This window comes from Lissotriton helveticus, chromosome 9 (genome assembly GCF_964261635.1).
Source record: "Lissotriton helveticus chromosome 9, aLisHel1.1, whole genome shotgun sequence".
Classification (NCBI taxonomy): domain Eukaryota; kingdom Metazoa; phylum Chordata; class Amphibia; order Caudata; family Salamandridae; genus Lissotriton; species Lissotriton helveticus.
This window is the reverse complement of record NC_136070.1, coordinates 439,068,950-439,141,038: the sequence shown is the minus strand read 5'-3', so window position 1 is coordinate 439,141,038 and position 72,089 is coordinate 439,068,950. Positions and strand designations below refer to the sequence as shown.

The following is a 72,089-nucleotide window of genomic DNA, read 5'->3' as shown; positions in this document are numbered from 1 at the left end:
GGTTTGGCCCAGCAGGGTGACCCGCTGGCGGAATATCCTGTCCTGGATTCTGCGTCTCCTCCGTGCTGCTCGCTGTAGCCTTCGCCGCCTGACCACCATGTACATTCCTGGCCTTGTGAGACTCCAACTGCTGCTGCTGATTCTCCTTATGTGTGTTTGGTCAGGCCTGCACCTGTTCCTGATTGGCCAACGGTTTAAAAAAAAAAATTCCAATGGCTTTTATGGTTACCACCTGCTTTGGGTTGTCCTTAATTTGCGCCTCGCAAATAGCGATTTTGTTTTTTTTTGCTATTTGCGATTTTTCATGAATACCGATTGCGATTGTATAGCGAATTCGCAATTTTTTTAGCAGAATCCGTGGTTTGTCGCACTCCTGCCGGGATTCTGCTAATCTATTTGCGAATTCGCTATTTTTTGTTTGCAATTTCGCTATTTTCATGGTGAATGCCGATTAGGGAAATTGCGCCTGCAATAGCATTTTCGCAGCTATTGCGGGCGCAATTTTGCTTCATGAATCAGGCTGTAAGGGCCAGATGTAGGTAGGCAAATGCCGGTCAGTAACGGACGAAATTCGTTAATTTCGGCCGTTACCGAACGGTATTTGGAAAATGAGATGTAGAAGCATGTTAAAATACAGATTTGGTAATTTTACCGAATCGGTAAAATACAGAGTCGGTATAATTACCGAATCTGTATTTTGACATGTAGGTAGCACTGTAATCAGTGCTACAGGGGTTTTAGAATTCTTAATTTACCACCAACTAGAAGTTGGTGGTAAATTAAGAAAACCCTTTAAAAAGCATTTCTTTTGCTTTTTAAACAGTGCCATGTTGCAGACATACATGCCCTAAGGGCATGTATGTCTGCAACATGTGCACCCATGCACAATTGAGGGGTTCAACAGGGTGTCAAAGTGACACCCTGTCCCCCTTGTAAATTCGGTAAATTTACCGAATCGGTATTTACCGATTCAGTAATTGACATTGATTCCTATGGGCCTGAAGGCCCATAGGAGTCAATGGCAATTACAGAATCGGTAAATACCGATTCATTAATTACCGAATCATACTGATTCGGTAATTAATTCGGTAAAATTACCTACATCCCGATTGCCAGTTCGTAAATACCGAATCGGTATGATTCGGTATTTAAGAATCGGTAATCTGGGATTACCTACATCGGGCCCTAAATCTTGAACTGCCCTGTCTCAAATGGACCATCTTCTATGTTCTCTCTATCCACAATCAGATTTCTTAAAATGATGACATAGGTCCAGATATACAATGTATTTTACCATTAGGCCGTTTGCAACCCCGAAAAATGCATTTTACAATGCACAAAACTTATTTTGCGAGCCGGTAACCTGTTACAGACTCGCTAACTGGGGTTTGCGAGTCACAAATAAGAAGGGGCGTGCCAAGGGCGCCCCTTCCTAATAGCGAGTCGCTGAGGGATGTACGTTTTTTTTGCGACCGGTATGCAGATGCAAAATAATCACAGTTTACTGCCTACTTCAAGTAAGTGGGAAACCAGTCACAAATGGGAAGGGGTACCCAGGGGACCCCTTCCCTTATGTGACTGGCAGAAAAAACCTTTTTTAAGAGCAGGCTACTCTTAAAAAATGAAACTGAAGCGTTGTATTTTTGTTTTTGAAATGCCTCCTGTTTTCCTTTAAGGAAAATGGGCTGCATAAAAAAAAGTTGCTTCATTTAAAAAGCAAACACAGACACGGGGGTCTTCTGTCCCCAGCAGGCCACCATCCTTGTGTTATTGCCCATTCCCAATGGGTTTCAAATTGCGACCTGCTTCATGAATACTGATGAGGCAGGTCATTCGCAATCCCCTTTGGGAATAGCTAAACGTGTCTGAGACACATTAGTACATTTCATTTTGTGTCGCTAAAATTTGCTAATGCGAGTCGCAAAAGAAAATGGTCGTGCATGTGGCCCATACTCTGAACACACTCCTGCTCGGCTGTCAGACATTCAGAATCACTGTTGTTTAATCGTCTGTTCAGGGACAAATACCGAACTAAGCATACTATGGTTAGTACTGTAAGTCTTTGGTGACAGAGGCACCAATGATGGAGAACGGTTCTCACTAATATTTATTACACAAACATAATGCCCACCCATGCTATGTCTCTCTTGGAGATTCAAAAACAAAGTAAATCATTCATCAGCTGGAGACAGTTTTTTACCCCTAAGGATGCATTTTTAGTTAATAATAAAACATATGGCGTGAAGGATTTTGCAGGAATTGATGGTGTTTTTCCAGTGTTTGTTTTCAAACTGTGGATTAAGAATTCTAACCAAATGTGAAGAAGGAAAAAACAATCAAACACAAAAGAAATGGGTTTCAATGAAGCATCATCCACTAAAGCTTCTTCACTTGGTTTACTAGCTTCGAAGCTGGGTTCAGGCTTGCAGTTTGTGCTTTGTGGTTAAATAATGGCTGGGTACATGCAGCAAGCAGATGAACAGCGCTGTGGTTGCTGTGCAGCATGAAGAGCAAAGGGAGGTTTTCTAGCAGAGGAAGTATATGTTCTATTTCGAGAAGGGAAAGTAGCACATCATGCAGTCCAGTCAGGTCTGTGGTTTGTTGCTTTAACAGGGCACAAGCCTAGAATGAGGCAGAGACATTCCAGTTAAGTGACAGGATGTAAGAGAGAGAGAGAGAGAGAGAGAGAGAGAACTACTGGTCGATATTTGTGTGCAGAAGAGAATAGAGATATTACAGAAAAAGAGACTAAGGATCAAAAGCAGAATTCAGGTTACAAACTGGACCAAAAACAGAAGAAAGGGAATGAGACCTTTTTAGTTTCCTAACTTCTTGATTGGAGAACTATTTAGACATAAATCTTTCTTGTCTCGATTTAATTTGTGATGAGATTGTATTTGTGTGTATAGGAAAGTAGAATATTAAGTGATATGGCTGGGCAACCTTACCGTGTAATATTATCACAATACCCCAAAGAAGGTCCCAGAATTCAAACTAATAATCCCTTAGCCTAGTCCTGGTAGAGTGGCAAAGAGCAGTCATGCTTTATCCGAGGAACATGTGTTAAGCATTTTACATTACCCTTATGGCTCATAAGTGATTGACACAACTCAATAGAAATCTGATGCCACTTTATAAAAATAGAGTGTAATTTTATCTTAATTCATACACCTAAACGAACAAAATAGCATGCGCATGACCGGAGTTCTAGTTTTTCAAAGCAATAGAAAATAAATGTAGCAAATACAGCAGACATTTAACATTGCGGGCAATGGCAAAAAACTATTAGTGACAATCAGTCACTGAGGGGTTGAGATGCCTTGTACCCTTGCAGGGTAAAGGTGGTGCGGTCCCAAGACCAGGCCCCAACAGTCAGTTAAATTTTGCTTAGCCCATGGACTCTGGGTGCAGAGTTGTCCTGACTGTCCTTATTGCTGAACAGGGCCCGCGGTGAAGCTGCTTTTACCACTGGAACGGTGCTGCTGAAAAGGAAATGCAAAATCCCATAAGTGTTTTCTTTTCTGATGTCGGTCACAGGTGTTGTGGAATGCTCTCTTAATGCAGTTTTCAGTTAAGTGGTTGATTACCGGACTGGTTACCAACAAGCCAAAAGCAAAAAACTTCTAGAACTTCACTGGGTTTGAGGGAGTAACGTAGTGGCCTGAAACTTCAGGGCAGACGGCACTACAACTCCTGCAGTGCACTGGACCATCTGTATGTGGGTTATCCCATGGAGGGTCTGATGGCCAGTGATTCTTTGGATCCGGTGAATGTTTTTACCTGCTGTTTCCAGGGGACTAGTGCTATTAGTCTAGGGGAGACAGAGGGTGTTTCTGGCTTCCACAAGTGTCCCTCTCTTCTGGAGTGTTAAGTTTTAGCCATGTATAAGTCCAGTTTTACTTTGTGCTGTTGGGCAAAGTCCTGTTGTCAGCGACACAGGTCTCCTCTTGGTCCTTCTTTGAAGTAAGTTGTTCAGATCTGAGGTTCTGTTGTCGGGGGGGGTCCATTAAATCCTAGATTTAGGGCAGTTCGGGGTGTGGGAGCTAGTAGCCAATGGGCAGCTTTTCCCTGAAGCTTGTCCCAGCAGCGAGTCCACCTCTAAGGTGACCACATCTAGTGGTGTAGGTCACCTTTTCTGCCCAGAACCCACTATTTCTGCCCTCATAAAGAAGGCCGAATTTAATTTTAGGTGTACAGACAGGCTAGAGGTGTGGCCAGCCTTCCTGGGGGTGGACACCTCCTGCATAGCTAATTTCCGGCCTTGTGTGAGTGCCAGTGTACCTTGGGCAAGAAGTGGGCTGTTTCTACCTAGGAGGGACATCCCAGAAGCATATCAGAGGCAGTGCAGCATTTAAAGCTCACAGCTCTGATGTGCCAATTTACTAGCCAGCTGGGGAGGAGGGAGGTGTGACCTCCTTCCTGCCCACCCTTTCTTTATGACTCCTGGAAGTAATCACACTGCCTGGCAGTAGGTAAGAATCCTGTCTTGATGGCAGCAGGCGGGGAAAATGTAGAGTGCTCAGCCAGAGCACAGTGAAGCTGGGGCAACAAGGTAGGTAGCCTCTAAGGTGCCCCCTAGGTGCATGCCAGCCTTTCCTGACTTGGGACAGCGGAGAGAAGACACATTGTTTAACACCAAACTTGACATATTTAGGTGGGACCATAATGGAACTAACAACCTGTGTCTGCCCGTGTTATTCAATGGACTGCCTATCACTTATAGTATACTTTAATGTTAAAGACACTATAGAGACATATAAGCCTGCACTTACATGTCTACAATCTTAATACACTGCAACCTGCCTCCTGGGCACATGAGGCCTTCTCTACGAGTGACTGACATATATTAAAAGCAGTGCATTTGATTGTGCCATACAAGGTGACAGCACAGGAGAGTTTGAGCAGTTGGCACTGCTCCTACAGTCTGCAATGGCAGGCTTGCGGTTAATAGTTTGCTTGAGTCACGCAGGGTGGGCGCAAATCTATACTGCAGGCCTGGAACGCTTTACCACTTATGTCCTGGAACACTTTTAGGGAAAGAGCACTGGCACTGGAGCCTGGTTAGCAGGCTTCAGATCACTGTCAGAGAGGAAAACCAGCATCTAGCAGTCCAAATGGGGGCAAAAAGTGGGGGACATCTACAAAAACCTCTTTTTTCTTACTGTGTGTATGTGAAAAAGGTATTCACACAACTGACGACGGGTACACAGGCAGCAAATCCATAAGGCAGGGTAATACAGCGGCTAAAGGACACTACTCAGTGGTGGTGCAAAATTAATGCAAAAGGTTCCAAAATTGATTTTTTAAGCATCTGAGGAGTGCTCCTGCAGACAAGTTTGTATTTTGAGTTTACTGAGGAAAAATCACGCAGTATTTTTTTAAGGGCACAGCAATAAAGTCAGACTATGTACAAGCTCAGGTTACCTTCAGCAGACTATAGTGCATTGGTGGCAATCCCCTTCCTGTCGAAACAGGTCATAGGGACAAAGAGATCTGAAGATTGTCTGAACATCCTCATATAATCGGGACCGTAAATGTTAGCTCGTTTTAGGTCCCGTTTGTGAGAGTGTTCTTAAACTTAAAATGAGGTAGGAGCAAAGAAAATTGAGTTGAAAAGTATTTCTTATCAATGGACCTTTGGCATGAAAGGAGGACCATCTTGTCTCTGTTAAAAACTAAAAGGTTCAGAAGCACAATGCATAGGGTTCAGTGAGTCACTAATTTATAAAGCAGGGATAATAGTGGCAAGCACATTTGAGAGTACAGTTAGAACAATGTTCAGAATCCATTGTACATGTGGTCCCCCACAAGCAGGGGAAAAGTACATTCGTCCATTCAAATACTTTTTTTCACAGCTGGACTGGACAGTGAAACATATTCTTCTCGAATATAAAGGCACAAGTCTCGACTGATGGTAAATAACCTTTGCAAATAACAACTTGTTGATTCGCTCTAGATAAATATTAAGAGAAACAATATAATGAAAGATCAATTAAGTCCATTGGTTTACTGTTTTTAAAGCACAATAAAAAAACTGAGAGGTTTACTTTTGTAGTGACAAACTGTAAAAGTGTTTCTACTTTGTAAAGGGCAATATTCGACGCTGACAGCTTACATGGTGGCTAATTGACAGAGAGAGAAAACCCCTAATCCACCATTCGCTGGAAATAGGTCTCCTAAAAAGTCCGAGAAAACTAAGGCTGGCCAAAAACAATAACAACGGAATATGCGAAAAAATGCTATATGGGAGAAAACTCAGTACACAAAGGCCCTGATTAGGCGCGTCCCTTGTCAGATGTGTCAGATGTGAGAGTTATTACACCCAATAAAATCTGAAACTGAGATGTCTGGAATTTATCAGGTTCAGTAGTTATCTCATCTTCCGACTTTTTGGTGAGTGGCAAGTGTTTTTTGGTGCCTAAATTACTAAAATCTGCATGTTTCAGTAGTAATGGAGCCTATTAAAAACCCGGTCAGTTTATCCTGCAGCAATGTAATGGAGAGTGCAAACTTTATCACGCTGAATAATTATCAGGTGTGATAAACACTGTACCACTTAGGGTTGCAATCCCTGACCTGACTGGTATTTGTGCATGATTGCAACTTAAGGGGCCAATTGTAATCATGCCCTAAAACAAATCCTGATGTATAAAAATGTTGAATTCTATCACTATTGCAATCAGTTCCATTTAACTTCTATGTGTGGAAAATGCAACCTCAGTGCACACATGTGCAGGCAGAGTGGGCATGGATAGGCAGAATGCACTTTCTAGAAATACGACAAACACATATTTATAAAGCTGTTTTCTCTATTTGTTGTCCAACACAACTGCACCCTTCACCTCGCATAAGATATAGGGGCCTATTACGATGTCACGTGGATCACCACCGACAGGATGTCGGTGGTGGTTCATCCGACAATCGAACTCAGTGGTCAGACTTCCGAATTACGATGCGGTCGGTCAGACCACTGCGGACTGGATGAAAAACTGACGCCTCAGACAAGATCGAAGATCCTGTCGGGGCGTCGGTCGGACAGATAATCCCCAAACGGCAGTGGTGCCTGCTCAGGCACCGCAGTTGGGATTATGATGTTGTTTCCGACAGCCTTTTCATGTCGGCCTTTCCGACATGTAAAGGGGAGGCCCTAGCATGGCCCTGTCCCCCGCGGCCTCAGCTACGAGGCCTGGGGCACCTCCCCAAACATACATGCATTGTGCGGTGCCTGCCATACAGTGCATGGATGTTTTAAAAGTGTATTTTTTCTAATGCGGCTTCTGCTGCAGCACAAGCAGCAATAGATAATATACACGTTCCGAAAGCCGTGAAGGCGGTTGCATCATAATATTGGAAGCAGGACTGCCGACTCCTTGTTGGCCGGTCCCGTGTCCGCTAGGATGTCGGTCGGACCATCATCGTAATGGGCCCCGTATTGACTATTTGCTACTCTAATATTAACAAGTTTTATGTCGTCTGAATTGCATAGCTTGGCAGCATATGAGGTTAAAATTCCTCACTACTGAAATACAATTCCTAGTTGTTAACTGCTATATCAAAGTCGTTTGTCTCGGCCTTGAGACCCTCGTGGGTAAGTAGTGCGTTCTACAAATGTCTGATTGATTGAATAAATTATAATTGAAATGATCCCCAACTTTCAAAAGATCCTAACGGTTTTCAATCTGAGTCCAGTAAAACCCATACTACCTCTCAAATGTTCATATCTGGAAATATTAGTTATAATAAACAAATAATAGTGATAACAGACTCACTTCTTGTCAGTCTCTGCAAATTCACTTCACTCGGGGAAATCAAAACCTGTACAATTTCCTTTTGCAGAAGGAAAATGTGTGCAGAAACTAGACATGTATTTGAAGTTTATGTGGCATTGGACCCAGTAATTCCTGCCAAAAAACAATGAACGGCTGAAAACCAGGGTGGAGATAGTGGCTTGAACTGGTATCTCTGAAACCAGTATCTACACCTCCAATTTTCGGTCAACCCGTAATGAGAGCTCTAGAATCCTATATATTTTAAGTCCTTAGGCTTTCCTTGGGGTAATTCCTCTTAATCACAATGGGTGCATCTATTGTTACAATTTACTAGAGGTTTGAAGAATAAATTACCCTTGTCATGCAACAAACTAAAAAATCCCTGCTGCTTTTGGTGGCTTTGGGTTTCTTGATATTACATCTTACCAAAAAGCTTTAACATTAGTTAAAACTAGGCACTGACTGAACTACTGAAGCTCCGAAATTAGCAGTTGGGGCGACATAGAATATGACACCTCATATTGTCTTTCTCTAAAAATACTCCTAACTTCTGATAAGTTACGACTTAAGAAAGGATTCATGCATGGCTTTGTATCAGACCTGTATGACAGGTGGGGTGGAATTCAAATTGGTTTATATGTCGACTTTTTAGTATAATTCAGAAGTTAAAATCCAAGGAAGTAGTCTCTTCTGGCCGTTGTGGGTACACATGGAATTTACTTTATTGGTGAACTATAAACACAGTACACTTTTGTGTCTGCCAAAGAGCTATGAAAACATTTTCAGCTACCACTGACAAATATGTACCAGTCTCATGATGAAATCACATGTGCGCCCTTTGCTAAGCTTTGTAAAGTCTAATATTTCTACCTGAAGCCAGATACACTTTCCTCTGCCTACAATACATATAAACACATCAAGGGCAACAATATATGTACTCTCAAAATAAACGAAGACTGAGAAAAAGAGATCGACTTACCAATTTAAGTAGATTTTTGCCTAAGCTTTCGCAAAAACTTTCCAAAATAAACCCTTGGCTTGACACTTCTCATTCAGCAAAATATAATCCTACTTAAATATTAGTCTAAACCGAAAGTTTCAAAACTAGGTTTAACAAAATAATCTACATGCTGGTGAAGCAAACTGGAGAAAGCAAATCAGTCTTATACGCTAATTTTTCTTTTGACATGAATTTCTGGAAAGACGTTTTCAAGAGGATCTCATTAGTGACATGCACGACAAGGTGCATGGCACACTGTGCACTGACGTATTCAAGGCGCTGTACGGCAGAGGCATCTGCTGTGGCATATTCCTATGGCCGCAGCATGCCCCTGCCATGGTACCAACAACTTCCGACCACCAGCCCAGCGGTCAAATCGAAATACAGCGGACAGACCACCACATGCTTGTCGACCACCTGGCATCTTAATTGGGCCCCATGTTAGAAATAATATGCCCAACATAAATGATCTACTACAACGCTCATCCTAAAAGATATGATGCCTTTCAGAAACACAGTGAACAAAATAACAAATTTTTCATGGGAAAGCTGTAGTATCATACATAATTATTGTTAGGAATAATAGACTCAGTACAAATAATACCCATCATGAATTGTCCTTTTAGGCAAATAATGCTTAAGGGTCTGCCATATGTGATGATAGAAATCATTCAACACTTGCACTGGGACAAATGCCAGTAAAGTTTTCCTCTAGTATTATTACACTTACCTAGCAGGGCACTGTGATTGTGGGGGTTGTTCTCCCTCAGAAGGGCTCGCGCATTGCACTTTGCATGTGCTGGTCCCTGCAATGTCCTCAGGTGTGGGATGTTTGAATGTGTGGTATTTGGAGACAGTGATCGCACAACTAAAAAAAAAGTTGTTACCTTGTACTATTTAGGTAATATTTTTATAGAGCATGTACACTGTAGCATATTTGGAGCTATGAAATTTCTGATGCAAGAGTAAAACAAATGAGACAGATCAACTAAAAAAGCAAATTTACTCATTTTCAGTGTTTGTTTAAAAAGACCAAAGCTGGTTCTCCTACACTCAAGAGGAAGGTCAATCTGTAAATTTGGGACTGAAAAGGCTCTTATTGTTATTAGAACACAACTTAGAAAGCCTGTATGCATCAGTTATTGTGAAACAATTGAAGCATTATCTTCTGAAATACTGCTGTAGCTGATGTGACACCAATCCGCATGTGTAGCTATCACTAAGCTCTAAGTTGGGTGATGAAATTAATCAGTGACTTGAGACTCTCCAGCCATCTCTGTCTGATAAGTTTACCTCAAGTTAATAGTCAAAAAGTACTAGACATTGGATATTTGCGCAGATATAACAAGAACCTTCTGAAGGGGTGGGAGTCAATTAGAATGTTCTTGTTGAGAGACCTTGTGCAATCATTTTATCTTCAACCGACATCTGGAGATGTTCTTTCAGGTGATGTTTCAGAGTAATCTTGTGCACAAAGCATCGACCTCAACCCAACTTGTCACTGATTTGCCCTCAACATTTTTTAATGAGATGGGATATGAAGCCCCAGGTCTCAACAAGATCCCAAATGAACATTTGTCACTGCAGACTGAGGTACTGGGTTTTTAAGAACCGGTACAGAACCGGTAACCCAGCGGTGCCAGGGGATCAACACCCAGAGACCTCGGGTTCTCCTGAGTCAGACCTACAGAAACTTCAGAGTCTTCTAGGTGAAGTCAAAGATTAGTTTATTGGCTGCAACCAAGGTGACAGGGTCCTCGAAGTACAATTCGAGTATATTCAGGAGACTGCACACTTTCACGAAGTTAGGCTTCTCTTCTTATACATAATATTCAGCCTTGGGCAAAACATTCCTTGGATTCGTGGTATTTCATTTATGGTTACTGATTACAAAAGAAAAGCAGAGTCATGATGACATGCACATATTTCACGTCGTGCTGCCCATAACAAATCATCCGGCAAGGCCCAACATTTCATCAGATATCGCTGGACCCCTAATAAAAACGGTCACCTCCCCATCATAAAGCAGGTGAAGAAAAGGAGTGGAGAAAGATGTGAGCGAGATATGGCAGGTGTGCGCGCTGAAATGGTTTTATGGCTGGTTGAGCCTAGATGCTATCTTGCTCGGCCACTGGGAGGGAACTGACCTAACGAGTTCGGCCTGGGGCAATGGTTCTAACTTGTACTGGGGTCAGGGAGAAGTCGATCAAGGAGTATGTGTCCTTGTGGAATCAAATTCAACTGGATTAAGGCCTATGTAAAGGGCAACATGTAGCTAAGGGTAGAGAATGCAAATGGCCATTTCGAGGTGAAATCGTCACTCGAATACGCCGAAAATACATGTACTTGATGTACTCGTCATTCTCGGTCTTTTGATACCAAATTCGTCCTATTTCGACAAAGTTTTTATTCTCGAGTTCAGTACTTTATATGGATCCAGATTTTTCAGAACCACAGACCCTCCTTTTGCCCTTACATAGGCAATTAATCTATCCTCATGTTAATCTGAGTCCAGATCTATATTCCTAAAGTCATTGAGATGTTGCTGCAACATCATTCTAGTGCTGAGCGCATGTCTTAACACAGGCTTCCTTATACATGATGTAACACAGAGGCCACATATTGCAGGAGCACACTGTATGCATAGACAGAACAGGAAAAGAATGGCTAAGACCATCCCAATGACCATCAGAATTTTCCATCCCCACGCAGATATCAGTCCCCAGAACCATCCCATTAATGACCAATCTCCTTTATCCACATGAATAGATTCGGAAATTTTATGTAGTTTGGAGATGGCCCCGTACACTGTCGGAGCATTATCTGGAATAAAAATGCAACAACTGGACTGGATCAATTTGCATACTCCACCTCGGTCCGCAAGTATTACATCCAAAGCGACCCGGTTCTGAAGGGTCATCAGTCGATCCGACTGGAGCTCAGCAGTCAGGTTACTAAGGGCACCAGCAGTTTCAATCACGGTGGATTCAACTACCCTTGTCAATTGCCTTATGTTTCTGCTGTTAGCCATGGCTCCCCAGAACGGCAGGAAACCCATTGCAAAGTCACCAAATTCTTGACCTGCAGTGTCTTCTTTACTCAAAACACCTCTAACTACCCTTGTCCGATGGTAATCCGCCGCTGCTGTGTAGGTGGGAGGTAACAGGAATGAAACAAAACATGAGCCCGAGAAGTCAGGGGGCAACCATGTATAGGCTTTATCATGGCAGATGAAATAAGTACCCTTAGCGGCTAAAAAGGCAGGGGAAGTCTGAGATCCAAAAACATACGTTTCTGTACAGACACTCTTCCCTAGCTGAGCTCTGGGATTCCTGCCAATACCTTGCAGACACAGGTGACCTTGATGGGGTACGATCCAGATAGGGGACGATCTTTTGGCTTGCTGTTTCTCACTTAATGTAGTGCCATATCCGGTCACATTCCAACCTACATATGCAAGTATCTCATCATCCGGGGTATCTTCATAAGAAGTTACTTCCTTGATCATGTCAACTATACCCTTGACTAGGGCGCTAGTCTTGAGGTTGTCTTTTACAGAACGTAGGGGTTGGATTTCTCGTGCATATATGAACATTGTCCTATATGCCCATACTGACCCATTGTGACTAAATGGCAGGACCAAATAGGGGATACCTCTATCCGTGGTGTGGGGCATGAGACCACACACCCAACAGTTGGTTGTGTTCATTACAAGTTGGTGTTGGTGTAATAACTGAACGAAGGAGTTATTAATGAACTCTAATCTCCTATTTGATTCGTGGTCAGGCAAAGGGTGGAAAGAATGAGAGGAAACAGTAGGGGGAGGTATGGGTGATGTAGTGGGCGCAAATGTCACATGAAAAGAGAATAAAACATAGCTTATCAAAAAGACCATTACGCTAAATAGCATAGAAATACACATTATTATAAAGTTTTTCTTCGTCATTGTTTTCAAAAGTCTCTGCTTAAAGTTCATTTGTTTGGCAGGCCTCTCCACATCAGGAAACTCCATCCTCTCTAAGGTGCTGCCCGCGGCGGTAGGTTGTTTCTGCTAAAGGATGCTTCCGTCAGTCTAGGGCAGCTCCCTTGGACTAACCGGAACCAGCGACCTATCGTCGTCAGCTGCACCCAAAAGTCTTTAATCAACCGCGACCCTAGCAGCGGAACCCGGATGGCGGTTAAAAAAAAAACAAAAATAAGCAAGTTACCTAGATGGGAGAATCTGCACTTTCAAAAATAGTATTTGGGAAAAACGCATTTTTTATTAGTCCACAGGTTTTTCTCTCGGATCATAAAATAAATCACTTTTACTTTAGTCTGTTTTTCTTGGTCGTAAATTGTAGCGTCTTTTCCCGGATACTGTCTGGTCCAGAAATAGTAGTTCAGGTTCCACAGAGTTCAATTGTTCTGGTGGTGGCACAGTTTCTTGGAAAATGTTCTCACTCTTACAATCACGTTTAGCTTCTTTTACACGTTCATCAGTTGTGCGCTCTGAGTCAGTGGCTCCTTTCCGGACCCATTGGTCATGTGGCAGAGGGAAGGGTATCTTCTTACAATGGATCCCGTGGACCCAATTGGTCTTCCCCTCCACCTTAACAGTCGACCTTGTAGACAGGAGGACGAGGTGAGGCCCGGTCCATCTGGGCTGGTCGTTTCTTGTCCTCTGGAAGTTTCGGACAAGCACCCAGGAACCGGGGTCAATGGAGTGACCCGGTGTTTCAGAGACCGGAGGCAAGGTGTTGTGAACCTGTTGATATAAAACACGCAATTTAGCCGTCAATTCATACAAATAGTCAAGCAAAATGGGGTGTTGCAGCTCGCTAAACTTCGTGGGTCTAGGCACTCCCCATATGTTGGCTGGCCGACCAAAGATTATTTCATAGGGGCTGAGTTTCATTCGAGAATGCACAGTCATTCTGGTGGATAGGAGTGCTAAGGGTAGAGCGTCAGGCCATTTAAGACCTGTGCTCGCTTGGATTTTGGCCAATTTAAGTTTAAGCATGCCATTGTAACATTCCACTAATCCAGCTGATTGGGGGTGATTTGCAGCGTGGAACTTCTGCCTAATGCCTAGCCCTTCACACACTCTTTTCATCACACAACCCACAAATTCACTTCCGTTGTCGGACCAGACCATTCTAGGCATTCCGAACCTGGGGAAGAACTCTTTCACAAGGGCTTTCGCTGTGGACAAGGCAGTATTGTCCCTTAGGGGATAGGCTTCTACCCATCTTGAGAAGGCACAAACAACCACGAGCACGTATTTTAAGTTGTTGCACCTCTCCATGTGTATGAAATCTAGCTGCAAAACCTCGAACGGATACGTAGGAGGTGCAAAATGACCAGCTGGAGTTGGGGTTCCCCTACCAGGATTGTGCTTCAGACATACCATGCAATTCTTGACAACATTCTCTGCACACTTGGGAATCCCTGAATTCTTCCACACTGGGGCCAACAACTCGCAAATCCCTTTCGCGCTGATATGGGCCACCCATGAGCCATTGTAACCACTGCAGGCACATATGCATCGGGTAACAACCATCTCTGTTGCTCTGTCGATTCAATTCAACAACCATTTGCATCCATTCTCCCTGTACTTTCTCTCCACATGCTTAACTCTTTCTCCGTGGCCTCAGCTTGGATGGACTTCACACTTTCTATCGTGTCTTCACATATTCCAACATCACCAGTCCATCTTTCTGGGCTCGCAACATACATTCGGCTCATCATATTCTTTGCAGTGTCCTTAGCAGTTTCATCAGCGAATGCATTTCCACGACCAACATCATCAGTCACTTTCTTGTGTGCACTACATTTCACGATCGCTACTTTCAGGGGCAACGTCAGTGATTCAAGAAGCTCATTCACCAACTGACCATGCTGAATCTTGGCTCCATGCGAAGTCAGGAACCCACGTTCTCTCCACAATCGTCCAAAACTGTGAGCCACTCCAAAAGCATACTGACTGTCGGTATAGACAGTCACTTTCATTCCTTTGGATAACACACATGCTCTCGTCAGTGCCACGAGTTCAGCGGCTTGAGCTGAACCATGTGGTATTCGCGCAGTTTCAATGATTGTGTGCAAAGTTGTGACAGCATATGCTGTAGTCACGTTACCATTTGGGAGTTTAAAGCAGGAACCATCCACCCACAATGTACCATCACATTCAGCAAGAGGAGTGTCGAATAAATCAACTCTCCCTTTCGTCTCTTCCTCTGTTCTGAGGAAACAATCGTGCTGTTCTGAAGCATCCGATTCCTCTGTAATTGGTTACAATGTGGCTATGTTCAAGGTACTGCACCTTTTTATGTGCACATGGCTTGCTAGTAGCGTCAATTCATAACTGGACAGTCGAGCACTAGTTAAGTGCTGTATCTTGGTCCTATTTAACAACGTGTCTACTGCATGCGGGACCATCACGATTAGTGTATTATTCATTACTAGACCTGCAGACTGTCGAATAGAAACAGCTGCTGCTGCTGTGGCCCTTAAACAACTTGGCAATGCTCGTGCTACCGGATCCAAAGTTGACGAAAAATAGGCGCATGGCCGCTGTCTATCTCCGTATAACTGAGTCAGCACAGACAATGCACAGCCCTCCTTCTCGTGGACGTATAATGTGAAAGGCTTACTGTAGTTGGGGTTGCCTAACACAGGGGCCGAACATAATGCTGTGCGTAATTCGAGAAAACTTTTCTGACACTCATCAGACCAAGGAATGGGATTGGGTGTATTTGTACACGTTAGTGCCAATAAGGGTTTGGCTAATAACGAAAAATTTTGAATCCACTGTCTACAGTACGATGTGATGCCCAAGAAAGCGCGTACTTCTCTCTGCGTTCTTGGCACATTCAATTTCGCTATTGCCTGAATTCTTTCTGGGGTCAGTTTCCTTCCCTCCTTCGATAAGAGATGACCTAAGTAGGTCACTTCTTGTCGGCAATATTGAAGCTTGGAAAGTGACACCTTGTGATGCAGATCACATAGATGACGCAGTAATGTCAACGTGGCCATTTTACATATTTTCTCAGTATCCGCAGCGATGAGCAAATCGTCCACGTACTGTACGAGAGTGGCACCTTTGGGCAAAACCATTGTGTCAAGCTGACATTTCAGAGCTTGACTATATATTGAGGGGCTTTCACAGTAGCCTTGAGGAGCGCGTTTAAAGCGGAAACTGCGACCTCCTAAACTAAAGGAAAAAATATCCCTGCTTTCCTCAGCAATCGGGATACTGAAGAAAGCATTCTTCAGATCAATCACCGAAAACCAGGATGCAGATGCTGGAATCATAGTCAATAATGTTGTAATGTCGGGGACAACTGGGAATTGTGGCACCACTATCTTATTTACTTCCCTAAGATCAATCACAAATCTATACACAGGTGGCTGAGAAGGGTCAGTTCGTTTTAAAACAGGCAGAACAGGACTATTGCAAACATTGCCTCGTGTTTCTTCAATTACGTCTTTTTCAATCAACTCGCAAACAATCGCTAGCAAAGCTTTTTCGCCCTCATTGGATATCCTGTATTGGGGAATTCGTGGCATTTTGACATTCGGCTTCAATGTTACAACATACGGTGGAATTTCTAAAAGACCTACATCATTCGGACCAGTAGCCCAAAGAATATCTGGTAGAAGTGCCAATTCTGCTGGAAGTGTATTTCTCGACAAATACATGGGAGAAACCACTTTCTTACCTAAAGTAAGTTGTACTCCTGAGGGAGAACAGTACAAAGTCGCATACAATCTTTTTAGCAAATCTAATCCTAGCAAATTTTCACCACAACCTGTTGTCAAAATAAGGGGTGCTTCGAATTCACAAGGACCAACAGAAAGAGATAAAGGGTCAGAAATTGGATTTCTAACCGGGGCGCCAGAAAAACCTACGGAAACGTTCATTTCGCCAGACAAAGGTGCGCCAGGGAGTTTGGAGTGCATAATAGAACTCTTTGTAGCACCAGTATCCAACAGAAAAGGTTCTGACACACCCGATGTAATCACCTCAACGTAAGGTCCACTCTGATCTACTGGAACTGAAACAACTCCCTCTCCTTGTCTTAGGCTGTCCTAGCAATCATTACTCTCCCACTGCTCATTTTCTGTGTAATACTCGTCAACGTAGTATTGAGCTGTCCTGTCAGATACGTTATTTTGCTGGTCAAACCTGTTCATAGAGTTTTGTGGTGGAAGGGGACGTGTGTCCTGAGGGGCGTTTCCACGCCCTCTACCTCTAGGCGCTTGCTGACTACCACGACCTCTTACGCCAGAAATTCCATTTGCACGTTGTGGTAGGGCAGGACAGTCATATTTGTAATGACCCTCTTGTTTGCAGTATAGACACTGGTTGGGACCTACGCGGTTTTGATTGTAATCGAATCTTTGCAAGTTTCTCTGAGGCTGCTGAAAAGTGTTCTGGTAATGATTCGGACCATCATTATTTTTATTACCACCACCACGTGGCGGATAGGCTTGCTGTAGCAAAACCTTCGTTTTGAGTTCTCTAGTTTTCTTCTCTACTTTATCTTTCTCATCTTTGTCTCTATTCTCGTAGTACTGTGCGGTAGCTAATATCTGGGCTGAAGATGAGACTGCCCAAGAACTTTCCGAATCTTTTAATTTCCTACACAAATCTGGAAGTAGATTGTGCACAAATTTATCGACAAACAATCTCTGACCACCTTCTGTGGTCATATCTTGACCGCTATGGTCAATGAATGTTTCTTCAAATCTGGTGAAGAAATCTGACACAGTTTCTTCTTTCTTTTGCTTGCATGCAGATAACTTATCCCAATTTACGCGTATTGCAGGCATTATCGTTTTCATGTAATCTACTATTCTACCAGGTAGTTCCGCTATCAAAGGCTCAGGCTTGGCACCACCAACTTGTCGTGCGTCTGCAGTAGTAATATTAGCCCACGTGTCACCTAATTCCTGGTCATGATCTACATGACGAATTTTTCCCCATAACGGCTGTGGAACAACGTTCCCGAATAACATATCGATATCGGCCAAATTCATTATACATGACCCAGCAGTTTGCGACAATTCTTTATAGTACCCTGCAGGATTTTTACGCGGATCTGGTAGTGTTTGTTTGAGTGCTAAAACTTCAGCTCGCTTCCATGGGACATGTACCCATACGCGGTGAAAGTGCGGCAGGACAGGTGGGACAGCTGTCGCGTCACCCTCTCTCCATTGTGGGGGAACTTCTCTCATAGGGTATTGTCGTGCCTTTTTTCTACCAGATGCACTAGATTCCGATGGTGACCCAGAACTGCTTCCCTTACTTCGATATGAAAATAGCATTTCAACTGCTTTTTCCACATCGGGACCTACAATCATACCCTCTCCAAATTTAAATCGTACACGACACATCTCTTGTGGGATGCATTCTTGATCATTGTCTTCTAAATCTTCGCCAAGAAAGACGCACATCTGTTCGAACACATATCTCTGTGTCGCTGCTTCCCATTGGTGGAAGACTTCCATGACAGACTGTACATCATATTTTGCAGTGTCCAGGACCCATTTCCGAGCTAAACTATTCAGGGAATCTCTCTCTTGATAATCAGGCAGTTGACTTCGCAACTGTCTTCTTCCTATGTTAGGGGTCGTAGCAGGCGACCCAAAAAGAGGTAAAAGAAGATTAGTAACAGTGCTGGCCATTTTCTGCCGAATGGAAGGTGAAACTGAAGGACAAGCAGATGAAAAAACGGGGTGAGGTAAGGCGGGGGTAGAGATGGCAGAAGAGGTATCAGGAATAATGGATGTGGTACTAGGCAAAATCATAGAGGGGGCATTAGGAGATGTAGAAAACACTGTAGGCAAAATCGTAGAAAACACAGGTGAAACAGAAGTGGTCGGTGGGCCTGGAGGAGGCTGCACCGAAGAAGTAGGAGCCAGCTGAAGAGCAGCTGGTGGGTGCTGTGGAAGAGCCAGAGGCGCAGCTTGTGCAACTAAAGGTTGCGGGGGTGCTGTGGCATTCTGCGCATAGGGGGGTGGTGAAGTTAATAATTGCGACATTAATTGGTCTTTTTCACGCTCTTTTGCTGTCCCTTGCTGAAGAGACGGCAAAACTGGATAACATTTATCTATTGCCATTTTACGTTGCCTGTGCAACTGCTCATTTATCTGCTCTTCCTCATTATCTTTAAACTGCACGGCAGCTTGCATTACTGAAAGTCCCCCTTCTCTCTTATTTTTCTTAGCTAATTTAATTTCTTTTTGTTTGGCTTCTTTGCGCCATAAGCGGAAAGAGTCAAACATCGCCGGCCGGGCTTTCTTTTTGAAGAGTTTAACTTCAAGGTTGTCTAAGATTTCAGAATCAAAGCTACCATATTGGGGCCATTTTAAAACACCATCTTTCCTAGTGTATTTAATCCATACCTCGTTGTAAACGATGGGGCCTACCCCATGTTTAGCGTATAGCTCGTAAGTCGGAGTTCCAACTGGAGGAACCGGACATGAGTCCTCCAATCGGGAGTCCCTATTATTACTACCAAGACAAAACCAATTCCCGAGTCTAAGACTAGGCATCCTCGCTCTCTAGTCTAGTTCCAAAACTTCAAAGGATTTATCGATTACGATATTTCTCGTGAAAACACGAGTCCTTCGGTTATGGTGCTTGCAAGAACCAATAAAAACCTTTTGTATCTCTAAGATACCACAAAGTAAGTCCAACTAAGGACTGGGAGACGCTCCACTTATACTTAACTGAAAATATCGATGGCTTCACCAGAAGACTCGTCTCAGCGTTTCGCTCTACCGAAAATTTCAAGGGTCCAACATCAGGGCGATAGCCAGGGCAGCAGTCCTTGTAGCCGTCGGGAAGCGGGGAACCTCGCAGTAAAGACCTTCGGACCACTTCGACATGCAGGGGTCGATGAGGTGGTGGGCCCTCCTCCGGAATTTTCACACGAAGCTCCTCACGATCTTCAGGCTGATTGGTACCACTGGAATCGCCCCACGTTGGGCGCCAACTGAGGTACTGGGTTTTTAAGAACCGGTACAGAACCGGTAACCCAGCGGTGCCAGGGGATCAACACCCAGAGACCTCGGGTTCTCCTGAGTCAGACCTACAGAAACTTCAGAGTCTTCTAGGTGAAGTCAAAGATTAGTTTATTGGCTGCAACCAAGGTGACAGGGTCCTCGAAGTACAATTCGAGTATATTCAGGAGACTGCACACTTTCACGAAGTTAGGCTTCTCTTCTTATACATAATATTCAGCCTTGGGCAAAACATTCCTTGGATTCGTGGTATTTCATTTATGGTTACTGATTACAAAAGAAAAGCAGAGTCATGATGACATGCACATATTTCACGTCGTGCTGCCCATAACAAATCATCCGGCAAGGCCCAACATTTCATCAGATATCGCTGGACCCCTAATAAAAACGGTCACCTCCCCATCATAAAGCAGGTGAAGAAAAGGAGTGGAGAAAGATGTGAGCGAGATATGGCAGGTGTGCGCGCTGAAATGGTTTTATGGCTGGTTGAGCCTAGATGCTATCTTGCTCGGCCACTGGGAGGGAACTGACCTAACGAGTTCGGCCTGGGGCAATGGTTCTAACTTGTACTGGGGTCAGGGAGAAGTCGATCAAGGAGTATGTGTCCTTGTGGAATCAAATTCAACTGGATTAAGGCCTATGTAAAGGGCAACATGTAGCTAAGGGTAGAGAATGCAAATGGCGATTTCGAGGTGAAATCGTCACTCGAATACGCCGAAAATACATGTACTTGATGTACTCGTCATTCTCGGTCTTTTGATACCAAATTCGTCCTATTTCGACAAAGTTTTTATTCTCGAGTTCAGTACTTTATATGGATCCAGATTTTTCAGAACCACAAGTCCCAAAATGCTATAACCTTTCTTAGCCACGTATCCTTGGGTACTAACACACATTTATAGAAAATAGCCCATGTCTACTTTGTTTTCCCCAAAGGCCAATGGAACTATAACAGAAAGAATTAAATGTTTGCTTTACCACTCCTTGTACAACAGGTTGTAAAAATTATACTTATTGGTATCCCAGAATCTACTTTAGGAGATTGGGAGTACCAGTTTCAAAACAAAAATGATTAGGCACGGGATCAAGTAGTATTCCAGCTAATCAAGTCTCTCTGCAGCCCACTGTAAGTACATACCTTTGCCCCCTATCTCTGCTGAAAACTTCCATTACCTCCTCGTCCATCTTCCTCGCCAAAGTAATTAACAGTGAGCATTCTGCTCCTACAGTACTAGATCTGAACAGGAAATGATTGTTGCTTTCCATCAATCCTGGGCTATCCTCAAGGTTTATGCATCACCCTCCATTTCTGTGATTCTCAAGACCTTGCTTTATGTTAGGGGACAGATCAATTATACGAATACGAAAATTTTATTATGATTCATTAAAACCATTACAGATGATGCATTTGACAATAAAACCACTCAATGTTTAAAAGAACATTTATCAGAAAAATATAAGTGGATTACATCTGATGAGTTAATAAAGAGGTTCTGTAAGTACAATCAGGGATCACACGTGAGGTCCTTTGCAATGTGCCAAATAGCTTCATAATTTTCCTTTTTCCTCAACACCAACTGGCCAACATGTACTTCATCAGGCAATTTTCCCCCACAACTTTGTCATAGCTCATTAATCACAACACTGCCAAAATCACTGAGAGCAATTATTTGCTCAAATATTCCAGCATGTGTCACTGTTTGAGTCCAATTAAGTCCCAAGTAGCAAAAGGGATTAGCACAGCATGCACGGGCCATAGTGTGGGCCATTGACCACTGACTTGAGTCAAGTAGGTAATGGAATTTAAGGACCACTGGGCTAGCTACAAAAAGCAGCACACATAAAGGTAATACCATGTACCCACCAGAGTAAAAGAAGTTATTAGGGGAAGTCGAATCAGGCTAACCAGTCTTGCCACCAAAGGTTGCTATCACAAAAATCTGGGTTCCAGTTGGAGATGCCAAGAAGACCAACAGGACTGAAGCTAGAAAATCAAAATTAAAATAGATACCAAGAGGTATCTGGAGCAAGTAGATACCAGTAATTACTTTGGCATTACAAACATCCCAGTCATTCCTCCTCGCCCCTTTTTCTGAGTACTAGACACACTACTCACCTCTCTCATCTGGGGTGTGGCCAACAAAGAGTAGCCCTGTCGAAATTACTCCTGCCAACGGATTGGGGGGACTGGGGGCTCCGGACTTTGAGGCGTATTTTTTGGCGGCACAACTACAATGGCTCTCGCACTGGACCGCGCAACGCCACATGGGAGAGACAACCTCTAACACAGAACACATACCCCTACCGGCTTCCAGCACATGCTGCTGCTTGGCACTAAACTCCAGCGCACTTACCCTATACAAGTGTTAATAGCTTGCACCTGCACGCTGCATTTCCGATGAGAGACCCCCGTATTCTCCACTGCTTCCATTGGTAGGGTTCCCCAAAAATGAGAACTATTACACAGCCCACACCCTGCGAGTGTGGACTGACTGCTCATTGACGGAGTTAGAATCCCTCTTCGAGGACGGGCAATTACGACCCTAAAATCAGCTGGTGGAGAAATATGACCTCCCCCCGGGGCAATTCCTACTACATAGGCAAATTATAGCCAGCAGACGCCCGTTTTGGGATCAGACTGAAGGAGAACCACCGACACATCCAGTAATACATACCGTACTACATATGGGGGAGGGCAGACACCTCGTCACATGGCTGTATAAAGCCATCCAGGAACTACTACTCAAACTGCTAACCTCGCTGCGACAGACGCGGGAGGAGGACAAGGGTCGACCGCTGCACGACAAGGAGTGGGAGCAGGCTGTAGAATACCCCAAAAAGGTCTCTTGAAATGCACGCTTTAAAAACATACAATTTAACATCTTACACAGAGCGTACCTAATGCCAGGGCGCCTACAACACTTCTATCCAGATACGAAGTTCCTATGCCCCGATGTCAGGCTCCTGCAGCGGACTTCAAACATATGTTCTGTGAGTGCCCTATAGTACAACAATACTGGGATCACATTCATGAGGTGCTCCGCGCAACCACGCATATTCCAGGGGTAAATTCATGGGAAGCGTGCGCACTGGGCATGTTCAGGAGACAAAAATCTAATAAAGTGCAGCTCCGATTCATGTCCCTTTCAATACTCCTGGCAAAAAGAGGAATAGTCATGTACTGGCGAGCCCCTGAGGAACCCCCCAATGGAGGCCTGGGTGGGTGCAGTTAAGAAATGGGGTGCAGCAGAGGAGGAAGCGATACTGGACGAGGAATTGAAAGGAACACATAAACACCATATATCCATGGAGTGGGCACAACTGCTACATCAGCAAACCATGCGGGAAGAACGAGCGAGACACTCCAAGCCCAGACAGCACCCACAACACTGATAGGGCCAGATGACGGGCACAGCGAGTCAGAGTGAACACATATCAGGGAAGCCATATAGCAGTTATTACAATGGGCACAACCCCATGATAACTCAGGAGTAGTACTCGCATCTGCAGCCGTAGGACGCCAGATTACTGCGCACACTTGGACAGGGGCCCCCCCCCCCCTGCTGACCCCAAATCAATACCCCAGTTCAACACCAAAGTTATAAGTTAGAGATACAGGCCAGCAGCTTTGGTATCAACATTAATTGGTAGGGAGTGTAGCCCAATCACTGGGGTACAATACCACGTCTCCCAACAACACCGTAGACAGCTATAGCTCCTAAACCAGGGTACGTGTCCACAGGCACACCACAGAAAGCACACTAACACTGTAGATTGACCCAATATGCATGTAATACCAGGACTGCAACGACGATTAATAGCATCTATATACAAAGACAACTACCTACTTAAAAACAATTGCCAAAACCATATTGGTCTATCTATGTATGTAATTCAAATACGAAATTCTGCCTAACTGTATCTAAATTGTTGGAATCTAATAAACAAATTTAAACAACAAAAAAAACATAAAACTGAGAGAGAACAAGGGAGAAACCTATATGAAAGTGAACTAAAAAGGGCAACAACAATAATGGAGAACTCAATAGTCTTCTGCAAACTAAGACAAAGTGGCAATCCACAACACTGCTCTATGTTGTTTAGGACTTAAATAATTCATCTGCCTAATCTTACTCAGAAGTGCACCATAAAATGAGATGGGGGCACATATAGGCAAAACTCAATTATATGGTATGGTGTTTGTGTGCTTTCAGTTTCCACAGGCCTTTTCTGCCGAGTTTCAAAGCCTTATGCTTAATCCCAGTCTCATGCGGTGAGTAAATCCTGACAGGAGTTCCTAGGATGTCATGGCATTTTGCAGTAGTCATTATACATTCTTGCACCATCAACACAAACAAGTTATAAACATGCCACTGGAAAAAGGAGAAACCAGAAGAGTGGCCACATCTTCTGAAGAGCAAAAACAGGATTCTGCTGTTGCTTCACAGACCAACCAACACAAACAGACCCGGTATATGTATAATTGGACTGAATTTCTGAAGCAAAATAAAAATCTGTTTGTGCCCCTCCAGAAGATGTGGTCACTCTTTTGGTTTCTCATTTCTCCAGCGGTGGGGATATTAGACTATTAATGCATACAGATCAACCATTTCTGCTAGTTATGTTTTTGTAACAGGGGAGACTCTTGGCAAAAATGTTCTTCGGAGAAAGATTTACACTCTCAAAAAAATCCCCCCTACCCAAATATTCCATTCTCTGGAATGTTATGGTCTTTCTGAATTACATCTTTTAAGGGTGTGATAAAGAATACTTTCTTTGAAACGGTTATCTGGTATGTTATCTAAGCCTTTATGTTTAATTTCCCTTATGAAGGTTTCAGATGTTAAACCTTTGTATGTTAATAACAGCACTTCTTACAAAGGGATGCTCTTTTACTAGGCATACAGAATCATATCCATTTACCACTTTTTTCCTAGCTTACATAGTAATACTACTTATGTGTGGAACGGTGTCTTGTGTTATGAAGCACAGACTGCCCGTTTGAAACCTCCTTCAGCATCTCAGGTTTTGATTTTTATTAAATAACCGTTTGCTTCTCTTTTTCTACTCTTGCAAGATTGGTTAAATTCGTGGACATTCCAGAAACAGATGTTTCAGGATCATATGCAGCAAGGAGAACTATGGTGCCCAAGTCCTCTTTGGAGTCTGCGCGTTTGGAGGCTATTATGAATGAACCAGACTGTTTTCAAAATCTTTTTTTTAACAAGCCAGACACTCGTGTATCACATAATGTGATTAAAAGACATTGAACTTGTCATAATTGGGCATCTGGTTGTGCAACAGAATGTACAATTGTCTTCACTAGCGTGAGGGGAGTTGTTTAATATTCTATTAAAGACATAGAAGCTCAGATTTTTGTGGTAATATCAGGAAAATCAACAATGAAAACCGGCCCACCACACCATAAAACAGACCGACATACATACAGTAAAACGACCCACACTCTGACCTGTCAGGCCAGCTCTTGGGGCACTATCTGATTGCCCTATAGGGCAGTCCAACCAGGGCCGGACTGGCTACCGGGCAGTTGTGTGTGCTGCCGAGCTAGGGGCTAATTTCTCTGTGGTGGGGGCTTATTTCGTTGATGGGGACCTGCGTGCGATTTGAAATAAAAAAAGCAAAATGAATTTCGTTTTGCACACGCAGGTCCCCATCAACGAAATTAGCCCCCAGCACGGCAGCACACACATCTGCCCGGTAGCCAGTCCGGCCCTGAATCCAACACTGGGTAGGAATATTTAAATGGTTGTCTGCACTTTGAATGGTGGACCTGTACTGATAAAGAACTACGCAGATGGACCACCATCTGTATGCCAGGCGCACTGCTAGGATAACGTATCACAAAATTATCTGATGTTTAGAGCAAAAAATGTAATCAACAATTTATCAATAAAGTTATACTCGTTCTAATGATCAACATAGAAAAATAGAGAAACACAACACACGAGTTTAAATACATAACTTTTGTACTGAATGAAATGAAAAACTGTAACAGCAATTGTCAATGTGTTCTGAAAGAACTTGTACACAAAATCAAAAAAATATATTATGACAATCAAAGTCATGAGTATTACTAAATACAATTGTCATTCTTGATCAAGCCCAATGCATTTCGGATGCAATCCCTTCTTCGGGGGCCCTGTAAATGAAAACCAAATATGTATATTTTAACCAAAACTAAAACAGTGATATTAAGAACAAGTCTTATAAATGCCGTGGGGGAAAACAGTCAGTTTGCAAGAGGTGAAAACCCTCGAATGACTATTTGACGTCAATATCATATTCAACCTTAAAACCCAAAAGAAAAGACACCCCGTGTGGAATGTGAATAAAGCAATCGGTAGCCACTAGAATGCTACCAATAGACAACCTTAGATGCCCAGTGAAAAGAAACCGCTGATGTTGTGCTTGCAAAAAAATGCCAATAGAAAAAGCCAAATGTACTTGGACATAACGCTGATACAAAGACTCACGTGTAACAAGAAGTGACTCTAGTGTGTCTATCTCAATGCAGGAGTACTGAAATAAAACAACCATAATCAAAACAGGGATACTCAGTGTAACAACGAAAAGCAACGCTTACAACTGTGAAAATGGAAGAGAAAAAAGAGGTCTGAACCTACTCAATAACTTCCCGAAGGGAAAGGAACCATCAAGGCACACATGTCCGTGTTATTTCGGAACCGTAGAACGCCCGGAATACCAATTCCGCTGGTGTACGATAGGCAACACCTCAATTCCTCAAACTTCAAAACCACAAGACTCTATTCAAAATGACAAAGATAACAAACGATCACCAATGTGGTCAGAAGAGGCAAAAACACGTGAATAGCCTACAAATCATTTATATGAAATGATCCTTACTTACGCTCGAAGGATCTTGAAACAAACCAACAAAACAGCTCCGCAACCTCGATGCAGTACGCAGAGTCGTTTCCGCTTCATAGAAATGAGAGCAGAAGCGCTATCTTTCTACTAAATGGGGTAAGACAATAAAGAAAGGACTAAGGTCTAGCGGCCATCTTGTGGTGATAAAAATGAATACGATGGGAGGGAATGACCTTCCATTCTGCAGCAAGATACGTGAAATAAGTCCGCTCTATAAAGAGCAATGTATATATCCATAACATTAGCCTTACCAAGAAACAAAAAAAAATTTAAAAATAAAAAATAAAAAATTTCACTCGTGAGTTCCATAAGTAAATAGGAACACCATGAAAAAACCACGCCTCATTAAGCAACCATGAATGGCTAAGAATATTGTGTAAGAAAGATAAATAAAGCCATAACTTGATGGAAATACCAAGATGCTCTGTAAAGAACAGGAAAGAATAAAGACCGAAGAAAAAAATAGATAGGCAACTGCGAAAAAATGCACCACCTTGTGGAATGTGCAGAAAAATTTGAAAATTAAGGAAAAGGAGATAACAATTGACAACAAATAGACATACTCACATTCTAAAGGGAATAGACATAATGCAGTGTGGAAAAAGTTAGAAAACATGCAACCCACAAGAATACTGAAGCATACTTAAATGAAACAGAGCAATTCTATCCTGTCATTAAGGCCTCCTGGTGTTAAGGTACTCAGATACTTGGTCCACCAAGCCTCCCTTCTAGCCAACAATTTACTCATGTCTGTGTCAGATCTTGATGATAGCAATTCAAGAACAGTGAATTTTAATTGTGCATTAGAGTGACCATGCTCAGTCCAATGAGCCACAAAAAGAGACTTGGTACTCTTGGTGCGAATTGTGCTCTTGTGTTCTGTTATCCTCGTTTTAATTTTGCGGGACGTTTTTCCTACATAAAGCAATCCGCATGGACATTTGATAGTGTAGATTACATTAGTTGAGTTACAATCACCATTGTGTCTCAAATTGATGATTTTACCTGAATGGGGATGATGAATGACATTATCCTCAATTACATTATTGCAGTGTACGCAATTGACATTTGCGCATGCCTCTGAAATGAGGTTGATGCTGAACCTTTTTGGTTGAAAGTATGCCCTTGATGTTATTGCTGCGTGTGTACGCAAACAATGGCTCTTCTGCAAACAGTTTATTAAAATCAGGTTCAGATTTCAAAACTTCCCATCTGGACTTTATAATGCGCTTGATCGCGTGGGACCGAGAAGAATATCTCGAGACAAAAACTTGCCGTGTAGTCTCTTTTTTAGCCTTGGTTTGCAAAAGTATTTTGCTGTCTTTGGTTGCAGTTTTTTGAGTAAAGTCAAGGTGGACAGTGGATACCCACGTTCCTGAAATCTTTAACACTGTAGGTGAAGAGAATCTTCCAGTTTGTTTGCAATGGAAGTAATGCGTTTCATCCTTAACATTTGAGAATACGGGAGATTTTGAATTAACTGAGGAGGATGAAAACTCGAGAATAACAACAAGTTGTTCTTATCTGTCATTTTAGTATGCATGGACGAATGAAACCCTTCATTGCCTTTGTGGATGGAGACATCAAGATAAGAAATTGTGTCTGAGTTGATAATGGAGGTGAATTTAATTCTCTCATGCTTAGTGTTAAGTTTAATTCCAGAGAGGGTATTGCTGTTTAATTGCCATTTTATTTTATAAAAAGTCTACAATTTTGATATAAATTTTACTGTACATCAGAGAAGAACCAAGGAGAAAAATCAAAAAATGGACGAACACATTATATTACATTCGACTGAAATCATCAAACACTCAAAAATCCAATCATATCACATTCACAACGCATTCAAACTTGACTCAAGCACTCTAAGTAAAAGAACCAGGTCTGCTTAAATTTGATAACAAATGGAAAACAATTTTTTGAAAATAGTACAAAACCAAAGAATTTTTACTTTCAAACATTCATTTTAACTTGAAACACATGGTTAATGTACTCAAAAATTGTAAGGGGTTAACAAATCAACTCCTATACGGGAGAGCAGACCGTAGAGATGTTAGGCCTACGCGTTTCGAATCTCCTTTAATTCAGCGGAGATTCTCATCAGGGCCTCAGGCGGCTAAAAGAGAAAAAAACAGAAAACATACACATAGAATGATTTGTGAACATAGATACTAACAATTGTGGTAGAACAATTACAAACATTGCATATACCTGATATTTTACATAAAGGAGGCACACTTGGAGTCTCAAAACTTAGTGAACCACACGGGCAATGAACGGGGAGCAATGACTTTTATCAGAAACAGTTCGAGTTGGTCACCACTCCAAAAAGGTGGATTTGTCACGGTCAGTGCCAGCGTAAACCTGGAGGACTTACCACGGATAATGCTATCCACGAACCTGCGTGTGACCAAGGGGCATGGGGAGCTTCTCTGAAATGAGACCGCCTGTAATTTTAAACAAAACAATCTAATGGAACCATGACGCTAAATGGATTGAAACATGTAGCTAACAAATCATAATAAAATTGACTTACCGCGCTGTAAGAATCAAAAAACACAGGCGGTGAAAAAGGGGGGAATGCCAGGGCGAACAATCTGAAATCAAATTGAAACAACTCAGCAGTGGCCCAAAACAAGTAGGGTTTATAGATATCACAGGTGAGTCACAACCTCTGAAGGAAAGAGGTGAAGGCAAATACCTTTAAATAAAGATGGAAACGCCTGAACAGAAGACGTCAGCTTGAAGGGAAACCAGGAACCTTCAGAATTTGAACCTGGATGGTTTAGAAAAGCAATAAAAGGACCAATTAGTACCAGGGACTTGAGGTGCGAGGTCTAGTTCATGGACGAGACCTAGACGTATCTCACCTATAATGGAAATATCCGTCGCAACACTTGGCTGGAGGAGGTGCGCTACATCACCAACACAGGCGGCTATTTAGCGTGTGCTGAAAAAATAATAAGAAACAAAGGGTAATTCACGGTACAGGGCCGGGTAGAAAGGGGCTGCGCCAATATTAAGGCAGTCAGGGGGTCCGGCTGCCAGGGGGTGTTGGCACCAGACCCCCTGACTGCCTTAATATTGGCGCAGCCCCTTTCTACCCGGCCCTGTACCGTGAATTACCCTTTGTTTCTTATTATTTTTTCAGCACACGCTAAATAGCCGCCTGTGTTGGTGATGTAGCGCACCTCCTCCAGCCAAGTGTTGCGACGGATATTTCCATTATAGGTGAGATACGTCTAGGTCTCGTCCATGAACTAGACCTCGCACCTCAAGTCCCTGGTACTAATTGGTCCTTTTATTGCTTTTCTAAACCATCCAGGTTCACAAGCTGGTGGTTTAATAATCCACACTCCGTCCTCCTAAATTCTGAAGGTTCCTGGTTTCCCTTCAAGCTGACGTCTTCTGTTCAGGCGTTTCCATCTTTATTTAAAGGTATTTGCCTTCACCTCTTTCCTTCAGAGGTTGTGACTCACCTGTGATATCTATAAACCCTACTTGTTTTGGGCCACTGCTGAGTTGTTTCAATTTGATTTCAGATTGTTCGCCCTGGCATTCCCCCCTTTTTCACCGCCTGTGTTTTTTGATTCTTACAGCGCGGTAAGTCAATTTTATTATGATTTGTTAGCTACATGTTTCAATCCATTTAGCGTCATGGTTCCATTAGATTGTTTTGTTTAAAATTACAGGCGGTCTCATTTCAGAGAAGCTCCCCTGGCCCCTTGGTCACACGCAGGTCCGTGGATAGCATTATCCGTGGTAAGTCCTCCAGGTTTACGCTGGCACTGACCGTGACAAATCCACCTTTTTGGAGTGGTGACCAACTCGAACTGTTTCTGATAAAAGTCATTGCTCCCCGTTCATTGCCCGTGTGGTTCACTAAGTTTTGAGACTCCAAGTGTGCCTCCTTTATGTAAAATATCAGGTATATGCAATGTTTGTAATTGTTCTACCACAATTGTTAGTATCTATGTTCACAAATCATTCTATGTGTATGTTTTCTGTTTTTTTCTCTTTTAGCCGCCTGAGGCCCTGATGAGAATCTCCGCTGAATTAAAGGAGATTCGAAACGCGTAGGCCTAACATCTCTACGGTCTGCTCTCCCGTATAGGAGTTGATTTGTTAACCCCTTACAATTTTTGAGTACATTAACCATGTGTTTCAAGTTAAAATGAATGTTTGAAAGTAAAAATTCTTTGGTTTTGTACTATTTTCAAAAAATTGTTTTCCATTTGTTATCAAATTTAAGCAGACCTGGTTCTTTTACTTAGAGTGCTTGAGTCAAGTTTGAATGCGTTGTGAATGTGATATGATTGGATTTTTGAGTGTTTGATGATTTCAGTCGAATGTAATATAATGTGTTCGTCCATTTTTTGATTTTTCTCCTTGGTTCTTCTCTGATGTACAGTAAAATTTATATCAAAATTGTAGACTTTTTATAAAATAAAATGGCAATTAAACAGCAATACCCTCTCTGGAATTAATCTTCTGTTTGTGGTTGATCAATGCTAGTATGGAATAAATGTTTTCAGCACTGGCATCTCTTCTTGTTGCTTAGTATATCGGCTCAGCCTTGCTGAATAGAGCCAGCCCTATTTTTGTTTTCACGTTATTATAGCGGACGTCTGCCCGCGAGGTAATAGTGTTTTTCCAATTTATTTGGATGTTGTGTTTATTAAATACCAACTATATTACAGGTGTGATCAAGGGTTGATCTAGTGACTGCCTTGTGATCCATATAATTCTGTTCTCTCATTCTTGTTTTCTATTTTTGGTCTTTCGTTGTGCACAGTCATTGCTTGTATTTTTTCACCTTCTCGTTGACGTTTCTATTTCAATACATTTTTGGTGTAATGGCAGATAAGGACACATTTGCATATAGTGAAGAGCATATTAGGAGTCTCCTTAGTGACCCACCAGTGTTCTCTTCTGTCTCCTTAAGTGTGTCTGCACCTCACAAAACGAATCAGAAAGACTTTTGCGATTAAAAAAGAAGCAAATTAGAACGGATCTGCACGGCCACTTTCTTCTACAACATCTTAGAGAAGGGACCATTCCAGGTGGCCTGCAGATCAAAAATATCCCGGTAATTTTCACCGAGGATCCCATCTTCAAAAAAGGTTTTTCCTTTATTGAAACAAAGTGCAGTAGGGACCTTATGGTCCTCACTGTGGAGACAGCTGTTAGACTCTCTAGAATTGAACTAGAAGAAATAGCGAAGTTGGAAGCTGAGATCAGTACCAACCCTACAATATCAGACGCTAAATTATTATTGGAGAAAGTGGAAAAAGAAATCCAAGAGTTTAAAGATTACACTGTGACACAAAAGACAAACCAATTTGAAAAGGACAAAAAGACCTTTTCCTTGGAAAACATATACCCTTATTTACAGCCGGATTTCTATTCGAAACAGGAAGCTAGAAGATTCTTACCCGCCAACCAGGGTAGATCTAGAAAGCATTTCATCTCCTTTGGCGATACTTCCTCTGCCTCAGGAAACGACAGTGATAGTAGTGGTAATTCTAATCCGACAAATAGGAATAGAAACTGGAACTCCAATCAGCAAAATCAAAACCAAGGACAGGGCCAGAATTCTTTTTTAGGCAGGGGCCAAACGAGACCCAGAGCCCGAGTGAGATATACCACCCCGTGGGAAATGAAGACCAGACGGCAGCATTACAAGAACTAAAAACCTCCCCGATTTTTAATCTCTCACAAAGAATCCTTACCAAAGCTGAAGAGGATATTCTATCCAAAGGACTATCCTTTGTTCCATCCAAAAGAACAGACTTTGTGCGCATGAAAACAGAATTTATAGAATTCTGTAGAAAACTTAGGCTCACTATGTTTTTCTTGGAGAATCCTATACCACAAACCACTGAGGTTACAGGCTTACGCAATAAGTCTACATTCTGCCCGTCTGGGAATATGATTCCTAAAGAATTGGTAATTTTTGAAAAAAGTGTACTCTCTGCAATTTCCAATATGGAGAAAGAGAAAAAGTTCGTAAAATTCAATACCACAAGAGAAGAGATGTCAGCTCTAGCGTCCCTAAAAAATGATTCCTCAATTGTGATAAAGCAAGCCGATAAAGGCGGTGCTATTGTACTGTGGGACACTGTAGATTACACCAATGAGATAAGGAGGCAACTTGATGACACCAGTTGCTACCGCAAAATTGATAAAGATCCGACAAGTGATCTACAAGGTCAATTGTTTGTGATTATCCAGGAAGGCTTCGATCAAGGCTTCGTTGGGAAAAAGGAATGCGAGTACCTGAAAATTAAACATCCTAGGGTACCTTTGTTTTATGCACTACCAAAAGTGCATAAAAATCAAAGCAAACCACCAGGAAGACCCATCGTGGCAGGATGTGGTTCTCTCCTGGAACCAATTTCCAGGTATGTTGACTGTTTTCTTAAACAGTTTATGGATCAAGTGGTGTCTTATTTGCAGGACACCACTGACTTTATAAATAAACTGGAACCACTAACATTTTGTGAGGGCACGGATTTGCTAGTCACTCTTGATGTGACAAGCTTATACACGCAAATCCCTCAAGACGAGGCTATAGCGGTGCTTTCCTTTTTTCTTGATTCTCGGCCAAGACCCATGCGAGTCCCTACTAAGTTTTTGGTCGATCTGGCCTCCTTTGCTTTGAAGAAGAATTATTTCTGCTTCAACAAGGAGTTCTACTTTCAAGTAAAGGGAGTAGCGATGGGGTGTCCCTTTGCCCCAGAATTAGCAGTGCTCTTCATGTCGATGTATGAGGATAGGTATATACATCAGAATAATCCCTTTGCTGAATACATTAGCAAGTGGTATCGTTTTATCGACGATGTTTTCATGGTGTGGACCGGAGGAAGTAACAACTTAACCCTATTTCACCAATGGCTCAACACTAGAACATTAGACATCCAATTCAGTCTTTCTTATTCTGCAACCTCAATTGCTTTTTTGGATGTTGAAGTGTTTCCCAAAAATGGCAAGTTGGCTACTACTCTGTTTATAAAACCAACAGACCGCAATAAGGCGTTACTTTTTCAGAGTAACCACCCAAGATCTTTAAGAGAAAACTTGCCTTATGGGCAGTTTCTGCGTGTACGCAGAAATTGTACAGATGTCAACGACTTTTCCCTTCATGCGAAAAAACTTGTTTCCAAACTGTGCGACAGAGGTTACCCAAAAAGATTGGTTAAGGACTGTATGAAAAGAGCTAGGTGGACTCCCCGTGAAACATTATTGGAACGCAAGAAGAAACCAGATCAGAAACGCCAGGTATGTGTGACTACCTTTTGCCCTAATGCCAACCAATTGAAGCGCATTATCGGTCAAAACTGGCACTTGGTCAAGAATCTGGATGGAAGTTTGAGAGACCCACCGCTGTTTGCGTTTAAGAAAGAGAACAGCGTTGCGAACCATTTGGTGAGGGCTGCCATGCCAACTAAAACCCAACCATCCCTCCGTCAAATGATGGGATTGGCACCCGTATTAGGCCACCACAAATGTGGCACATGCCTATGCTGTGCCACCACCATACAGGGCTCCGTTTTTCAACATAAGGGAATATCCTGGAAGCACGAGGTATTCAGCAATTGCAAGTCTAAATTCGTCGTATATGGCATAAAATGCCCTTGTGATTGCCTCTACATCGGCAAAACTGAACAAGAAGTGCGCCAACGCATCTCACAACATAAGTCGAGACTGAAGAGACAGGTTGACAATGCTCCGTTGGTCAACCACTGGATTAGAATGCAACATGGACTCAACGAGTTCCAATGGACAGTGATTTCCAGGATAGAAAAAGATCCGCAAGGAGGTGATTTGAGCCTCCAGCTATCCAAAAGGGAAGCAATGTTAATCGTGAAATTTGACACGGCCGTGTCAGGTCTTAATGAGCTATCTGAAATTTTTAAATTATGATCCCTGTTCAGATAAAACACGTCAGACACCCCTCGGTCCCTACCTTCCCAGCAATAGTCTTTCCAGCCTGCTTCTGAGCTAACTTTTTACCCATGGGGAAATTTTTCTGATCTACTGTGTAGTTTAAGCAGTTTTTCTGCGAGCATTTAGGTGCAAAAAACCTAATTGGCCATTTTTCCTCGCGGAGAGGAATTTTTTACCACGCAGGCACCAACCCTTACATGCATAACCATCACTTTTTTGCGTGACGTGTGGAACTACCACTTCACTTCGGTTCATTTTTCCCTTTTATTATTTGGATCTTAATTATTCCGAGATGCCCCCTTTTCGCGGAGAGTGTCCCTCTACCGCGCATGCGCCGTCTATAATATTAAGATCCGCCCCCTTGTTGGGACGGATTGTCCGCGCATGGTACTAACGGTAACGCCCCCCTTCCCGCGGAGAGTGTCTCTCTACCGCGCATGTACCGTCTCTAATACAAAGACCCGCCCTCTTGTTGGGTCGCTTTGTCCGTGCATGGTATAAAACGATAGCGCATCATCCTGCGGGCCAATACGCCTGCGCGAGTGATTAGTACTCGCTCCGACGCCGCCGGGACCCTTCGCATTTATTTGCATCTTGAATCGCGACTTCTTGGTTAGTGTTGGCACCAGACCCCCTGACTGCCTTAATATTGGCGCAGCCCCTTTCTACCCGGCCCTGTACCGTGAATTACCCTTTGTTTCTTATTATTTTTTCAGCACACGCTAAATAGCCGCCTGTGTTGGTGATGTAGCGCACCTCCTCCAGCCAAGTGTTGCGACGGATATTTCCATTATAGGTGAGATACGTCTAGGTCTCGTCCATGAACTAGACCTCGCACCTCAAGTCCCTAGTACTAATTGGTCCTTTTATTGCTTTTCTAAACCATCCAGGTTCACAAGCTGATGGTTTAATATTCCACACTCCGTCCTCCTAAATTCTGAAGGTTCCTGGTTTCCCTTCAAGCTGACGTCTTCTGTTCAGGCGTTTCCATCTTTATTTAAAGGTATTTGCCTTCACCTCTTTCCTTCAGAGGTTGTGACTCACCTGTGATATCTATAAACCCTACTTGTTTTGGGCCACTGCTGAGTTGTTTCAATTTGATTTCAGATTGTTCGCCCTGGCATTCCCCCCTTTTTCACCGCCTGTGTTTTTTGATTCTTACAGCGCGGTAAGTCAATTTTATTATGATTTGTTAGCTACATGTTTCAATCCATTTAGCGTCATGGTTCCATTAGATTGTTTTGTTTAAAATTACAGGCGGTCTCATTTCAGAGAAGCTCCCCTGGCCCCTTGGTCACACGCAGGTCCGTGGATAGCATTATCCGTGGTAAGTCCTCCAGGTTTACGCTGGCACTGACCGTGACAAATCCACCTTTTTGGAGTGGTGACCAACTCGAACTGTTTCTGATAAAAGTCATTGCTCCCCGTTCATTGCCCGTGTGGTTCACTAAGTTTTGAGACTCCAAGTGTGCCTCCTTTATGTAAAATATCAGGTATATGCAATGTTTGTAATTGTTCTACCACAATTGTTAGTATCTATGTTCACAAATCATTCTATGTGTATGTTTTCTGTTTTTTCTCTTTTAGCCGCCTGAGGCCCTGATGAGAATCTCCGCTGAATTAAAGGAGATTCGAAACGCGTAGGCCTAACATCTCTACGGTCTGCTCTCCCGTATAGGAGTTGATTTGTTAACCCCTTACAATTTTTGAGTACATTAACCATGTGTTTCAAGTTAAAATGAATGTTTGAAAGTAAAAATTCTTTGGTTTTGTACTATTTTCAAAAAATTGTTTTCCATTTGTTATCAAATTTAAGCAGACCTGGTTCTTTTACTTAGAGTGCTTGAGTCAAGTTTGAATGCGTTGTGAATGTGATATGATTGGATTTTTGAGTGTTTGATGATTTCAGTCGAATGTAATATAATGTGTTCGTCCATTTTTTGATTTTTCTCCTTGGTTCTTCTCTGATGTACAGTAAAATTTATATCAAAATTGTAGACTTTTTATAAAATAAAATGGCAATTAAACAGCAATACCCTCTCTGGAATTAATCTTCTGTTTGTGGTTGATCAATGCTAGTATGGAATAAATGTTTTCAGCACTGGCATCTCTTCTTGTTGCTTAGTATATCGGCTCAGCCTTGCTGAATAGAGCCAGCCCTATTTTTGTTTTCACGTAGTGTTAAGTTTGGCAATGGATTGTTCCAAAGATTCTCGAGAGTTGGTCCACACGAGAAAAATGTCGTCAATGAATCTGACGTAGAAGGCCAGATTCAAAGTCCACTCATCTTCTTCAAAAATATGAACACTTTCAAACTGTGACATGAACGTGTTGGCATAGGAAGGGGCACCAGAAAAACCCATTGAGGTGCCACTCACTTGGAGATAAAAATCCTCTTTCCACTTAAGATAGCTGTGTTGAAGACAAAATGTTAGGAGCTCTAGTAAAAAAATGTTATCGATGCTCAGGGTGGGCATTTGAAGCAATGCCCACTCGCAAGCATCAATGCCATCTTTCAAAGGTATTGACGTGTACAATGATGTCACATCAATCGTACACATCAGCCAGGAAGGAGAAAATTGGCCTTGAATTTCTTCTAGTCAATTCAAAAAATGTGTAGTATCTTTGACATAGCTCCTCCAAGACTGCACAAATTTCTGTAAAAAATGATCAACTAACTGACCAGCTGGTGCGAAGATGGAACCGCAACCGGACACGATCGGACAAAAAGGAGGATCAATCAAACTCTTATGCACCTTCGGGAGCATGTACAGTCTAGGTTTGCGTGGTTGGAATACTGTCAAAAAGCTCCGTAAACTGGCATTAATCCAAGTCATTTCCTCTGCGTGATCTAGAATGAGGGTGAATGTACTCATTATCATGTCTGTGGGGTCACTATCCAACTTGACATAAGTAATGTTGTCAGATAGATGTTCTTCAACTTTTTGGTCATAGTAAACAGTGTCCATTATGACAAGGGCGCCGCCCTTATCTGCTTTTTGGAAAGTAATGTTGTCATTATTAGCCATTTGTCGTAATATGCTCAATTCGTGTTTTTTCAAATTTGATTTGACTGGAGGTTTGAGGTTCAATTTGGCAAGGTCCTGCCGTACTAGATTCTCAAATAGATCAAGCGACTTATGGGACAAAGGAGACATAAACGAGCTTTTAGATTTGAAGGAGGATAGCTCAGGATCAGACTCTTGACTCAATGGAGTATAGCTTTCCATTGTAGGGACCACATTGGTGAATTTTTTTTTAATCTCAGAGAACGCATGAATTTGAAAATAGATACCTCCAATTCGAGCTGATTGGTATGGTAGGTCGGCACAAAAGATGTGCCTTTATTAAGCACTTCTTCTTGAGCTGATGTCAAATTAAAAGATGAAAGATTAATCACAAGGCTTTCCCCTTGCTTCTCAGGTTTCTCGCTTCTTGCTCTCGTTCCTTTTCTCTTACTGCGCCTTGGTTTTTTTGTTGCTCTGGAGGTTTACCTCCTGTGGGGCCCTTGGCTAAAAAAGAAGCCGATTTTGCTGCTTGAGAGGGGACAGAAGATGTTCCAGCCTCTTCAACTGGACCAGGGGAACTCCTTCACTGGAAACCACCAAAGGTGGTCTGGAGGGATCCAATTCATCATCTGCGACTACAGATTCTTGAGAAGATGTGTTTGGTTTCTGATATGGACGTCTACGTGCATACACCTCTGCCCAGGTGTAGACCTCATTTAACTTGTAGTCAATTGTGTCGCGGCAATATTTACACAATTTCCTTTCCTGTACATCTTTGCCATAAATATCAAGTTTTTTATTAAGATCCTCTAGTGTGGCTTGCCAAAATTCAGCTTCACATCTCCTTGAAAGGTCTTCTTTTATGATGTGAATTTCTTCTTCAAGTTCATTAATAGTCTTGGATAATTCCTCAATTAACAATAAAATCGACCTGTACTGATATCACAATAAACAGGAATGCTAGAAGGTGGAGTTGTATTTTTTCAATGTATATTTACTTCTATGTTGAATACACGTTTTATGAGTGTTTTTCGGCGCTGCTGGAGATTTTGGTAAAAAAAAACGTTCTCATATTCATCACCTGCGTCTTATGATAATTGGAACCTCTCCAGCCTGTTAAAAGGGAATTTATACTGTTTTAAACTTTGCATTTATTTATTCACTCACCTCTATAGGGCTTGTCTGAAAGAAAATTGCTGCAGACAGAAGCACGGTCCACACAGCAAAGAGATACGTGCATAAAATACAAAGATATGTACCGACCAAAGGGACCACTATTTCAGTAATACAAAATATCTTGGGTCTGTCATGAATATGGTAGCAAGGTAGAACAAAACATGCTAAAGACCGCAATTAAACGGTTATACCTCTCCAGAACGCATGCTCAAAATGCACAATATACCTCAGAACGTTTAGACTTGAGACACTGAGTTTATATAATTCAAAGAATTACCACAATATGATCTGGTATGTGTTGCCTCGAATAAAAGGAAAATGTAACTATCACACAAATATATTGACTTAAAACACGTGGACAACTTTAACAATATGTAATATTCTTAAATGCTGTTGCAGAGCTCTCATGTTTCGCATGTCCATGATTAAATAGCTCATCCGTGGCATTTTGTTGCCTTGCATTCTGGGAACGGTAGTCCTATTAAACCTATTCTAAAACCAGGGCATCTACTCATGCATGGATCTGAGAAACTTGAGCGATCAGCAGTTGCTATAAAACACCCCCTGGTACTCCCTAGTAAAATCACAGGGACCTGGGAGATAAACAATAATGCGCTACTGGGCGAGGATTTTCGATAGCTGAAACACAGCAATCAGGACGCTTGCACCCATAGTCAACAGTGCACGTGCTTAACCAACATGGGGGCATATTTACAAGGATGGAGTTAAAATTATCACCGCTTTAGCGGCAGAAAACTGGCGTTAAAGCGGCGATTATGGGCTTGATAATAGGCTCTTGAGAATTCCAGAGAATTTCAATAGAAGCCCAAGTTTACACCAGAACATGGGCTTCTCTTGGAATTCTCAAGAGCCTATTATCAAGCCCATTATCGCCGCTTTAGCGGCAATTTCCTGATAATTTTAACTCCGTCCTTGTAAATATGCCCCGTAATTGGCTTATGTATACTTTGAAAGTCACATGTTATATGATTCAATATGAGAGTAACATAAGGGCCAAGCCTAAACGATTGTTACTTAGAAGCTAGGGTATTATCAAGAAACTACGTTACAATTATCGCCACTTTAGTTCTGGTGTGAACATGGGCTTCTATTGGAATTCTCAAGGGCATATTATCAAGCCCATTATCGCCACTTTAGCAGCAATTTCCTACCGCTAAAGCGGCGATAATTGTAACACCGTTCTTGATAGTATGCCCCTAGGTTACTAGGTCTACCTATTGTTTATCTAGTTAGGGTATTTGTGATAAAAAGTGCAGACATATATAGTAACAAGGTCAACGGGACGCTTTCATAAATAACAAGCGAACACGCTTTGAAATGACAATTTGGAAATAAGCATACCACTGTGCGAGGAAAGTTTCAAGCAAAAGAGGTGAATACGGCGCAATGAGTGTCAAGGCTGGAGCTGAAGCCATTGACAGACGGTTAACTCGGTTTGGGTAGTGTAGTAATTTAGAAGGCCTCGGACGAATCGCAACCGAAGAAACTTGTGAAGGTTGTTAGTGACAGATGAGAAGATAACGAGCCACGCACTACACATCACTCGCACCGCCCTGAAATGTCCGGCCCTTCACAAAATGGCAGCGCCTCGCTCATATTCCGTAGGAAGCCGAGCCTCCTTAGCCCGCTCAGCCAATCGAATGAATGGAGGCCGACTGGCAGCGAATGAGAGCGCAGCGCGAGCCCCCTATATAAACAAAGCGGCGGCTCAAGGCACTCACCACTTCAGGGAGGCGGCTGAGGTGGACGTTGGGCATCTTTGGTCATCTATTCGCACATCCACGACCCCCGTTAACATCTGGTAAGGTGCAACGCGGCTCTTAGTATTACACTCATCGACAGGTGAAAAGATGGGACACGGGAGGGAGGCGGTTCGTGGATATTTATATTGCTTTCAGTTTTGGATTCACTAAAACACTGTGTTATACTTAAAATGATCCTGCGTTTTGTCAAGACGTGCGGTCGGAAGAAATACCTCTCGACGAAACTTGCTAGGCACGGCTTTTTAATTTATTACGGAAATGCATTAAGCCTCTTTGGTGCGGCATCGTTAATATAACGCACCTAAACAAACAAACAAAAAACGGCCGCGTTTATTAAAAGGCAACACAGAATGACATAAGTAGATCTCGTGCTGTAGGGTACTCCTACATATAATCATAACTGGTACAAAACGGGATCCACAACACGGTACGGCATGATCTAGTTAAACACTTAGCATTATGAGATGGTAGTCCTCATGTTAAAGGCAGTGAGTGTTAAATGCAGCGCTTACATGCGGATGTGTAGGGATAGTATCGAGCTGTACTATTGATTTGAAGATGTAGGTAACGAACGTGTCCCCTGTTATGTGATATTCGGATATGTTACCCTTTTATAGCGGCATAATCCTATACCTTTAAAGGAGCTTGGGCACTTGAACATACCCATTATCGGTCGTTTTACAGAATGGCAACTTTCTATTGGTGTTTACTGGATTAAAAGTGCAGATTTATAATTGTTAATGTCTCCTGTGTAATCATTCTGAAAGTCTAGGTTTTAGTAAAGCTCATGGTGCACAGTTATGCTATTGCAAGATCAGTGTATGCGTGCAGCACACTGTTTCTCTTATGGCTACCTGAGTTTTTTTTCCCTTCCACCTCTTTGCTAAAAGATTCTCATACAGTCGTTTTAAGTTAAACTCGCTGAATGGTAAGCCACTATCTGTAACGCAATTAATACTTTTTCAAAACAGTGGCGTTTAGGAACACCGGAGACTGTGGCTTTCAATTAATCATAATGTGGCAATTAAAACTGCTATTGGCGATATGTTTATATACTGCAGGGAGTACGAATTTGCCTTAACATGACCAAAGGCACCTTTTGGGTGCGGGTGGGAGAAGTTATTTTGTTTTTGAAAAAGCACCGTAATGCCAAGGAAAACGTGTCAAAATACAGGATTGAATGATTATAAACCATCAATTGTTGAGACTTGAGTATTTTAAAGAAATATTCCTTCTAAGTACCGGTCATTCCGATGCTAATGGAAGATTCTTCAAGCGTGTGTGTGTGGGGTAATCTCCGCCTACACAACTGTTTTTGTGCGTCAGTCAAAGGCTACATCGCCTTGTTACATGTGATGTAACGCAAAATGACCCCCCCCCCCACACACACACTCCCAACTGAATATAGGGGGCCCAACTGAACTCCGCACACCTTTATCAGTTTAAAGGGCCCCCTTGACTTGCCGCAGAGGCCTGCGTTCCGCCCCGTCTTGTTACACCAGACTTTTCTCCTCGAAAGCGTCCGCGATGCCTCGGCAGTCTGCCATTAGCAGCTGCTACATATTAAAGGGAAGCCGCGTGCATTCCACAACGATTGCATAGAGGAGCGCAGGCGTTTTAAATGGACTGTGCAGAACTGTTCCAAAGCCTCCTTATGCAGAACAGCTCTGGGCTCTTTAGATGTGGAAGGGGGAAGCTGAGACCTCCTTCAGAACAAGAGAAGTACAGGCCGGAGATTCCGTGCTTGAGACCGCCATCCGCACCCTTGAGGGGGGGGACATCACTCTGAAGGTCATGGCTGCAAGCTGGTAGCATTCCTCTGAAACATGTAGCTTTATTTTAAAAATGGTATACGCATGTGATATTTGTCTTCTATTGTAAACCAATACATCTTACGGTCTAACATGAGCTAAAGCACCCCAGATAGATGCCCTTTGTTATCTGAGACACGGAATTAAGTAAATCGACGGTTCAGCAGGTTTGCCTTGCTCCACCCACCTGGGCCATATGTAGTTGGATCTTAACATACGTACATCCTCTACTGAGCTCATATTTTGTTTTAGACTATTGCACGCGTTTGGCGCTTTCAGTTGAGTGTTTTTATTTTTTGAGGGGGGGTGGGGCTAGTAGAGATGACTACTTATAATTGCGCAGCGTCCATTAAACCGTATTGATGGCTAACGATCTCCACACATATAGATGTACTCCGTTTTGAAGAATTGGCATGGAGTGGACTTTAACGCCACCCAGAGCTTTACCCGTTTAGCACATGATACGGAAAATCAAGAATCTGTATAAGTGCATGATGGGCAAGTATCCATCTGAATCATCACACGGTCTGTAATATTCAACCTATTTTCCCAGTGTGCGATACGGAGAAGAGAATTCATTTTGCTACTCCCTTCCTTCACCACAATTAGGAACGTATACATGCAGCTAATGAGAATAGATTTTATGAAAACCTTTAGCACTTTAATGCCAGGCCTGTTGTCTGTGTTCTATGTGGGTATGATTATTGCTGCCACAATACGAGTTTTTATATTACATGGGGTTCTGTTTTGCACCTTGTATCTAAATAACCGTAATCTGGCATTTTGGAATCCCAGCAGTGATAATCGTATGTAGTCTTGCTTCTGCCCTTCTAATTAGCAATGCAAATGCCTACACAAGACTGCAGGGTTCTTAACAAGCTGTTAGGTCCTATATAGAATTCATACTGGAATTCATGTCCAAATCTGCTATAGGACTTATTGTTCGGTAGAATATTGTGGGTGCATTCTACACTTCAATTCAACTGTTATTCCAGGGTCCTTTAGTTTGCGGGAAAAGGAGTGAAGTCCTGCATTTATCTCTCAACCTGTATTATCACTTTGGCCTTCTCATGGGACCTAGCTTAACTTTGCAAAACAGATTCATGGAATCCATTTTTCGACCCGCAGTTTTGATCATTACACATGAAAAATGGGTAATGTGGGATATAAGCTCATAACTCTTAGAGAAGTTTCCTGATTGGAATTCTGATTCCTACAAGCGGATTCTGTAGCTGAGAAGCATTACACTTGGTAGCACGATATCCCCGCACTTCTGCGCACTATGCAACCAACCTTAGTATTCATTTCAGTCACTGGAAGTCTTGACCCTAACCGTAGAACATCTGGTATTGCGTGACTAAAATCGCGAGTCCCTGTCCCTCGCTTGTGCTGTTGGTTCCAACGCTCCCTCATCCAGGGATCAGTCTGTCTGCAGAGCCTTCCAAGGCCTCAAGTGGATTTCAGGTCCACCTCGAAGGGCTGGCTGGAAGCCGGAGAGCCTGAAAGGTGTGTAAAGGAACTCTTGGTTCTTAGTACTAAAAGGTTTTAAGCTTCTTTTTATTGCAAATTTTACACGAGTTGTAATGACTATTCAACTAACATTAATTAGACTTCGCCAAAGGCAATGTAATACTCCACCTACTAGTCTTTAAGCATTAGAGGTCGCTCCCTGCAGTATGTGTGTTTTTTTTTTTTTTGTTTAACCCGCACATACGTGGGTTGGTGTAACCTCTCGGACCAGTCTTTGTCTACCAGTATCTTCGAGTAGGTTGACTTTGATATTTAATGATCCGGAATTGGGACTCTATATTCAGTGACCGGGAGGTGCCTTTACTTTAGTCACATCTGAAGTGACGGGATGCAGCGAGGGTCTCAGCCAGTCTTGAATCCAAGTTATATATATATATATATATATATATATATATATATATATATATTTTTTTCCCGTTCGAAACAGTGCCCTTATTTGGACAATGACAGACTTTGCTACAAAACGTCTTTCGGATCCTTTAGTTGCGTGAATTACTATTAAACGTGTGTTCTGCGCGATTTTGCGTGTCATATTTTTTTCCTTTTCCTAGTGATTCTACAGCCACCTCCCTGAATAGCTCGATTCTGACTCTAAGGCAGTGGACTGTTCGAGTTGGGCAGAAGGTGTACATCCGACGGCGCTGCTGGCGACTCCAGTGCCGTGTAATCCTAATCCTTCCAGTGCTGCCAGGCCGGCCTGCGTGGCTATAAGAGGTCAGGGGCAGGCACCGGCACCTCGGGGCAACCACTGCCTTCTGATCTGATGCGCTTATCCTAGCACTTCTATGGCGGAACACATCCTTATGGAGAGTCACTGTTAGAACAGCTTATCAGACGCAGCTCCGGGGTGACCCTGCGACTGGTAGGCCGCGGTTTGCCCTACAACCATAGAACAGACACGGGCTGGGGCACCCCAATGCTGGCTGCCGGGAATGCACCAAATGTACGCTTTCTCGTCGCAGGCTTTACAGATCTCTTGCGGATGATTTCAGTTTAGTGCCTGAATTTAAAGAAGTCGGCAGAGGTCTGTTCCAAATCTAGATTGTATAGTCTTTTACTAAAGAGAACTCGTAACGCAGTACTTTTGTAATGTTGTAAAGACAGAGGGAAGCAAGGCACGAATACATGCCGCCGACCTCCAGGGGGCGCAGTAGCTGTCTGCAGCAGTGTACCTGTCCTGGGCCCCTCAACGCACTCAGACTGTTTCCCAACACACCGACAACTGAAAACGCAGGTGGCAGGGGCTTTTTGGGGACCCCGGGCAAGCAGTATGGTGTGCCTCCCTGCTTGGAACTGTTGCGACTTTATAATTTTTTTTAAATTATATAACCATTTTTTTGGGCCAATTGATAGCGCCAGGCCAACAATAGTGTTCACTTTCAGAATCCGAATCACTCAAACGGTACTTGGACATGCCCTGAAAATCCTTAATGTTGCGTTCGCCTCCGTACGGACACTTGCAGGGGGCAAGCGCAGCAAATCGGGGACACAACACGGTGTTATACCGCAGGTTTACGGAAGCGGTCACCCCGCCATTATTTACCCCTCTGAATGTCGGGAACCCTTTCTGCAAAAAACTTCATCTCAGTTGCTTGAAACTTGGGTGCATCGGATTGACGCATGCTTTCATGGAGGGAGAGCATCTGTACTTTCACGCCACGGATTTCGTGACCATGCTTCACTCGCTGTATTTGTACGGAATGTTTAAGGTTTGCATGTCGACAGTTTGGAACAGCTCTATGTTGTAATACATAAAACAGGACATCGGTTTAATATGTAATCCATTTACGGCAGCATTTCACAATTTGAGCCTTCATGTTTTAAAATGCATTCCCGCTAAGGCTTCATAGCCTATGTATTGCACTAGTAGTCGTGTGTTTAGTTCACCTTTTCGTGCACTACAAGAAGAATCAACCCCTGTGGTTTACACCATGTCAAACTACCAAAGTTACTGTTTTTAGCGTGCGGCTTTAGGCCGCTTTCGTGCTCGCAAATGACATTGCATCAGTACTACATGCAATCAATGGCCTTATCTTTTGGTGTGGCGCTTGGCATGCTTTAGTCCCATGCGTGGAACAACGTCGCCGCTCTGTGGCTATTCTATGTACTGCAAGTAAGCCAGGCACATTTGCTTCATCAATACATGTATTCCTTTGATGGCATCACCGTAGATCATATAGGCATTAGGAAAATAACTGGGTTAGTGTTCTGTATGAATCTGTCAGTCTGGTTTGTAACTCTTGTTTTGCTTCCGTTGCCCACGTTAAGCACATTTTAGTATCCTTTAATGCTGCACTTGGTAACATTCCTTTTTAATGCATGCTAATATCTCAAAGATACATGGCTTAACTACGTTAAGTCTGCATAAGCTAGCATTTGTTGCATCAGTAATTATCTTAACGGCTATGTTAATTTTATGATTGAACACTTGCCAAGACATCAGAACTGACAATGTGGATGTCTTTCATTTACTAGCATAGCTGTACCTATAATGGATTTTTGTCATCATTGTAATTTCTAGAAACCATGCCTTTCGGCAACACCCACAACAAACAGAAAATGAAGTATCCTGTAGAAGAGGAATTCCCAGACCTGAGTGCCCACAACAATCACATGGCAAAGGTTCTCACTTTGGAGATGTACAACAAGTTAAGGGACAAGGAAACACCAAGTGGATTTACTATCGACGATGTCATTCAAACTGGGGTTGACAATCCAGGTAAAACCCCAATCATTAATACTGCTTTGGAAGTTGCTTAAAACCGCTTGGGTTGGTTAATGGATGTCTTTTTTGAATTCATCAAACCTCGCTTAGGTTTGTAGAATCTACTGTCCAGTCAATTCAACTATGTGTATGTACGTGTGTATACACACACGTATGGCAACTTGGAATATGTGTTTGCATTGTTATTCAAGAGGGATTCTTCATTGGAAAAGGCGAGTTGAGGCTTTGTTATCCGTGTGGATTTGGGTTTCTTCCCCTTAAGATGTTCTCTAGCTCTCTAACATTACTTTGGAAATACTAGTTGGCTCTCCTTGTCAGGAGTAAATAGCTTTCTATAAGAAACCACATTAGGTTATGGCCACTGCAAACAGCCTAAAAATTGACTCTCTACAAGGTCTGAAGCCCTGATGTCATAAACCAGAGCCTCTCCTACTGAACCATCACATCATTGGTGCACGTATACACTGGCAGCCTACAGTACTTCCTTTTAGTGGAAGGGAAATGGTATAAGGAAAGCCATGTAAAACTGTTTCTGCATGAAGGCAGTTTTAAACAAATTACCTTTGCAAACTAGCTTTGAGTGGCTTTAATAGCTGAAGCAGTAACCCAAAATAGGCTGCATGGTGGACACACTGGATGGAGCATATGTACAGGTATGTTGTAGATTGAATGTCATTTACATGTGTTTCATCACTCATCTGAACAGATCTATAGAATATTCAAACCACAGCTGTTTACACTGTGGTCAATAGTAAGCCGTCAAACTGTTATCACTCGGGATGGCCAAATGCAGTTAAACTGGCTGCACAGTGATTTCTGCTGCCTGTTTCTGAAGTCGGTAGCTAGAAAGCCCGCAGATAGTTAATGTGCACTGTTCTCAGTGGTCTAGGTTCAGGAGGTGAATCTTTCACCAGTGCGACTATCAACGTTATAAATACAAATAAAATGGTTGACAGGACAGTCCTATGAATTTTAAACCGACTTCAACTGGGCCAGAGTTTTTTGTAACTTTTTTTTTATTTGGAAAATGTTGAATTGCTTACAATGTATGTGCTGTCTGACCTGTATTGAGACTGTTCTTATAAACTACCTGTTATATGGTAATTTCAATGTGTTCAAATTAATTCCCCTGTGAAAAGAGAAATGGTATCCACAAGGTTCTGTTTTATCCTTCTCCAGGTCACCCCTTCATTATGACTGTGGGATGTGTTTTGGGTGATGAAGAAAGTTGTGAAGTGTTCAAGGATCTCCTTGACCCAGTCATTCGTGACAGGCATGGTGGATACAAGCCAACTGACAAGCACAAGACTGACTTGAAGTTCGAGAACCTGAAGGTGAAACACCGTCTTGCCAGTGTCCTTTCAGTGCGAACTAAATGTCCAGTTAAAACACCTTAGAATAACATTTGTGAGCACTGGCTTCCTTTAAGCGTGTGCCCTAACACTTTGTATACTCCATTGGAGTAAGTTGGTACTGCCTTTATACCCTTTTATGACCTGCACCTTTGTATTTATAGATAAAATGTGTCAATGGTGAATTTTTTTCTTGCAATGTTGGGGGTCATGCAGTACAAGGGTTTATTTTCCTCGCAGTCGCCCCCCCACCCGTCTACTCCTTTCAAGCCTACTTAATGGCCTTGCCCTCCATTCCACTGTGGGTGCCTTACAGCACTTTATCCTTAAAATCAAGGCTGTGGACTCCTAGCAATAGGTGTGGTTGTAGAGTTGCTAGCCCTCAAGGCTATAGTGAGGGTGGCTGCTTTCGGCTGATACCCATTAGCGACACAGCTTCTTACTTAGGCCCTCGGACTGTCCATGTGTCTGAATCCTTCAGATTTTTCTTTCTCGTGGATGTGATCTGCTTATGCTCGTTAGCTCTTCAGGTCCTGTGGGTTGCTGGGATCCACATCTGCTTGGCCCATAGACTAATGTGAAACGAGAGACCAGAGCTGGTTTGGCTGCCTGTGAAGCACTGATCACAGATTGAGAGATGGCATACTGTCCTAAACTAGGTCTTTCATTTCTCACCCTGTGCATGTGGCAATCAGCTAGTGTGATCGCCCAGATAATGAACTCCAGATATGGAGGCTTGACTAGTGGCCTAACCCTCAACTAGAGATTGCGTTAATTCTGAGTCTCTACGTGGATACATGAGCCAGGTTGCAATTTTTAACGCAGTTTAAAACTTACCTCGGTTAATAATGCCCACTAACATTGGTACCATGGAGTTCACGGAGTTCTAAGTCCTTTCATACTCCAGTGCTATTCCGAGCAAGGTCTCCCTGAACTACCCCTCATCCCAGATCTGTAGTGGCCCCTGGGAGTCTGACCACCCTCCCTCCCTCCCCCACCCCCTCTCAAGAACTTGTCACTGAAGTCTGACTGGTAACTGGCATAATGCATTAACCAACGAGCCACCCAGAAAAGTTCCCACCGCATTACACTCAGATCCAAGCTTTAACAAATTTACTCTTTGCTAACATTCGCTGCTTTGCCTATTATGAGCTTTTCATGATGTGCTGGACAGCTGCTTTACAACTTAGACTGCACCGGAAATATGCATGTGCAGTTAGTAGACTGCAGCCGGTCTGATTTGTCTTGGATGTTGAGGAATGTATAGTGCTTTCCTTTGATGTACAAACAGGAGTCCAAAGATGCCGAATTTGACTAGTCAGTTTTGGTGATGTAGCATAGTGAGTTTCGACTATTGCAGTGGTTTAACTTTCCCCTTCTGTGGACCTTCAATTTATTACTGGAATCCAGTGAACTATAGTCTCTGGAACCCATGGCTTAAACTACTTCTATTTTGGACTGCAAAACAATGCACGCATACAAACAAAGCCAGTATTTACCAACAATGTTTAGTGTAATTCACAATCTAATATAGAAACATTTCGGTGTTGCTTATTTGTGCCTCACCCCACAGAGGGCCACAGATGAAAGGCTATTTGGTAGTTGACAATAAATACTACACTAGTATCTGTCAATCTAAATTAGACCCAAGCATGGGAAAGGCACCTGGTCATATATACCTTTTCAGTCACAGAAAGCAAGTTGTTCGTAGTTAACTTTAACCCATGATCTATATTTTCACTTTAAGGGTGGAGATGACATGGACCCCAACTATGTCCTCAGCTCCCGTGTTCGTACCGGTAGAAGCATCCGTGGGTTTTGCCTGCCGCCTCACTGCAGTCGAGGAGAGAGAAGAGCAGTCGAGAAGCTTTCGATAGAAGGTATGACTTGTACACTTCTGGCATAAACACGAAATGTTACTTGGTATAGTTCTGGTGTCTCCGCACCTTCTTTACTGCTTTTTTCAATGAAGTAAAGTGTTAAGAGTGTATCCATGTCTTTTAGCCTTGGCGAGTCTCGAGGGTGACTTGGCAGGAAAGTACTATGCCCTGAAGAACATGACCGACGAAGAGCAGCAGCAGCTCATTGATGATCACTTCCTGTTTGACAAGCCGGTCTCTCCTCTGCTGCTTGCTTCTGGAATGGCACGAGACTGGCCAGACGGCAGGGGCATTTGGTACGTTTTCAAGCTGTGTCGCTTTGTGTGAACCCTTGGTCTGGGAAGTCTTTTGTGAAAATCTCAATTTACCCTCCAACATTGCTTGAAAAATTTCTTACTTCATTCATTTCAAACCTAATATTTGACATACTTGACCATACCCTGATACCTCAAGCGTGTTAGTCCACTTAATGCTTCAATACCTTCATATAAAAGGGTTTACAATTGCACTTGCAGTAACTTTCAGTTCCTGTATACATACAATAGCTTAATTAACAAATCATGGTTTGGTGAAATTGTGCAATATTTGAAAAACTGGATGTTAAGAGTCATATGGTTGCTTATGTGAAACTGTTGGGAAATTTCCTCATATGCAGACTTACTCTTAACGAAACACCTGCTTCAGGTATGGAGTGCATGGCATTTTCTTAAAGCAGTCCCCTATACGTAAAGCAGGTGAAAAGCAGAAATATAATTCACACGACTTTCACGATTGTAAGGAAAATCGTCCAGGCCTATTTAGTGCAACCTGAAGTTAGACGTTAGTCTACCTGTTTGGGACCCAGAACGTTCTACAGACTCCTGGCTACCTTGCCCCAGGCCATGTTGCACCGCGTGTACATGTACAACCACATAACACTACTTGTATATCTTTTTTAGGCACAACGTCAACAAAACTTTCCTTGTCTGGATCAATGAAGAGGATCACCTGAGGGTAATTTCCATGCAGAAAGGTGGCAATATGAAGGAAGTCTTCCAGCGCTTCTGCACTGGGCTGACCCTGGTAAGTATGTATTTTGCCTTATGGGTGCTGCAAGCCTCTGGGGTTTTTAACATGCATGCTGCTAGACTAATACATATGTATGCTTTTTGGTTTTACATTGCCAGCATTAAGATGTAATCTCTGTCCTGAAAGAAGCCATCTATAGCCAAGCGGCCTCAAGAAATTTCCCTTGCTTTAGAACATTACTGTAGAGTAGTTCAGTACAAATCGATACGGCTGGTTATTTAAAGAATCGGCATTGGATAAATGCTTGGAAAACTAGGCAGATGGAACACTTTCTACACTGTATGAACTCTGCGGTAATATTTGCTTGGAGCCCCAGCTGAGGATGGAATGATAGCTGAGCTTGCTAGTGTGGAGCTTATTTAGCAAGGCTGGGAAATGGACATGCATGTCAGTATTTAAGTGGCCTTTTGACTCGTATGGTGGCTAAGCAGGAGTGACTTAATCACTGAAGTACATGTAGAACGTACATTTGTTATCTAGCATGTAGACCCAACTGTGGGAAAGAACAGGTCCTACATGGGGCCGGACTTTTTTGGTGGGCTGCCAAGCCAGGGGCTGATTTCACTGCGGTGGGGGGCTGACTTAGTTGATGGGGACATGCATGTGCTTTTCAATTAAGCAAGCAAAACAAATGGTTTTAAAGCCTACTTTAAAACCATTTGTTTTTCTATTGTTTACTTAAGGCCCAGTGGCCAGTCCGGCCCTGGCCTACAGTACAATTCATACCCTGAAGGGTCAGGGGCTTAGCTTCAGCATTTTGGACATGGAATCTGCTGATTATACACACTGGCAACAAGTGATTAGTTTATTGCAGTGTCCGTAGGTCTGTATGTCTGCAGTCGAAGTAAATCTTATTTGGAGTGACGGATGCTACTCTAAGACAATCCTACTACAAACGTAAATAAACCAAGTCCCACTTTTTGGCTTGGTGCCAATACTGAAATGGGGGAAACATAGTGACCACCTAAACATTGCTGTTGCCACCACAGGACTGTCTGTTGGTGTAGATAAAGCAACCGCTGATTAATGACCATCATTGGATTTGAGAATTAAACTCCATTCGCTCCACTTTTACTCTATGGTCATGCTGATAATACTGATCTGAAAGTTAAATCCAATCTCACAGCCAAAGCGCACTATTTGGGGGCAGGGGTTGTTAATGCTTATGCTTTGACCATCACCTAAACTCATGTCCTTGCTGTTATCTTTTCAGATTGAGAAGCTGGTCAAGGACAAAGGGTACCAGTTTATGTGGAATGAACATCTTGGGTATATCCTCACTTGCCCATCCAACCTTGGCACAGGCCTCCGCGCTGGTGTTCACGTGAAGCTGCCAAATCTAGGAAAACATGAGAAGTTCGGAGAAGTCCTGAAAAGGCTACGGCTCCAGAAGCGAGGAACAGGTAAGCATTATTTATTTTGGATGGCATTCACTCGTGACTTGGAGCTATTGGGAGTGGAGGGCTGTGGCCTTACTTGACCATGGTTACCATGTGATGCTGGGCTAGTGTCAGCCATCGAGTTTAGTGCAGTGTTGTGAAGCATAAGGTAAAAGACTCCACTCTGAAACATGCCTATCCGTTTGTCACACTTAACGAGTCTTCTCCCCTCATCATTGGTTCTTAAAGTTGTTAGTTTGTGTGGACTGATGAAATATCCAATAAAGGTGTCTCCCTTTAATAACCTCGGATACGTTGGCTACATTAACGTATAACTGGACACGATTAATCCACCTGGGCACGCTCCGTGGTGGTCTAGATGTGTTAACTGATAACAGTACTATTAAACATGAATTCTGTATCTGTTGCCTCTAAGGAAAAGTGATACTTCATTTGTGGTCCAAGAAGTACATCTTGGTTTGGTCTTTTGGAAGAATATCTTGATTGAGACTGATTGCTCTACCTGTGAACATGAGTATCCATTTGCAGGACTGTCCAGTAAAATAGAGGTAAATGCGGACCACCGACTTAACTGCTTTTGTGTTCCTTCCTTTCAGGTGGGGTAGACACTGCTGCTGTTGGAGGTGTATTTGATGTTTCCAATGCTGATCGCCTCGGCTTTTCAGAAGTAGAATTGGTACAGATGGTGGTGGATGGTGTAAAGCTGCTGATTGAAATGGAAAAGAACTTGGAGAAAGGCCAGTCCATCGACTGCCTCATACCCGCTCAGAAATGAGAAATATCCATTCCATGCTTCTATTTATTAAATTGCAAACACTCCAAAAAGACCTTGATCAAAATGCCCACCTTATGTAACACCGTAGGAAAAGTCTTCCATCCGTCTGTGCTTAGAGATTTATTTTTTTGACTGCTGAAATGTCACTAAAAAAATAAAGTATTGTTTTGCCTGATTTGTTGTGGTCCATTAATCTAGGCCAAATGTACACATGCCTGCATAATTTTATGTATTGCAGCTGGCCTAAGTATCTATGTATCAGATTTTCTTTTTTTGGTCTCTCTGCCAGGAGGTCTTGGGCCACATTAACATTTCTTGAACTAAACTAGTTGGTCTTTGTTGGAACCAAACTTTGTCAGGTCACCTAGGGTAGCCTGGCCTAGGGTAAGACACAATCATTAGAGGCACATGTGTAAAGGTTGCAAACCACCCAGCAATAAATTAACGCAATTTCACTCAAAGGACGCTACACCAATGTTGGACAAATACGAGCTTGTGTATAAAAATACTATTTGCTCTTATCTTTTAGAAATCACAGTTTAGTACATTAGTTTGTCTTGAAAATAATAATAATACTTTTAAAGCTGCTAAATCATATCACCCAGCATCAACAGTAGAGTACATTACATTATACTCCAAACTTTACTGACTGACTTCTCTGAAGTGCTTATACATTTACCCCCCCCCCCCCCCCCCCCCCTCTGTACCTTTAACCACAAAGAGGGTGCACACCCAGTGAGAAGTGTAGGAAATACACAAGTTCTATATTTTCACCAGTAACTTCTATGAGGATCTTATAATTTTCCTTAGACCAAAGGTACTCTCAACACCACATTGGCAGTTGCTTTTACTCCCAGGTTCTGATTAAGTGGCTTCTTTTCCCTGGACTGGCAATTGTTTAGGTTTGCGCCATCAAGCTACTCCCCACCTCATGGAACACAGTGGAAGGAAAAACGAACAGTGAGCCAGGGCACTTTTCATATGCACTAGAACTAATTTTCCCCAGAAGGGGAAGACCTTTTCTTGAACCCCACTCCTCTAACTCACAAGGTGATTAATCCCTGGGAGGGAGTGCTCAGTTTTCCCCTTCACCCACTCACTCCTTACTGTCTTGTGGGGGCTGTATTGCCCGAGTCTTCAGGTATCTGGGCTGACAGACGGCTCTTTAGAGGTCCCAGCCGGCAGCTGTCGAGTCCGCTACTTCCCGCCCAGCCAGCTGCTCAACTCTGTGCTGGCGCGGGTAGAAGCGGTAATGCCAATTCCCCTCTTCCCAGGGACGATTGAAGTCTTTCTGCCTCCTCAGCCACTCGCTCTCTGGGCTGGTGCAGGCAGGGCGCGCCTCCGCTGACAGGAGCCGCTCTATACCGTGCTCTCGTTTCCGGCCGACTCCTCCTCTCAGAGCCCGTCGGCTCCACCGGTCATGCGCAGGGGTGCAGTGTCTCCTCAGCGGAGATCGTGCTCTACTGACGGCGCCTCCCCTTCCGCTACTCTCACTCCGGGACCGGGGAAAAACACACAGGGCTGCTCCTGCAATAAGCGACTTCCTCGCTTCACTTCTCCCCTCTCCACGGTACCAGTGGCCACAGCTCTGCTCCTGCACTGCTCACCACGCGCTGGTTTGGGGGTAGACCGGTTCAGCCTCACCTCGCTTCTGCTCCCTCAGCGCTGGCTCCTCTCCACAGCCAGAAATCAGCCACAGCAAGTAAGAGATGACACTCTGTGGGATTTTGTTACTAGGGGGAAGCCACGGCAACCGGAGACATAATTCGATTGACGAGCTGAACAAGGGGGGGGGGGGGCACCAAGATTAACCCCTCCTCTACTGGACAACTCTCAGCATTAGTCTCTCTAAAGTCCCTCTACTGGGCAGAGGACTGCGCTCCGCAGCGCTGCAGTCTCCTCCTTTTCACACCCCTGTATTTCTAGACTAGGGGTTGGTCAGGCACCCAGGGTCTCCAGCCATCCAAAGCAGCAGGGTCAGGACAAATAACCCAAGGGAGGAAGGGTGGTAAATCAATAGGTCAACCCTTTGACTATCCTACCCCCACCTTCAGCTACAGCCTGTCCTCCAGCTGACTCTCTCTAGTAAGACAAAATGGCTGACCAGCATTCTGCCTTTTATAGGCTGACCCTCAGAGGTCCAGAAGGTTCTGGAATGCCCTACTCTATCCTATGGGACAGATTCTAGGTTTGTCAGTTGGTAGCCACCATTTTGTGACTCCAACTATTTTCCTATCAGGAAAGGCCTCTAGGCCTGAGGTAAACTATGAGGGTGAAAGAACACCTATCCCCTTGACCAACACCTTGAAAAAGCTAGTGAACACAAAAATTAATAAAGGCATGAGGGGCAAAAAGGGGACAAAATAAATAATAAATTGGAGGGTCTACGCAAAAAAATCAGACCGGTCTAACAGTCTTGTAACATTGTAGCCCAGACTAAATTATTTTTTATGTAGCGCTAGCTAGAACCGGGGGTATTGGAGCGCTTTAATGGGTGTAATATGCTGACGTAGGATTACAAAGGGATTACATCTTGGAATTGCTTAGTCTGGGGAAGGACCTTATCTGGGGAGTTTGTGTGCTCTGAAGGTGAGCGAAAAGTGATCACTTATAAAGAAGCACATGGCTTAAGGCTGTTTCTCAGTGCAGTGTAGTTCCTATAAACCTATATTGGTGTCCAGGCTGATTCCAGACCCTGGGTATGTTTGCCTGTATATCAGCTAGCTCACAGTGCCACTATAAACACCTCTTACCAAGGAGAGAATAGTTTTTGGTAACTATTGAACATGACAACTGTCCCAACAGGGCTTGTGGAAACAGTACTTTTTGCTCAGTCACTCGTGCGCATTTTGTCATGTTTATACAACAAATAAACGGTGGGAAAGTTTTCAATAAGCATTTTTTGAACCAGGGTCATCATGCCAGTGCAAAATAGGTGTGCTGACACCACCGTAAGACAAACTGATATAATTCTAAACACCAACAGGGGTGAAAGGATGGTAGATTCCTACCAAAGTGCTAATACAGGTATGTATAAAAATACATGACCGTAATGTGTAATCCTACGATGCAACCCTAACTAACATACCTAGTATGCAGGTGTAGTGACGAGAATCTCCTTGGGATAAAGCCAACACCATTACCTGAAGTGAAGCACTGAGACTCCTCCTTGGTCTCGAGATGGACACCCTGCGAGGGATGTCAAACCACTGTGCTGGTGTGTCCTGGAACCTCCTTACTTTTGTTAGTGTCAGCATGGAAGTCCTTTTTTTCACCAAAGATATGGCTTTATATACCGAAGTGGTACCCTCGGATCTACCTTGCTGTGTCATGTCGGACTAGGATGACAGAAAGAATGACCCTCATACATGGGTATTATGCAGGAGGTGGTAGTCCTGCTGAGATTCCAAGAATCCTCATTCATAATGAGGCTAGTTTTGGGGAAACCGCCACGTAATTGAAGCAGTACTGAACTAGGTAAAAGGTCACTACAAAGAATTTTATGTAGTGTAATGGCAGGGTAAATTTAGGTGAAGGGTTTGGTTACTATCTGAGCCTATAATCTGGGTACCTATATGAAAATAACACCCACTCATCATCCGAATGAACAACCAACTAAATGAACTTCTAAAATGTAGAAAACTAAACTTCTGTAAAAGGCTAAAACTCTAGCATAAGCGTTCGAAGTCTATTAAAATTGTTCTTGTATATTGTCTGAACCATGAGTGCCTGAAAGACATGCTGTTTAGCAAGAGAAACAATTTTTTTTTCTTTTAAAATTCCAGATTTGGGTGTTTTGAAAGGGCCAACATTTTCCCAGCACACTGAGCCAAATGTTTGTTTCCTGTCTGGGAGATGCAACATCACTGTTGCTTGCATTCACACAGTCCCTGCAACACCTTACAGAACAGTTCAATCAAGCACAAATCTTCTGTATTACCCACATCGATGCTGGGCAAGTCTATATGACAGCCATGGTCTGAGTGCTTGTAGAGGAGCCGGTCTCACTTCCAACAGGAGCTGAAGTGTCCTGTGGCGGCTCTAAAGAATGCGGACATCAACATGGGAATACACTGAGGACACAGCATTACATGGGCTGTTATCTGGTCCAGTAAAGCATCCACGTCTGGTGGTGCAACCAATGGAAGTGTTCGAGATCCAACATGCATTCTTGTCTGCAAAACAGGCATTGGAGGACAGGCAAAACAGTCAATCCAGACTGGCTAAAACAATTGGAACCAAGATTTGCTTAGTTCTCGAAGGCGCGGTGTACCCAGATGGAGTACCATGCGATCACTGTATCGGTGATCCAAGAGCGGTTTCCCATCTCCTTGGTGATTGGGACATCCATTGCATAGCACAAATTACAATCCGGATTCCTGCTATTAGTAACTGGATTTGCAGAAGTCCAAATGCTTCTGAATACAAAGTGTATGAAGGCTGGAATCGCTCACTGTCTGAAAGGTGCTCAACACTCAAACCTATGATTGCAAATAGGTGTAATATCCTTCATATCAGACATGTTTAAGATTCGTTGGCCAATTTCTGTGAAATGGAACAAGGAGTTTGTTTGTACTACTGCCTATATCTCTGCTGAGGACCATACAACCTGAAGATCCAGTCTCTTGGGTGGAGGTGAAGGGCATGGTTGTCTGTAAAAGGATGGCTTTCATTTGGCTGAGTATCAAACCATATAAAGGAAACATTCAATGTAGGCCATAACGGAGCCTCCCTGACTGTGGGTTGGTGGAAACGATGCTTGCATACAAGAAACTCTGAAGCTTACAGTGACCAGATATGTGATGCCCAGAAGTATCTCACAACAACCATGATCACTTCAATTTCATGAAGTTTCTCTGCAGCTTCCTGTTGAATTTCCAGATTTTATTATAAACTGCGTATAAAATGTTTTGGGCGTAGTTTTTGGGTACCCGATAAGTCCCGTAAATCCAGGTCTTCTGATAGTAAGGATAAGTGTTTCTCTTTGGCTAAAAACCCAGACACTATCCCATTGAGGCATAACCTCCCAAATCTGTATGTCCCCACCCTGGATGTTCTTGTACATAGCATTGGTCTGGCCTATGCATACCACCCCTGAATCTTGACTGGCAGCTATTTGTGTCTGTGTGCCAAAATAACCATTCCTTCCAATTTGAAGACTAATTGTATGAAATGGTATATATGCTATCATCCCCACAATGTTGCAAAGTTTTGCCACCCCTCAAACATGATTGTGAGGGGATCTGAGGTGTGTTCAAATCTTTGTTCTTGGCTAGTCCAAGACAGGAGGACTGTTGCAGTGTTCAGTAATGATCTGCTGTGGAATGAGGCATGCTCTAAACAGTGCTTCTGTTCCCTGAACTTGCCAATCCTTTGAAACCCAGACTGATTTTATCTCTATAGTGTCCTTCCATAAGTCGAAACCTTGCCCAGACAGTTGGGAATTAACAGTAAATATGTTTGGGAGTTGGCGTATTTTTCAATGCAGTTGTAGGTGCAACCATATAGTAAAATTAGGTCGGGTCAGAAATGTTAACCCTGAAAAATAAAAACTTCTGTGCAAACGTTTGTGAACTACCTTTCAGTGGTGTTGGGCAATGTTTACATTGGTGGTATGTAAAAAAAATTATGTGTGGTACTGGTTTTATTTAAAAAGGGATGACCATAATGTTGGTAACAGTACTTGTCGTAATCAGTTGTGTCCTCTAACATTTCTATGCTTGGAAATGCAGCGGTTTGCTCTAAATCGGACAACAAATATACAGTTTGAAAATCCCAATCGTTGGAAAATGTACAGGAGGTAATATCATTTAAAGACATTTTGAATACATGACTTCTTTTCAAAAGTTCAGTGGGACCCAATTCATCATATGAAACTCTGTCCCAAACTATACCATCAGGAATTGGAACAGCTGTAATGTTCATGAAGGACATGTTTCTATGTTCACAATGAGATGACGTATGAGGTTTCAGGATCAAGTTCACATTTGATACTGCAGAGCGTAATGGGAGATAGTTTCCATTCATGAGTAAGCAAAAGACAGTCACCAGGCCAATCAAGAATAGAAAAAACAGCATTCCAGTTATCCAGAGCTATAGCCATGGTGAGACTAGCTAAGTCTTTTTCATATTAGAAGTCATGAAGTTGTGGTTTATGGGAAACTGGAGCTGGTGTTTGTTTTAGGTTCACTGGGATCAAGAGAACTTATCAAAATTGATTAAGTAGCCAGATGCAAGTCTATCTATTTTTGGTAACGCAGCAGGTTTTGATGAACTGGCAGACACATCGTGAGGAGGTATATTTATGTAGATATCGGTGGTAGGCCGAATTGATATTTGTCTTTCATTTGTATTTTGATCTATTTCAACAGGAACGAGTTCCATTTCATTGTTGGAAAGTCCATCATTTTGGTGACTCTTCAAATTTTGAGTCTTTCTGTCTGAACTTCCTGTATGGTAGTGAGAAGAGTCTGCTACCCAGGAGCCCTACTATTCAGTATCAGCCACATTGTGTGGTTTGATCAGATCGATGGAGACCAATCTCTCTTCTTTTTTGCCGGCAGGAGAAGTACTGTTCTTGATCCTTCTACAGCCAGGACAGGCTTTCTGTAGGATGGCACAAATTCTTTCATGTCCACAAACTTTTCTCTGACTGGATCCCTTACTTTTGGGATCCAGGCAAGTCTTTCCTTGACTTCCCCAGTGGCGGTAAGTTTTACTAGCATGTTGCCCAGAACTCATTGGGATCCTGCAAAACTGCCAAACATTTGATGTCCAACGGTTTTTTATCTGCCACTGTGCTTTCATAGTCTAGATCATGTTCCCACATTCTCGTTCAAAATAGGACTTTGTAAGGAGTGACACCACCTAGGGAACTTCTTGGCATATTGTTGAGCGCCATCTAGACCCCATATAGGTGATTGATCCAACTACCACCCAAACCTAATACTCTTGCTGTTAAAGATTGCTTTAAGTCACGGTTTTTCCTCTCCATGACCGAATTTCCCTCTGGATGGTACGGAGAGGAGTACAGTAGTGCACCAGCCAAACTTCCCATGGCTTCCTTGTAAACCCTATAGCTAAACGTGGGGCCACAGTCTCATTGTAGGAGGCAGCAGTGGTCCAAGTAGTTGAAGTTGAAAGTACTTATGAAGCGCACGTAGACCAAGCGGTTTCTTGGCGCTGAGGACATGAGTGAGTAGGAAGATGCCCGCTCAGCAAAAGCTTGCAAGAAAAGTCAGGTCTTCAGAGCCCTACGGAAGTCCAAGTAAAGGACAGTGGTCCCTAATACTAAGGGGTAAAGAATTCCAAAAAGGAGCCAAGAAGGAGAAACTCATGCCGCCATGTTTGTTTCTTTTACAGCGGGGAATGCACAGAAAATGTTTAGATGAAGACCGAAGGTCACGGGTAGAGACATAAGGCTTGAGTTTAGCGGCTACAAAAGCAGGAGCTAAGGCCTTAAAAATCAAACCGCCAAGTTTAAAAAAGGAGTGTTCAGTAAGTGGGAGCCAATGTAAAGTATTTAGAAGCGGAGTGATGTGGTGGTGTCTGGGAAGTTTGTAAACCAACCTCGTCGCCTGATTCTGGATTACCTGGAGACGGCGCAGCTCACACACCGGTATTCCAACGTACAGAGCGTTACCGTAATCCAGATGAGATATAACCATGGCTTGCAAGATTAGTTGGAGTGCCTCATTGGAAAAAAAGTGGGAAAGGTTGAGAAAGCAGGATGAGACCACTGCACTGACTTGATTGTGCATGGAAAGGTCGCTGCTAACTTTAATACCGAGGCTTTTGACGGAAGCTGAGGGAAAGGGGGAAGGGCTAAGGGAAGGGGGGCCAAAAAGTGGGGTACCAGGGACTGGGGACACCACCCGTAAGTACAATCTCAGTCTTATCGGGATTGAGCTTAAGCTGGTTGGAGTTCATCCAGTCGCTGATAAAAATCCTAACTGATTGAAAATTTGAGACAGAAGAAGAAGAGATGTTAAAAATAAGTTGGAGATCATCTGCATAATTAAATACTGTGACATCCAATTTTTGAATAGCAAAGATGAGAGGGAAAATATACAAATTAAAAAGAAGAGGAGAGAGAAGAACCTTGGGGGACCCCACAGATGACAGGTTGAGGTGCTGCAGAGAAGCCGGCCAGCTGAACGGCTGCTGACGGTTCTCCAAAAATGAGGAGATCCAGGCCAGGGGGCCAGCACTCTTGACACAGTCGATCAGGATGGTATGATCGACCGTGTCAAAGGTGGCCGAAAGATCCAGGAGAACCAAGGCCTGAGTGGAATTGGCTTTGGCATTTGCTCTACATCTGAGTTCATCCAGCACAGAGAGTATGACAGACTCTGTGGAATGCGCGGGGCGAAAGCCCGCTTGATAGGGATCTAGAACGTGTGTTCTCAATGAAAGAGCTGAGGCAAGCTGTGACATGGCTTTCTAAGATTTCCCCCAAGAAGGGGAGCAAAGAGATAGGGCGGAAATTAGAGGGAGAGGACAGGTCGGCCCCTGCCTTCTTTAAGATGGGAATAATTTTAGCGGATTTAAAAAGGTCAGGGACCGTCCCCAATGAGAGAGTTGTTAAGAAGTGCCAAAGGGGGATCAGAACAAACAGAAAATACCTCTTTTAATAGATAAGCAGGACAGCTATCGGTGGGAGAACCAGATTTGACTTTGGTAAGTAGAGAGATAACATTTTCCCTAGATATGAGGGAACTGTTCCAGAAAGTGAGAGTTGGGTGAGGGATCAGGGCAGTGGAAGTTGGGTGGAGGAGAAAGGATATTAGCTTTAATAATACTGATTTGATCAATGAAGTACTCATTGAGAGAATTACAGAGGGCTTGTGAAGGGAGAGGCTTAAGGGTGGCTCTTGCAGATGTGGACAGGTCATGAACGATGGAGATGTCTTTGGGCTTGTTCGCAGACAGTAGAATTTTTGAGGTGAAGTCTGATTTAGCCTGAAGAATAGCTTTTTTGTAGTCGTGTAGCAAAGTAAGGTATAGTGATTTTAAGGCTGGGCAGTATCTAAGCCTCCAGCGACGTTCAGCTTGCCTGAGGGCCAGTTTTTTAAATTTTAACTCAGAAGTGAACCATCGGTTGGAGTCATGGAGGCAACGGGTCTTGAGGTGTTTTAAGGGGGGGGGCAATTGATCGCAGGCCGAGGAGAGCCAGTTGTTGATTGCGTTGGCCTGGGAGTGAGGGGAAAGATCGTGTAGATTAGGACGTGAACATGAGAGGGAAGAACAAAGGAGAGATGTGTCCACTCGTCCCCAGTTTCGGGCCCAGGTTTGGAAGGGAGCAGGAGTTTACTAACCTCCACGAGGTCAAAGGAAAATGAAATAAAAAAGTGGTCAGACCAGGGACATGGGCTAGTGATCGGGGTGGGGATGTTCAAATTGATTGACCAGACCTGGTCAAGGATATGGCCATGAATATGGGTCAGGGAATGTATGTGCTGGGAGAGATTAAGGTTACAGAGGAGATCAGTAAACTCTTTAGAATGGGGGTCCCCCCGAGGGTCGGAGGGCCAAAAGTTAAAATCGCCCAGCACCAAAAGGCGAGAGTTGTTAACAAGCGTAGCCAGCAGTTCCCCTACTGTCAGGGAGAAGAGGGGCATGGGCTGCGGTGGGTGGTAGAAAAGAAAACAAGCTAAAGGAACAATAGAGGTGGAACGAACAACAAGGAAATCGACCGATGCAATAGTAGGGAAGGGTATAGGCAGAAACTGGAAAGACACAAGCAAGTGGTCTTTTAGTAGTTGTGCCTGCGCTGGACATGCCACGATGGAACCCTTCATCTGCTGACAGATGTCGCACTTTAAGACAAAATTCATCTGTTTAGTTAAACCTGGCCACCAATAGCGTTGTTTAGGTAAGGAAACTGTTGCAGTAACTCCTGCATGTGAAAAACCCAGACCTTCATGTGCAGCTGGTATTAAGCCTAATCTGTGTTCCATGTTTGGTATTACTCTGTAATTTGAGCATACGGAATGTTATTTTCATCTAACTTGTAGGAGTACTTGAGTGGAAATGTTTTTGGTATGGCTGAGCTGTTTTTGCGTGAAGCAGTGACGACTACCATTAGTTCATACTACCCCTTTTGTCTTTAAACCCATTTTGACCCCAGTAATGAGGATATTCATTGTAGTACTGGACAGTCAAAAGAATTGTACAGTGTGGGAAATTCTTGATCCGTATTTATTAATGCCAGTAACAGAGCTTTTAATTCTGCTGGCTGCACTGTGCAGTCTCCTAGAGATTGTGTCTTCGTACTGCTAGGATGGAACTTGCCTTCCTGCATACGGCCCTTCACAATTGCACACACAGTGCTGTATTGTTTACTTCCTATGGCCGGCTGAGCAGATCCGTCAGTGTAAATAATATATTCATACTGATCTAGAGGCATTATTTCATTCGGGATAGGATATTTTTGTTTGTATTGCAGAAATGCTTGCATTTTAAGTGTAGAGTCAAACTTGTAAGCTACATCTGTTCCAGTGAGAGAATTAGCCCATTGTATCCATCTTGGATGTAAAGCTTTAGAATTTGAAACACTTGCTTTTGTGACAGCCTCTAAGGCCGGTAACAGAGGTACGACAATTATTTGTTTCCCCCTGAGCCAGTGCTCTCTCTCACCACAGCAATCTGTACTGCTGTCAGAATTTGTTCTATGGAAGCAAAATGCATTTGCAAGTTTGTGTAGAAGTGAGATTTATATGCTATGGGTACTGTTTTGCCTTCATTGAAGGATAGGTAAGTATACCCGGATTTACCCGCTTAAACACTGTTCACCAAATTTGTGGTGTTTACATGTGTGTGTAGGTGTTTTGAAGCTTGTAAGGAACGAGTGATATCTGTGTTCCTGTGTCTTATGCCTAATTGAAAATCTAGGTTTAACTTTTTCTGCGTAATCTAAAAAAGTTCTGACAAAAAATGCAAGAATTCCAACATGGATTGCAAGTTTTTCAACGATTTAGGAGGTTGGAGCAGAGCACACTTTTCTAAAAAGTTAGCTGCCAGGTTTTTCCCTTCACTTGAAAGCTCATATCCCAAAAATAGTACATTGAGATGGGCTATTTTTGATTATTTTTAAATTGAATTTGTAGCCCACAGAAGCGAACCCCAAAATTATGTTGTTCACCTGGGTCAAGTGATCCATTAAATCATCATCCATCAGATAAAGGTCATCTACATAGGACACTACCTCTTCATCCAATTTCTAAAGTAACTCTGTTACTCTAGCTGAGAACAACCCAGGGCTATTCTTACACCCTTGGGGGAGACAACAGAATTGACGCTGAGAATGCTGTCAAATATCTGCTTTCAGGCACTCTATTCTGCCAGAAAAAGCCATTGAGATATCTAATGTTTTGTATTTTTTCCGCAAAATGCTATTCATTTATTAATGCGGCACTGTGTGCATTTTGTACTGCAAATGTTTTAGGGCATGCGTTTAGATGTCTGTAGTCTAAAACTAGATGGTTTGAATTATCTGGTTTCATTACAGGAGTCAAAGGCTTATTCATTGAAGAGGTGTAAGTTTCAATTACTCCCTGGTATTCAAGTTGATCTAAAATCTCCCTGACTTGTTTTTTCGCATCTTGTTTTATTGGCTAATGTCTCTGTGGAGTTGGAGTAGTTTCTACTGGGATTACATGGTGAGGTGACTCAGCATCCCACCCAACATGGTTGCAATATAATGCTGGATCAAGTGCTACCGCCCACTCCTGCGCGTATGAATGTTTAAAGTATACTGAAATGAGTTCAGAAAAAGCTGGCAAAATTATCGTCTCTCTCTTTGGGCACTCCATAACAATTTCAGGCGGCCAATCTTTTTCAGCCAAAAGGATGTCATCTATAAGTCAGGTTCTCCCAAAAGAGACCTTTAATTTTTCTGGGTTTGTCCCCCTCCATTTGGAGAGTTAATGGATGTAACGTATTCGGAACATTTACCGTCGTATCCGGTATCTCCACCGTGATATGTTCATTCAACTTCGCTGTCACCAGAAATTCCATCAGGTTCTGGCGAGCTATTGTTACTTCTGCTGCGCTGTCTAGCTTAGTCAGAGCCCATTTCCCATTCAGAAGTTGAGTCCTCAGAATTCTGGGCAAGTCTAACTTAAAGACCTGTTACCTTCTTTTTAGGTCTCACCTGAGCCAGCGCATTTGCTGGTCTGGCGAGACATTTAGTAAGTGGGCTTTAAAAATCCGACCACATGCTTTTGCTAGTGGCCTAAAGCTTGGGGTTACGCGCACAGGCATCATCTGGCTTTCCATCATGGCTCATTAAGCGCAGCGCTCGCGGCACCCTTACAGCGCAATCCCTTTCGCCGCCGCCGCACACTCGCGTGCTTTTTTAAATTTCCTTTTTGCGCGCGCACAAACTCCCAGGCTTGTTATATGTAACCTCTACTAGAATGCGGATGAGTTCCATTTTGACTGCTTGAGAAGCTTTCCGGTAAAAAAACTTGCCCAATGCACTTCATGCTCATCAAGTGTACAGACTTTCTCTGAGCACGATCCAAATACCCTTAACCTGGGGAGGGGGCGGAAGCAGCCATTCATTGAGGCTTGTGGGTTCATCTCCTGACAGACAGGGAACAAGGCGACGCCATTTTATTCCGGGGTGTCACATTCCACAGAACCCTAACATTTCACATGAGAAGTGAAAAATCTTATTTGGAAGGTATGTCTGGTATGTTGTATTTCTTTTTTTCTGTACACTTTACAATGAAGACGTGGAATCCGTACAATTCAGCCAGGGTTACGTATTCCGCCATACACATCAGTACCTGTTGGAGCTGCTGGAGGGGCCGCCTAAAACTTTATTTCTATGTATCTTTGCTTGACCTGTGTTCACTAAGTTATTTCTCTCCAGTTCTCTGAGCTTTTGGTGTTAAGTATTCTCTGTTATATTGTTCCATTTGTTGGCACACATCCTATGTAGAGTGCTCTGGGACCGTCCTGGCTTTGGCCCTCCTTGTATAGATGCACATGCAAATAGAATAATTACTTATTATCGTAGTTATTACTAACATTCAAATTATTATTTGTAACTGCGAGTAATTTAAGTTTTACATAATCAATGCATGTGCTTCGTTATGATTACATCCATTATTTCATATGGAACATGTGGTCGCATGGAACAAATGGATCCATTTAGATCGTGAGTGAAGTGTGACGCTAGGACTCTTCATACGCACAGCTTAAACGAGGAAGGCGTGCAAAAAGCGCCGAAAGGACCAGTCCGATACGCCAGCCTCTGATTTCTGCCAGCAAATCTTTTTTCCCAGTTATTTGTTCATTTGGCATTGTGCTCAGCATGTTTTGGCCACACATAAGCCACGTTTTAAAACTGATTCTATGATTGTATCCAGAGCTAGCGCCTAGAGGCGGTTTAATTGGACGTTGTGTTCTAACAAGGGCCCTTATGATTATCTTGGCGTCGCACTGGACTGCGTGTTCAAAGTGCCCGCAGCTCCCACAGACAGGCAGCTCTGCTGTTCGGTGCCCTTGTGCAACAGGGCTTGCAATTATTTGCTTTGTGCAAATAGGGGCTGCAGATCCGACCTGCTACCGTTATATTAACATTCCTGCTCCGGCTTTGGAGCCCCTCTTCTTCTGCTGTCATCGGCATGCACACCCGCAGGCCCTTTTATTATCTATTGCAACTAACTCTAACTCCTCGTGCCCTTTTCAGCAGACGCAGCTTCTTCCCCAAAGCCCCCACCCTCACCCCACACTTATCTGGAAGAGCCCTTTATCCCAAACGGAAGGAGGGGTGTACTATCAGCAGTAAATGTTCCATTTACATTATCTTGGCTCTTTGTTCGCCATAAGTTGGCAGGGTATGCTCAGACGTGAGTCTCTTGCTCACTTTGCAACTGGATTCAAGCAAGCCTGGCTGAAGACGGCTGTAATGCCAGAAACCGGTCCTAGGAAGCTTGTTTCCAGTCCAGGGAAAGCATGGCTTGGCAGTTCGGGCTGGACTGTTCCCATGAGGCACCGGATCAAACTGATTTGCATATGGCCATGTCTGAACTGGGGTGGCAGAGTGGGCTAAAGAACAGTGATGGATTAAACCCAGATCTGTTGACTGGGTGTGAGTGTTTGATTGGCTCAGATGCTCCGTCCATCACCACCCCCTTTTGTACCGCTTTGATCGCCATAAGTTAGCAGGGTATGCTCAGACGTGAGTCCCTTGCTCACTTTGCCACTCGATTCAAGCAAGCCTGGCTGAAGACGGCTGTAATGCCAGAAACCGGTCCTAGGAAACTTGTTTCCGGTCCAGGGAAGGCAAAGCTTGGCAGTTCAGGCTGGACTGTTCCCATGAGGCACAGGGTCAGACTGATTTGCATATGGCCATGTCTGAGCTGGGGTGGCAGAGTGGGCTAAAGAACGGTGATGGATTAAACCCAGATCTGTTGACTGGGTGTGAGTGAGTGATTGGTTCAGATGCTCCGTCCATCACCACCCCCTTTTGTACAGACAATCCAATTACATCACCTCTCTTGCTTACATACGGAGAGGGGTGCTCCGACCTGACCCCCAACTCATCCCAGAAATGAAATGCTATGAAGGGTTTTATGACGAGGAGTCTTGATTATCGGGTTCATGGCTAGAAGCTCGAAGCTGCATTCAGTCACATGCAGCACTGTAGCACCAAGAAAACATGTGCATGCTCAACTTGGTTTTCTTCCGAAATATTCGAGTAAAAGTGCACTTTTGTAGGGTTGCCTGCCAATATGAGTGGGGATGCCGAAGATCGTTTTGCTGCAGTGGGACTGAAAAAGAAAAGGCTCTGTAGCTCAGTGGGTTGAGCGTTCACTGATCAGATTTTTATGAAATCTGCAAAGTGGTGCGTGAAAGAAAATCTCAAGCCTTTGTTGCAAGTCACAAAATATTATGTATTTGAGGTTAGTTATAAAAAAACAATGACTTCTTCGCAAATAGTCAATCTGTAGTGTTTTGAGCGCTATATAGTCAGTGCGACCCAAACCACCACCCGAAGGCGATGCGGTTTTCATTTAATTTTACTGCCCATGGTGAGGATGCTCTCCTTTCTGAGATTATGTTGCAGCGTCTAAGAGCCCATCCGGCTCCACGGAAAGAACAGGGCCGAAGGAGAGGTGAAAAGTAAAACAAGCATTGGCATAGTCAACAGGTTTCGCCTTTGGGACCTTGTAAGTGTTTAGCCATGTAACAGTTGATGTTGTTGCACCAAGGATATTGTGCTGCATAACTAAATACTTATACGGTCCCAAAGGCGAGACCTATTGGCTATGCCAATGCTTGTTAAATTGAGGTTTTGATTTTTGTTTCTCTTCTGTTTTGGAAGTATAGTCTCTAGCGCTTTGCATGTCTCTGGACTTTGTACGCTCTTCATGTCTGTGTTCTGACCGTCCTTCCCTCCCGGAGTTTTTTGAAGAACCCTAAAAGGAACGAGAGGAACGTGCATCAGTATCCTGATACCTGTCAGGTTCTTTAAGGTTATCTTTCGTCCTAACATTGTATCTCCTCTCGGAGGGCCCCTGTTTAGGAGACCCACCCCTGGATTGTGACCTATTTTCTCTATTCTTTTGTTTTTTATTATTATCCCATCTTTTCTTAGAAGGATCAGGGGCTTGCGTGGTGTTATCTTTATCAGGACCACCCATCAGTTGAGATTTTGTTGCTCTACCTCCCAAATGATCTCTACCTAATTCGGCATAGGTATCTTCGATAATTTTAGGTAATTATCCGGTTATAAAGGAGTGAAATCCCTTGGGCGTTAGCGTATTCCCACTGCTGATGCTTCCCTTTTTAAGTTTGCTAATATTATAGGTGATACCTGGGCAAAATTTTCTAACAATTTCATAGGGAGACGGCAGAGCAGGTGCGGTTGGGCTTTGGCATCATCGCAACAAACTTGACACCATCCTTGGGTGTGTAGGCCCGCTCCATGGTCTACAACGAGCCCTGACTGACATTGCTGAAGTCATGACGCGGATAGTAGAACACCTGTCCGCTCAGAGTGTCTCCAGCAATACCAGCCAAGAGTTGTCACACATGCAGAGGCTCATGGAGGACATGGTGCGGATGGAGGCGGAAAGGATGGCAGCCACCACTGCACATCACAGGCCATGTGACCCCGCAAATATATAGGGGGCGACGACATCACATACCCCTCTGCCTGTGGTGACTGGATGACGGACCCGAGGCCTTGAGGCCGGCACTGGCCTACCACCACGTGTCGCTGACTGGGGTTAAACAGGGTTTGTGGCACATGGTGCATTGCGGCCGGCACAGGCACCCCGCCACAGGATGGTGACTGGGTGCATTGAGTCATTGGCACCTTAAGCTGCTGAGCGGGTGTGCAGCCTGCGATGATGCCCCGTCCCGGCGGTCTGGACTGGTCAGGATTTTTGTGCCCTGCTGGACCGCAGTGTAGGCCGAACCAGCGGGCAACGCGTGCCTACCTCCACGTGGCCTCGCTTCTGGGATCACAGAGTTAGTGGCACCCATTGGGCTGAGCGGGTGTGCAGCCTGTGTTGGTGCCGGGTTGCCCTGGTATGTTTTATGCCATGGAGTAATCAAGACCCCGCCCCAGACGTGAGACCTGGTGGCCTGCTCAGCTTGTGAATGGGGAGGTAAATTTATCACCACTTTGGCAGCGTTAAAGTGCTGTTAATTCTGCGATAGCTCCTTGTGAATATGCCTCCATATCTTTGCTGAAGCAAGCGTGGAGAAAAAGGACTTCCATGCTGACACTGATGCAAGACTCTGAGGTTCCTGCACCCAGACACCCCAGCTCGCAGTGGTCTGACATCCCTTGCGGGGTGTACATCTCAAGACCAAGACGGGGTCCCACTGTCTCTCACTTCAGGTAATGGTGTTGGCTTGATCCTAAGGAGATTTATGGCTATACACCTACATACATGCTACGTACACTTAGGTACATCTAGTTAGGGGTGCACCATAGGAGTACGCATTATTACGGTCATGTATTTTTATAACAGCCTGTATTAATTGTTTTGGCACTATGGTAGGAATCTACCATCTTTTTACTCTGTTGGTGCTTATAATCATTTATATCTGTTTATAGAATGACGCGGGTTCAATAAATGCTTATTGAAAACATCCCCACCGTTTATTCTGTGTAGATCTCTGAGACAAAGTGAGCACGAGTGACTGAGCGAAAGGTACTGTACTGTTTCCACGATCCCTGATGGGACAGAGTTGTCATGTTCGATAGTTGCCAAGAACTATTCTCTTCTTGGTAAGAGGTACAGTGACACTGTGAGTTAGCTGGTATACAGGCGAATTTACCTGGTGGGGAGGTCTGGAATCAGTCATCCCCGCATGACCACTACTTCCGAAGTGTGGAATAATGCCAACCCAGAAACTATTCTTCCAAAATGCAGTATGTCAGAGTTTTCAGCAGAGGGTGAGGAGCTGGCTAAACACACCCCTAGGATGGCTAATCTCCATAGTCTCTTCTCCTTGCTTCTTCTCATTCCTTTATTAAGCCTAGCATCTGCCTTGGGTCAAAACGAAGAGTTGTAAATGAAACTGATGTATTTAGCTTTTCTCCCCCTTCCCATGACGAGCATTATTTACTATCCTATTTACTATCCTTCTCCCTGGCTCTGGCATTTCTATGCCGGGCAACCTCTGCTCCCCGAGTGGCTTCCTAATCCCAGGGGTCATTTATTATCTTTTCAAAGCAGCCAGGCTCACCCACTTATCTCTGACCAATCAGGGCAGAGCAGTACAGGGTTGAATTTTGGCTTACAGACAAAAAAGTATTAACTTCTTGTCTGTACATTTTAAAAGAATTTAAACATTAACATATTGTTGGATTTATCATTACCATTCTACTAAGTCCTTTAATCCTAGTTTTAGGGCTTTTCTTTCTCCACTAACTAACTAATAACCTTTCCAATGTTAACCTATGGGCTGGGGATCTGCAATGTTAAAATGAACCGGGCAATTTCTCAAATACTAGGGCCTATAAAAATGGTTTTATAAGGACCCCTCTTATAGCTACAGGATTCAGTGCAGCACCACAAGCCATTTGCCAGCGCTGCACTAAATCACTTTCAAAGCACAGGGATGCGACATATTTACAATATGTCACATCCATGTGCTGGCAAACAATTGGCTGCCATACACCAATGCAGCCCCCGTTGCATCATTGTGCAAGGGTGTCTGTTTTTCAGGAGAGATTGTTTTTGTGCAGAAAGGAACATTTTCATGCACAAAAAACAATCACAAGAGGCAATTTCCTCTTTCTATGTTTGCTGCACAATGCAAGGGGCAGAAAAATGCGTCACCAGTGTGTCACAAAAAGTGACTCACAGGCGGTGCAAGGGGCTTGTAAATAAGCCCCTGAATGTCTTGGAATCTTCTTAATAGCTGACTCTATTTTTTTTTTTTTTTTAAATATATTTTTATTTATACCATTGCACAATTTACACAATTCATTATATATTCTTCAACCATACATTATATTCAATTATCGTATTACATCATACATAAAAAAGAAAGCAGTTAAGGTTTCGTTAAACAACATATCAACATCTACTCAGGTTATTTGCTTATTTCGTTTGCCATAACATGACCTGTTCAAATCTCACAGATCCAGTCCTTCTTTCCATCTTATTATGGGGTCCCATATCTTTAATCCCAATCTCCTCCCTTTCCTACCTTTCCGGGCGTATATGTTTTTTTCCAAATTATAGGTTGATAAAAGGTTCGACAGCCAGACTTGCATTCCTGGGGGGTTTTTGTCTAACCAAGCCCTAGCTAAGCATAACCTAAAGACTGCCATTGCGACAAAGATGAATTCCCTCTGAATGACATTAATATCTGTGACTATCCCAAGGAGTATTTCTGGGGGTTTTAAAGTAATCTGAATATTAAGAGTGGCATCCAGAAACTGCTCTATATCCATTA

At 43.3% G+C, this 72,089-nt stretch overlaps 1 protein-coding gene across 1 annotated transcript; it reads left to right on the top strand.

Moving 5' to 3' along the window:
* Positions 1 to 40,512: 40,512 nt before the first annotated feature.
* Positions 40,513 to 53,325, top strand: CKB (creatine kinase B). Its single transcript, XM_078660241.1, has 8 exons — positions 40,513 to 40,647; positions 46,472 to 46,669; positions 47,855 to 48,009; positions 49,775 to 49,907; positions 50,032 to 50,203; positions 50,846 to 50,969; positions 52,189 to 52,378; positions 52,972 to 53,325. Exons 2-8 carry the CDS (start codon positions 46,477 to 46,479, stop codon positions 53,148 to 53,150), a joined length of 1,146 nt encoding a protein of 381 aa, XP_078516367.1. The 5' UTR covers positions 40,513 to 40,647; positions 46,472 to 46,476; the 3' UTR covers positions 53,151 to 53,325.
* Positions 53,326 to 72,089: the final 18,764 nt, after the last annotated feature.

Bases quoted from the DNA above. Each gene is read 5' to 3' on its own strand.
- CKB (XM_078660241.1), top strand. From the start codon at position 46,477: ATGCCTTTCGGCAACACCCACAACAAACAGAAAATGAAGTATCCTGTA. The intron at 48,010-49,774 runs GTGAAACACCGT...TTTCACTTTAAG, and splicing joins TGAAGTTCGAGAACCTGAAG to GGTGGAGATGACATGGACCC. The intron at 50,204-50,845 runs GTACGTTTTCAA...TATCTTTTTTAG, and splicing joins CCAGACGGCAGGGGCATTTG to GCACAACGTCAACAAAACTT.